At 35.2% G+C, this 72,089-nt stretch overlaps 1 protein-coding gene across 1 annotated transcript; it reads right to left on the reverse strand.

Annotated features, from left to right (window-relative positions):
* Nucleotides 1–31,108: 31,108 nt before the first annotated feature.
* On the reverse strand, nt 31,109–32,363 carry LOC107865333. The gene is made up of 4 exons (XM_016711617.2): nt 32,107–32,363; nt 31,795–31,921; nt 31,510–31,602; nt 31,109–31,261 (listed from the first exon to the last, which is right to left on the reverse strand). Exons 1-4 carry the CDS (start codon nt 32,361–32,363, stop codon nt 31,109–31,111), a joined length of 630 nt encoding a protein of 209 aa, XP_016567103.1.
* Between the last annotated feature and the right edge of the window lie 39,726 nt (nt 32,364–72,089).

Raw genomic sequence — 72,089 nt, forward strand, 5'->3', positions numbered from 1 at the left:
ACAACCACCGTATCTAAGCAAAGATCAGTAATGGCCTCTCAAAGCCCTACACTAATGGTGTTCTACTTTCAAAAGAGAGAACTTACAATATGTAAAATGTTCATTATTCAAAAACTAATTAGAAAAGGCCTAAAAGAGACTATATATAGTATATTACAAAAGAAAGAAAAAATGACTCCAATACCATTAATGAAGTGGGGAGGCCATGGAGTATCATTTAGGAAAGTCTAAATGACCAAAATGCCCTCAAGGCTAAGTGTCCAAAATGACCTTAATAGAGGGAACCAAAATTGTGAACCACCAAGTGTGGCCCACACCCAAGAGTCTTCAAGTTTTCAAGGGTCAAATCAATCTTCCACACTAAGGTTTGTTTAATGGCATGCTCCAGACTATCCCTCCAAGTATGATCTTGTGCCCTCCATTCAACCAAAGCTTGATTCTTTATGTAGTGACTTAGAATGATGTCATCGAAAACTAAGATGGCCATTTGATTTGTATCATCCTCCCCTTCTTGAAAAGGATTTAACCTCTAATCCGAACCGTCCAAAGTCGAAGAGAGGAAAAAAATTCTAACTCGTTATGGAATGAGGGTTAGGGTTAGCACAACAAATCATCTCAATATGCCAAGGTTGCACTTATTTGGAATATAACGAAGGATCCTTTGAATTACATATTAAAAGCCCAATGAAAGATGCACAAAGGATTTGGTTATGAAAAGCACCAAGAGATAAAGAAGCTACAAGGGTCCAAATAGAGTCACTTGGTCTAAAAGGTAGAATTAGGATTTCATAAGCCGCAAGACACAATTTCTCTTTTATTCCTTCGAGAGACCACCACGAGGGTGGTGATTAAATTGGTCCACGTTATCCATATATATTGTTACTTACATAAGTTGACATACCAAAAAATTTCCTACCTTTACATAAAACAAATCCAAAACTAGTATGGATGTCATCATAGGTAAAGAGGTGGTATTGGAAAGAATCATGTGCAAAGGCACTCACGGGTGTAGAATACGCATTTAAACACATGCACATTATTTCTTTAAAAAAACTAGACAACTTGGCATCCATAAGTTGGAACTCATTCAATTTAGGAACAAGTGTGTCCAAAAAGGATGCACATTTAGGAACATTACCCCGAGGAGTCAATTACATATCTGCCCTAGGGTTTTCAAGAAGTACTAAACATTCCTAGTCCTTAATGTACTCTCATCTTTCAAAAAGAGATTTCCATTTTGAGGAGGAATGTTTTCATAGCATAGTGGGTTAGCATATCAATTATAGCCTTTAAGGCAAGCTATACTGTCATTCTCACCACTAGGTTCATTAGGAGTTTTTAAATTATCTTCAAACAATACATTATACATAAAAAAACATGATCTATTTCTCGTGCAGATTCAGAACAAACTCGTTCATCACTCTCTAAATGATTAATATCAAGTTTTAAAGAGATTTCTAGTACAAGATTATCCCAAGAATAGCTCTCGGGTTCACTCCTATTTTGTTGACCAACACTCACTTGAGTTCTATTAATCACATCACATACATAATCAAGTAGTGGAGAAGTTTCACAAATAAGTTTATCAACAAAATTTTCGCATGACAATGTACTTTTATTCAACGTAATAGCTTAAATACTAGGAGGACACAAGTCAATCTTACAAGAAAAGTCAACTTAGTCATCGATAGGATCAACTAGTGTATCCACTCGCATAACATGTACATCATCCAAAAGTGGCAAAGAATAACTATACTCACATGTCGCTTGCCTATTACTCACACTCAACGACTTATTAGCCACATGATCATCAATCACATTCATCAAAGTGTAAAAGTTAGCTATTTTACCTTAACGTTCATGATTATGTTCATCTTTACCTCGGTGTCAAACAATCTTGGGCAGAAACTTCCTTTTGGAAGATCTCTTCAGAAGTTGTTTGGAAAATTGGATTTTGAGGGAAGAGTTTAGGTAACAATTGGCATATAATTTGATTGTACCATTTCATATCTTCAAGATCATTATTGATGCAATCACACATGGCATTGAAATTATAGGCATCTATGGTACCTAACAAAAAAAAGACAACAACAAACAAAAGAAAACAAAAAAGATTAGTAGTAAAAGTTCCTTACCAACATTCATATACGCTCACCTTTGTGCTTTTCACAATTAGAGCGGTTTATATTGAAAGTTGCTTATACTCCGGTAGTCAAAAGGATGTCAATTCTACTTGGCGGCTAGAATGGATTCTTCTTTGATCGACTCAAGACACAAAAACAAAATTTACTTACGAACTTGAAACAAAAATCTAATATGAGTTAAATTGAGAACAACACTCAAGAACGAAAACACAAAGAAAAAGGACTCAAATAACTAATTCACAATCAAGTAGGTTATTGCTAGATGTTAATTAGTACCAGACTCATGTAATGAAACTGAAGAAACAAGGAAAAGAAACTTAGAATCTGAAATTGTGTGCCTAAGGTTGTTGTTGGAAGGTGATGATGTGGCAATTTGATGACATGGCAATTTGGTGACGTGGTAATTTGCCATTTGGATTGGTCAAATTTTTAATTTGTAATGGTGAAAATCAGCTTCGGGAGGGAAGCAACAAGACTTGGAGCGTCTTTTTCAAATTCAAAAAGATTTGACTTCCTTGCACATTTTTGGCAAGACACCTTTTTGAAATGTTGTTGGCTCTTTCCTCTTTTGGTTAGACTTGGAATAAGCTATTACTATCTTTTGGTGAACAAGTCTTTTGAAAGCCCTTTTGTCCCCTTTCCTTTTTGGATGTCTTGGGTTTATGTCTTTCAAGACAAACACAAACCCATACTCCTTTCTTCCCCCATTTTGATCAAACCACACCCTTTTGAATGTTCTTTCCAAACAATACATGAAGAACAACAAGGATAACAAGAACATTGAAGAATGGAAACCAACCCAAATGAGCTTAAAATTGAATGATTTTTGTTTCTTTTAGCTCATATTGAACTCCATAACGACAACACATTTTAAAACCCACATTCTAAACAACAAACATCAACAACAAACTTTCAAGCAACCAATCATAAAAAAAGAACACCCTTTAAAGTTCAAGAACAACTCAAAAATGGCTCAAATTTCAGATCTAGACTCAATTAGTGTTAGTGAATAAGGGGATAACACTAAAAACAACCAAAACACATATAAATCTCCTAAATATAAGATATAAATTTCATCCAAAGCACAAAATGGGACAACTTGCTTTCTTTTTGGATTTTTGGTTTTCAGTACTTTTTTTTATTTTCAAGTTAACAAGCCAAAGATTGATTTCGTAGGAATGAAATCAATCCTTGATCTAATACCAAATGATACGGGACATGATACTAAACCTAAACAAGCCAAGAACCACAACAGAAAACTAATAATAAGATACAAAACAAGAACAAACAGTAACACAAAGAATTTGAGAATAAGAAGATAAGACACAAACACACAAATGCAATAAGATAAAAGGATAGATAACATGACATAAGAAGTTACAAAGAAATAAGAATCAAGATGTGTATTAAGTGATAAGACCTTTAAAATTTCAAAAACAAAAACCAATCTTATTACGGTGATCGCTAATGGAATCAACATCACCTTACAACCACCGTTTCTAAGCAATGATCAATAATTGCTTCTCCAAGCCCTACACTAATGGCTTTCCCAAGCACTGTACTAAGGGTGTTCTACTCTCAAGAGAGAGGACTTTCAATATGTCAAATGTTCATTATTCAAAAACTAATGAGAAATGACCTAAAAGAGAGTATATATAGCATATTACAAAAGAAAGACAAAATGACTCCAATACCCTTAATGAAGTCCGGCAGTAATGGAGTGTCATTTAGACAACTCTAAATGACCATAATTCCCTCAAGGCTAAGTGACCAAAACTCTCTTAATACAAGGAACCAAAATCGTAAACCACCAAGTGTTGCCCAAACCCAAGAGTCCTCAAGTCTTCAAGGCTCCAAGCAATCTTCCACACCTGGGTTTGATTAATGGCATGCCTAAGACGACCCCTCCAAGTATGATCTCGTGCCCTCCATGCAACCAAAACTTGATTCTTTATGTATTGACTTTGAATAATGTCATGAAAAATAATGGCGGTCATTTGACTTGTATCAGGGGAATTACCCCAAGATAATGAATAATCAAATTGGCATATTGATATTAGCTTTGTAACGTAATAGGTATGACAATACCAATGGTATATGCCATAATCGATGATTTTTGGTTAATAAACATGAATGTGTAAACTATTTTTATTTTGCTTAATGGGGGATTGTATAGCTTACCATAAAGGTGTAAGTACAAGGGTAGACGAACACTAGAAATCACGTTTCCTAGCATAGGCATCTTGATGACTTAGTGCATAGTTCATGCTTATACATATATATATATATATATGTATGTCTCTTTAAATGATGTAGGTTGGGGATTTTCCTGGTTTTTGTTAGATATATCTAGTTTGTGCGGCTAACATGCACTAGGGCCCTTTCAGTAGGGGGAGCTGATCCCATATAGCCTGTGGGTGCCTAAATGATGGTCTAGCTACATAGTCTAGGCTAAAGTTTTGAACATCAAGCTAAACCTTGTTCGTTGTCCCAACATGTTTTATAAATATATGTATGTATGTATATATGTATATGATTATGTGCATATGTTTTGAATGGTTTTGGATGGATTAATCATGGAAATATTTTCTATCTTTTGTAAGTTAAATGAAAGCGCTCACTTCACTTACCATCCCCCAATGTTGAATCACAATGCGATGCAGGATCCGAAGATACTTCTATTTCTTTATATAGTGGTAGGTGATTTCTGGATTATCGGAGAGTCAACATTAAAGTGGTGAGATTCCATTCTTAGAAAGGCCCTTATTTTATGATCTTATCCTTATGAAATGACCCAAACTAAGGCCTTCTAATAATGGGCATCTCATATCCAACCAGGACCGGTGACCACCCTCGTTACCCAAACCAACCTAAAAATACATACCTTGAGTTGGATGAATTTCGAGAATATAACAAGATATCATTTTGTACAATTCCTGACATTAAGACAGGTCCACGACCGCGACCAACCTAAGAAATTCAAACCATCCAATTCCAACAAACAACCATAACTACACCGATATAATAACCCAGTCCATGTCCATAACATAACATAATAGGATGGAACAATCATAAATATAGTAAAAAATTATCAGCCCCAATATCGATACAAATACTAAGGCTGACACTACTACCAACACCGCCTATACCAACTAATTGTAGTTCTGTAAAGCCTCTAACCAAAAGTCAAACAATATTTAATTGGGACAGGCTACCAACCATAGCCAAAACCAATGTCCATGAAATATGTAAAGTATGTACAGACATCTAAGATATGAAATAAAGACTTCTAAAATATGGAAGTTCATCACTTCAATCCAACAGCTGATCCCGAATCAGATTGGTAAGAAGGAGGAGTAGAATGGCTGGTTCCTCCATCGCATTGGGATATAGTGGTCGAAGATGGGTTAGCGGGTGAATGCTATCATGCACTAGGGATAAGGATAAGATAATGCCAACCTTTAAAAACGTGTAAACCATGTTATGCATTCATCTATATATATATATATATTAATATTTATGTCGAGAAATAGAGATGGGTTTGGAATGCCTTTAAAAGAATTAACCTAGGTATATATAGCTTCACCATCCTATAACCACCCATCGGATATATGGTCAATTTTTACCCTTTGAACGACCATCAATACGTGTAAATGCATGAATCGAAGATACCATAGGATTAGGGGATTCCCAAGTACCCTTTGCACTCCATGATACATATATACAAGTGTAACATCGGGGATTCGCAAGTACCCAACACACTACATGATACATATATACAAGTGTAACATCGGGGATTCTCGTGTACCCATAAGTATAGTATATGGTCATCCACACCAATCCCTTTGTCGGCAAACATAAAATTCTAGTGTCCATCCTTTAGACTTACACCTTCTCGATTAGCTATCACACCCAACAATTATTGCCCAATTAAAACCTTTGTAACACAACCAAACCACTAATTCCATTTAGTACGAACCATGGCTATAAGAAGCGGTATCGTCATACCGACTATAGATTGCAAGCAATTTCCATAACCAACCTTTTTGAGAAAAAAAGGATTCCCATGTACCCATAGAATACAATATTTAGTTACATAGGGGATTCCCATGTACCCCATAAGTTGTTAATTACTATGTTTTCTTGTGGGATTCCCTTGTACCCCACAAGGATGTTAATTTAAACTATAACCTTTACAAAAAAGACCTTACCATTTAACCAATCAAATCCATTTAAACCATTTATAATATTTAGGGTTTCATTACCAAGTTGTACCATGCAATAGTACTATTAAAAGTGCAACAATATAGTAAAAACATTCTCATAGGGATTTTATCAAACATGTTGGGGCATAGTGTTTCCTAAGGAAAAACTAAGTACCAGCTAACCATTGCCATGTAACCAATTGTTCAAACCATCAATATAATACGAGAACCATAAGTAAAAGGCATGGGGAAACCATAACCAACCATTATAACCAAAATTCCCCAACATATATTTGAAAACACAAAACCATACAACAACTATGCCATTAAAATGATTCATAAAACATTCCTTTAGTTGTAACTAACAAAGAGAGAGTAGTAACATGCCTTATATTATGAAATGATGGAGATAAATCACTCTTGTAAGTCCTAAACTGATCCTATTAATGAAACCCTAACCTTCTTTGATCAAAGAACCTTTGAGAGAGTTTATAAGTGTTTCAAAATAGAATATTAGGATAAATAATGTCCCAAGAGTGATATAAGTCCTGGGACCTTAAGAGTTTTGTAGGGTAAATGTCCAAATTACCCTAAACTTAAACTGCATAAAATTCCCGCAGGAGGGTACAACCATCCCACCCCAATCGTACCTTAGTGTAAGAGTGGTGCCCCTATCACGTACCCTAGGCTTTATTTTATGCCTCAAAACTGTCCAAAATACAACCATAGAGGCCAAAACATACCCAACCATACGACTACAACTATTGAACCGTACCCTTGGTATAATAGAATTTCCTAGGTCAAACATAGGGCAATATACGATTGACATCTTACCACTAGTACCCTAAGGTATGACTTGTATGAACAAATCACACCTTGGATAGAAACAAACCATCCCACAATGGTTAACACACGACCAAGACTAACCTAGTCGTACCCTATCATACGAGAAGTACACAAAGTCATATGATGTCGAGAAGCAAAAAAGTCAGGAAATATCTAAAGATCAAAACCCAGGGGTTTTAGTCTCCCCCACTAGTATCATTCATACCTGATTGATGGGAAAGGCAGTATAAGCATGATTTATACCTCTTAGATACCTCTACTCTTTTCTTTAATAGACATAAAACAAAGAGGTGAGGAAGTCTGCTATTCCTTTAACAAAGTTTGAAAACATAGTTGCTACAAAAAACACATAACTTCATAAAGAATATCTGGAGTAGAAAACAAAGGGGGATACTTAGACTTTTTGTCTTCATTCACTTCCCACGTAGCCTCTTACACCTTGTGGTTCCTCTATAGATCCCTTATTGGGGCCACATCCTGAGGCCATAATCGACGAACCTGATAATCTAAGATCTTAATTGGGATATCTTCAAAAGACATAGATTTCAAAATACATAATCCTTCTAAAAGAACAATTGATGATGGATTACCTGCACATTTTCTCAACATAGGTACATAGAACACCGAATAAATAGAGCTCAAACTACTAGGCATCTCCAATTTATAAACAACATTATCCATCATTCTCAAAACCACATAAGGACCAATATATCAAGGACTGAGTTTCCTCTTTTTCACAAATTGTATCACTCCTTTCATTGGAGACACCTTTAAGAATACCGTATTCCCAACCTCAAACTCTAAGTCTCTATGCTTTACATCTGCATATGACTTTTCGTCACTTTGGGTAGCCTTAAGCCTACCAGAATTACCTTCACCTTCTCCATATCTTGATAAACCTTTTGACCAAACATATCCACCTCTCATGCTCAAACCACCTAATAGGAGATCTACACCTCCTACCATAGAATGCTTCAAAAGGGCTATCCCAATGGTAGAATGATAGCTATTATTTAAAGCAAACTTTATAAGAGGTAGCTTCTTAACCCAATTAACACCATTATTGATAACATACGTATGAAGCAGTGCAAACCATTGCTTCCAACAATATGAATGGAGCTAACAACTAGAGTGGACAATGACAAATCCTCAATTTCATCTTGTCTAAGATGCTCAATTATGTCATAAACTGCAAGTTAAGCATTGCTCTTGGGTGTTGGATAAACTTCATTGTTCTATAATGTGGATAAGATATCCTCCAATGTCTGAATAGTCCTTTCTACTTGCCCAACCATTTACATGAAAAGTAGTACCTAAACTAACCTTAGTCTCAAACCCTTTCTAAAATGACCGCCAAAAGTGAGATGAAAACTTCGTACCATGATTAAAGATGATAGAAATAGGAACTCCATGGTTCTTCATACTCTCTTTGAGGTAAAACCTCACATAATCCTCAGTTGAAAAGTTCGTCCTCAGTGGTATGAAATGAGCCAACTTTTCATTCTATCAATGATAACCAAAACCAAATAAAAGTGGTTCTAAACAGAGAAAGATTAGTATCAAAATCCATTTTGATCACCTCCCATTTCCATTTTGACAATTAAATTTCTTGATACAACTATTTTGGCATCATGTTCTCAACTTTCAATTATTAACACACTATGCTCATGGCCATTAAATTAGCCACATACCTCTTCATACCATTTAACCAATACATCTTCTTGAGATCATGATACATTATTATCAAACCCGGATGAACAACATAACGCATTTTATGCACCTTAGAAAATATTCTTTCACATAAAACATAGATGTTATGAACATATAACCTCCCTTGATACCGTAAGAAACCATAACTATTATCCTTAAATACCATCACCTTTCCCACCTACATTACCCTTGATCTTCTTCATGACAATATCTAGCATTTTCTTCTCCTTTATATTTGCATCAAAAAATAATCGAACCAATTCCTTTACCAATACACCACTATTCCTAGAGTCCAAAAGATGAACTCCAAGAAAAAAAATGTTAATATCCTTTTATAATTTCTATTTATCCTTATCCACATGATCTAATCTCCCCATGGACAACCTGTTTTGAGCATCAACAACCTTATTAGTTTTACCCGAGTGGTACTGAAGACTCATATCAATATAGTCCTTGAGAAGGTCTACTCATCCCCTCCACCTAATATAAAGCTTTTTCTGAGTAAGCACATACTATAGACTCTTATGATAAAAAAATATGTCCACATGCACTCTATAAAAATAGTGCCACAAAATTTTTAACACAAACACCATATATAAAAGATCCAAATCATGAGTAGGATAATTTCACTCATGCACCATCAAATACCTAATAATAGGCTATCACCTTCCCATGGTGTATCAGAATGCTACTAAATGTCACCCAGGAAGAATCACACTAAACCATAAACCCCTCTTTACCTTCAGGAAAAATCAAAATCGGTGCCGAAGTTTGCTTATTCTTCAGCATTTCGAAACTATGCTCACAACCATCCTACCAAGAGAAACTTACCTTCTTCTAAGCTAACTTAGTCAATGGGGTAGGTATAGTAGAGAAAATATCCACTAACCTCCTATAGTAGCTAGCTAAACCCAAGAATATGTGTCTATCAGTTGGAGTCGTAGGTCCATAAAAGTACTTCACTACTGCAACCTTCTTTGAATCCACAATGATCCCCTCACTAAAAATAACATGACCTATAAAAATGACAATGTTTAACTAAAACTCACATTTTGAGAACTTGACATAGAACTATTGCTCTATTAAGGATTTCAACATAATATAGAGGAGATTGGGATAATCCACCTCACTCTTAGGGTACAATAGGATTTCAGCTATGAGAAAATTTATAAATAGATCCGATAATTCATGGAAAAACCTATTCATCAAATCCATGAATGCCGTTGGGCCGTTAGTCAACCCAAATGACATCACCAAGAACTCACCGTGCCCATACCGAGTACAGAAAGTTTTTTGGGGGATATCCACCTCCCTAATATTAAGATGATCATTCCTGCACCAAAGATCTATCTTGGAAAAAAATTTGCCACTTTACAACTGATCAAAGAATTTATCTATCCTTGGAAGAGGGTAATTAATCTTAATCGTTACCTTATTCAACTACCTAGAGTTAATGCACATTCGAAGGGAATGATCCTTCTTACACATGAGTAAAACCAATGCACCCCACATGGATACAATAGGAAGGATGAAACCTTTAACCAAAATATCATATTGTTGATCCTTAAGTTCCTTAAACATTGTCAGAGCCATACTATAAGAAGGAATACATATTAAATGTGTCTGAAAGTAAGTCCATCCCAAACTAAATTAACCTATTTATAGGAATGATAACACTCAACTTATTTCCATGTTTAAGGGGTAAGGAGGTTGTTGTCAATATCCCAACTCGTGTTGGGGTCAAATACACAATGAGTGAAATACATATTTTAAGTCTTATGGATGATCTAATTACTAAAAGAATACCCGAAATGCAAATAAAAATGACATTTAAAGTAAAATGGAGGGTTTGGTTTGAAGTTATTTGTAACAATCCTTATTTAGACTAAATACTAGTAGAGAACTATTAATTTTAAATCAAGTTTGGAGGTAATCTTGGGATTATGCCTACCTAAAAGTAATGAGCATGTGGGTTAATGATGGTTTAACATGAATCATTGTTTTTAATTGAGAGATAGGCTAGGTTGAAAGTCTTTGTGGTTAGTCTTTTAACAAAACCACAAGGATATCACTCATTGGCTCTTTCGAGAACCTAACAAGTGTGTCATTTATAATCACCCAAAACATAAATCAAACATCCCTATTTCTAGGAAAATGCATATGATATGACTTACACTTTCTTTACATTTATGATTAAGAATGTAATAGGTAATAAACCACATACTTAATTGCCTACCATAGCCTTATTCCCCTATAACACCCTTTCAAGAATGCTATGGGTTCCCATATGTTCACCTTCATTCTTCTTTCAAGGAAGATAAAGGGTTTTTAGATTTTGGGGTTTTGACCTATTATACCTATTTGGAGATTTGGGGTTTTCACGTACAGATTCAAACTATTAAACTCAAGCAATGGTAAAATCCATACTTAACAACTAACTATTATACAAACACAACACCCACACACAATTACACTTTAGTTCAACATAATCCCAATACTAAATTACTTAGGTACTCTTGAAAAAGGTAGAGCATAATATACCATAAGGATTATCCAAAGAATCCATCTTTCAGAAAATACTATGAATTTAAGTCTCCAAAATTAGTTACAATCTTGCCCAATTAGGGTTTTATTTCAAATTCAAAAGTTTCTATGATGTAAGAATACCCAAAAAAGGGTTTTTTCCTATATAATGTGTGGGATTCATCCACGTGAATTTACAAAACTACCCTGAACATTCTAACCTAGCCACAATCACATGAGGTTGTCCGCAATCGCAGCCAATGTGACCATGGTTGTGCTCACTGATCTTATTCTCTTGATGATGTTAAATGACCAAAACTGTGGCCTGTGGCCGCAATTATAGCAACTGAGGCTGATGGCTGCCCCATATCTTCTGTTGCACTTCTATTCTTCTATTTGATCCCTTTTTAGCTATAATCCACATCTTTCAATCTCACCAACTCTATGTATGTTAAATGTTAACATTACTGAATTAAATTACAATTATGTCTCATTTACTTATACAAAACATGGCAGTGTGCACAAATGATTAGTGAAAAATGAGCGGTAAAATCTCTACTCATCACACCTCAAACTTAAAACCTTTCTTGTCCTTATGTAAAACCACCCATTTTCATGAGACAATTTTACACGTATGCCCACTTTCTATTAGCCTATGATCACAATGATTTTAGCTTGATTACTACCACAAAAATCTCTTAACACATGCAAGAATGATTTTGACTGCACCCTTCAACATAAAATGGAATAATGAAGTATGAAAGGACTTTGAGGAGAAACAATGCAACAACTACTACTCATACTTAAAATGACAAATTTTTTGATCTCAACCACATTATACTTCCTTTTATCTCGTTGTGCAGAAGATGACAAAAATCACCCACCTCAACTTAATTACATGCCTCCTCGCCAGAAAGTAAATTTGACACACCATGTTATCAATCATGCAACAAGGAATTTAAGTTTAAACACTCTCTTGCTCAAGAAATTCTAAATGTTAACAAGTATTATACCATACACTTGCCACTATTTTCAATTGCCAATAAATTAACAATAGTTGATTCGAAATCACCAAGGACTTTTTGAGGTTGTAACATAGGTTAACTGTATGGTAGGACAACAATTTAGGATGACAAGTCTAACCTCCTTGAACTTCTATATCACGCACATCCCGATTTTGCTATCGGGACACATTTTTTCTTTCATCATTGACTACATAGCCTTTCTTGCATTACCTACTTCCTATTAACTTTTTTTTCTTCTTTTTTTTGTGCAAAAAATTCATGCATTTCTTTCCTTTGATGGATCTTTTCTTTCTTCTAATCATTTTCCTTTATTTGCTTAAATATGTGGGCATTTTCTTATGACTTTGTGGTATAAAGAAACCTCTTTAAACTTTTACCACCACCAACATAAGCTTTTAGCATCAAATTAATTCTTAAGTTCATAGAGGATAGGGATCAAGAGAGAGATAATAGAGGGGTCACGACTAGCAATGTGTACCCCTAAGAAAAGTCCTACGGCACAAAGTGGGCGATGAAGGATTATATCTATGTATTGGTAGTGTTTTTAGGTAAATTGGTCTTCAAATATCACATGAATGGCTTACGATCATTTTTCCAACCAAATACAATTAAAAGTTATCCTTGAAAGACTAATGGGGCAAGTTCGAGATGGTTTAAGTACACATGAGATACAAAAAATAAACTCACACACATGGCATTGGAATCTCGTCAAGGGGGTTCAATTGGTCCTTCTACTCGAGACAAAAATGGGGTTCAATTGTTTGCTTTGCATCAGTACCATGCATAATTTGCTTATCATGGAAATAACCGAAGCTATTGTCTCAATTGTTGCTCTAATACGGGCAAACAAAACATATGGTTGCTTAGACTTTGCCAGTGGGTATGAATACAATCTCAAATCATCAATGCTAAGGTACTCAGAATTTTCTTACATTGACCTTGATGCCATGAGTACTTGGATTTCCTATACATCTATGGTTAAAAACCCAAGCACAATGCTTTCCCCTTAAGAATGTCGTCACTCAGTCTATCATTGAGAAAAGCTCATCAAATAAAAATAAAATGAAGTAAAAATCTAGGAATAAAGTAACTAATATATGCAAATGTGGGAACCATGTGAGTGCCCAAATATTAAAACCCAAATAAATACAAAAATCATCCAGAAAAGTAGAAAAATATGAAGAAATATCAATAATACAGACCAAAATAAAATGAACATGGAGACACCATCCAAAAAAGGTAGCAGTGTCCCCACTGAATAAATAATCAGGGATAAAATAGGTAAGTGTGCATCTTGAAATAGCATCAAGGGTTGCTATTGCTCTTATACTCTGCACCATTATCATTATCCTTAAGTTCAGACCACTCAACTGAGTCCTCATTATCATTCTCAATCCAAGAAGAATGAAGTCGATCCTGGGTTTTAGGACCTTTCATAGACCGTTCACACTCCTTTATATCTTGATAAAGAACTCATCCTTCTTCTTAACCCTTATGAGAACTTTTTCATGTACGATATAGAGGTCTCGATATGACTCTGAAAAGGAGGAGTAGGCTTTCCCAAGCCTAGCAATTCTAGTTTCTTGTTTGTTTTGGTCCTCCCTGTAGTTGTCATAATCGGCCCGTGCCACATATGAATGATGAGTAGTGGAGGTCTCTCCCATTCTATAGAGAAAACCAGACACGAGCTCCCTAGTGACTACAATACAACTCCAATATCCTCCAGCCGACCGGTGATAAATGGCTTATCTAATTCGAGCACAGTATATGCTGACTTTCTCAAGTCAATCTTTCTCTTCTTGCATTTGCCAGGTGCGCTCTCCCATCGAATTCTTAAGGGGTAGATTAGGTGGCATAGATGCACCCAAGTATCTCCAGCATACTCATCAACCCCAGCTTTCATGAAAATCTTAGTAATCAAAGAGGTAAAAAAGAGATGAGTACCACCTTAGTCCTTGAAGTGGTCTATTTTATTGACCACTAGCTGACAAACATCCAAAGAAATGTCATCGAGAATGCAAGTAACCATCCTAGCATATAGATCTAGGGTTGTTATCATGTTGGTACAAGTGGAGACTCAACTACATATAATGTTCAACAAAATTTGAGCCTCAGAAGTGAAGTCATTCATCGAGTTATTAATTTTAGTTTTGTCCCAAAAGACTTTCTTTTGCGGACATAATCTTTCTGCTAACCAAATTCCCTAATTACACCTTTTTTATTTAAATTCCCCCCATGTCTGCATGTGGGATCCCCTAAATATCATTGATTTGCTTAGCTTCAGAGAGCTTTAATTTTCCTCAAATCTTAGTAGTTTTGTTGGATGGATCCGAGAAAGTAACTTCACTCATGTTGGCATAGAATTCACGGACCCATAGCTCATTTGCATTGCATTGATCTTGGGTAACACACCACCACGCCGTGTTCTCATTCTTGTCAACAAATGTTCGACGCTTTTATGGCACATTATCCAAATAAATTTCTCTTTCAGAGAGCAGCTTTGACCTCAAAAGATGACTTTAGTAGTAACTGTGGCACTCAGGTGTAATGAATCGAATGTGATCATACATGTCCATGAGATTATCCTAAAAGAACTAGGTATACACTATGTTAATCAATGAAATTTTTTGCACAAATAATGCCACATTGTCCTCCAAACCTCATTGGATGGGCACTTAGTAATGTTTGGCTAAAGATTTGGAGTACATGATTTTTAGGTATGGCAGGAAACCTCCGCAGTTTCTATGATTTTGGGCAAGAGCTGCATTCATATTACTTCACTCGCGGACCAATGACCGCAATTGTGGTCACTGAAACTAGTTCCTCACTATCTTTCATGTTTAACTATTAGGCCACTAGTATTTTCTACAATATTGATCCATATTAAGACCATTGAGAAATGCTATTAGGTGCTTAACTATGCCCTTTAGAATGCAAAAATAATTATTGAATATTCTTTTGGGAAATATGTTTAGCACTTGGAATGCATACTTAATTTGTATCCATTTTGCGCACATTTTTAGGTCCTAAAGATTTCCCCACTTCTAAGCACACCATACTCTAGAAGCTAAACACCACACAAATACCAAGTATGAAAAACATGGAAATATGAAAAGCAAAGATTTAGCCTCTCTAAATCATGCAATTTTATGGCCTATTTTAAAAAAATTTAAGCATGGATTCATGGAACCTACCAGATTTGTGATGCAAGAAGGATGCAAGTATGTTGTTGGAGAGCTCACAAACTTGACCAATATTTGGACCAATTAGAGAGTAAAGCTTGAATGGGAGTGTTAAGGAAATGTGGAGAAATTGGTGGTCATATAGATGAAGTGACCACGATCTTGGTCAGTTTCTCGCAATCACGGACACGTGAGTGACCATGATCGTGCCTAGGGTCTGCGATCATGATAAGTGAGAGCATTTATGCTCCCCTATTTTCCCTTGTTCGGCTCACTTCTCAAATTCACAGATTTTCCCCTATTCATCTTTCAATGCAAAAATATTTACGCTTTTTTTTTTAAGCTCATCCAATGAACTCCATAGTACTATATATACATGTGTAATTCAAATGCAAAAACTAACATCTATGCAACAAAATCATAACAAAAGGATACGAGCAACTTTCACGTCATTTGTGGGTTTTGCTACCACACAATGGATTAGTTAATGGCATGGCATGATGTTTTTATTTTTGTTTCATCCTTCTGGAATATCCTCAAGCCCTCCTTCTTTCGTCTCCACAATGTTAACATCCACCAGGGACATGACTTGAAGCTCCGCGGCTTGTTTCTTCATCTTATAAACCTTGAAAAAGACCTCATTCCCTTACACCCTATTTTTTATCTTACCTATTTTTAAGTTGATAATAGCCCTTTCGGTAGCTAAAAATAGAAGACCAAGTAGGATAGGTACCTTTTGGTATATTTCACAGTCCAACACCATAAAGTTTGCTAAAAGCATAAACTCGTCCACTTTAACTAGGACATCAAATAAAATTCCCACCGGCCTTTTGATAGATCGTTCTACCATCAAGTGTCACATGGATGTCGGGGTAGGGGAATTCAAAAAAATAATCTCATAGCTTAGAAAGGGCGTAAGGTTGATGGTTGCACCAAGGTCGCATAGGACTTTTGCAGACACATGCATTCCAATGGTATAAGGAATTGTGAAAGCTCTGGGATTGTCTTTATTTTTTATCCAACCATACTATCCACATTATCATTACAACCATGGGTAACTTCAATGGTTAAACCTTCAACAAGCTTCTTTTTCAACATCAATTTTTTCATTACATTAACATATCTTGGGATCGCTTAGATCTATTCAAGCACTGGGATATTTATCAATAGATTGGTAAGCTTAATGAAGTTTTTTATCTTCTCACCATCCTTATTTTATTGCAATTATTAAGGGAATGGGGGAGGAACTTTGATGGTATGCATTTTTTCAATTTATGGATTTTCAAAGTCAACCACTTCTTCATCATCTTTCTTTTGTTCTTTATTGTTTTGACGTAAGACCTCCTTTGGATTAACCTTTGGAATCTTCCCACTCAAGTGCTCATAAAGTGTCTTCCCACTCCTATTCATAATTGCTAGGATTTAGCGTAATTCTTGGGATTAGAAATTGTCACTGGGGAGTCCACCTCAAGGTCTAGCATTCAGTTGCATGGAGATTTAACCAATTTGGGTATCTAATTTCTTGATGGAGGAAAAGTGGAACGCCACGTCTTCAGAGATTTGAGAGAAGTCACGTTTCAATTCATGGACCATCTTGTTCGTACATTTCACCCTATTCAAATTTTGGATCAAAACATCCTCTATCTTAAAATTTTTGGGGTAAATAGAGTTTGACTTTTTCTTCTTTGTCTGATAATGGGGGGTACATAGTGGTCATAATCACACAGAGCAAGAACCCCCGAATAGTTTGCTAAATACCAGATCTCCTTATCCAACTTCTAAGCCTCCTCATCATATTCATAAAGCTTAGATTCTGCACCCATTAAATGATTTATCATGACATCAATTTGGGTCATCATTTTTGCTATGCCCTCTTTTTTTTCCTCATCCTGCATTTTTTGTTCTTTATCAACAACATATGTAGAGGGTGAGATTTTTGGAACTTTGGTATCTCGGGTATGCCAACCCCGATATTTCTTTATCACCTATCCCAAAAATTGAATTGTTGAATGGTAGTGTATTTTCACAAGGGATCCTTTCACCGCTTTGTCTACTATGCTTTTGATAAGCGGATTAAGCGCTCAGTTGAAGATTCAAAGATGCATCTTCTTCGGCACCTCATGGTTTGGACACTTTGTAAATTTTTCTTTGAATTATTTCCATGTTTCAAATAATCCATCCCCACTCAATTGCCTATAATTTATGATCTCATCCTTTATTTTGAGCATGTTGGATGATGGGAAGTATCGATCAAGAAAAAACACAGTAAGCTCATACTAAGTACTGCTTGAACCATGTGGGAATGAATGGATCCACAACACCGCCTCACATGCTAAAGAGAATAAGAAAAGGTGAAGACAACTAGATTTTAAATGAACATTGGGGTCCTCATAGGTGAAAGGAAAAATGAATAGACTTCAAAAGCTTGATTGTACCATGCGATTGTGAAAGGTGCACAAACCTCCCCAAAATTCTTAAATAAACATGGGGTCCTCATATGCTTGACCCCCATAAAGACATTTTATTTGTAACATGTGTAGCATTACATTTGTTACATGGAAACACCGTTGCCATTAGTTGGTGGAACACGGATTGCACTTTTTTGGCACGCATTTTTTAGTTATCACTCATCATCAAGAGGAACATCAAAAGGAACCATGTTACTATCATTTTCACTCATTGATACATTTACACAACAATCACGTACAAAAATAAAAAACAACAAGGAAAGTAAATCATACTACCCCAGATATACACAAGTAAAAATCACACCAAATAATTGAAATCTATACTCCACTCCCTTGCAACAAAGCCATTTTGGTAATGCTCAACTTACTCCCATGTTTAAGGAGTAAAGAGGTCATTGTCAATATTCCAACTCGTGTTTTGGTCGAATCCACAAGGAGTGAAATTCAAATTTCAAGTCCTATGTGTGCTCTAATTATTACAAGGATACCCAGAATCAAAACAAAATATAACATTTAAAGTAAAATGGGGGGTTGGTTTGAAGTTGTTTGTAACAATCTTTAGCTAGACAACACATTAGTAGAGAAATTTTAATTTAAAATCAAGTTTATAGGTAATCTTGGGATTATGCCTTCCTAAAAGTAATGAGCATGTAGGTTAGTGATGGTTTAACATGAATCTTATTTGTTAAGTGGGAGATAGGCTATGTCAAAGGTCTTTGTGGTTAGTCTTTCAACAAAACCACAAAGAAATCACCCATTGGCTCTTTCGAGAACCTAACAAGTGTTTCATTTATAATCACCCAATAACCTCCATCAAACTTCCCTATTTCTTGGAAAATGCCTATGATATGACTTACACTACATTTATACATATGTCTATGATTTTAAAAGTTACTAAACCACATATCGTCCACCTTTGACTTGTTCCCCTATAACCCTCTTTCAAGGATGTTATGGGTTACCATATGTTCACCTTCATCCCTCTTTCAAGGATGATAAAGGGTTTTTAGAGTTTGGGGTTTACAACTATCAAACCCATTTGGATATTTGGGGTTTTCACCTAAAAATTCAAACTATTAAACTCAAGCAATCGTAAAATCCATACTTAACTAAAAATCATGCAAACACAACAACTCCCATAGAAAATTACACTTTAGTTCAACATAATCCCAAGACTAAATTACATAGTTACTCATGAAAAAGGTGGATCAACATATACCATAAATATTGTCCAAAGAATCCATTCTTCACAAAATACTAAGAATTTAAGTCTCCAAAATTAGTGACAATCCTGCTCAATAAGGGTTCTTATTTAAAATTCAAAAGTTTCTATGAGGTAAGCAATTCCCAAAAAAGAAAGGGTTTTTCCCTATATAAGGTTTGAGATTCTTCCATATGAATTTACAAATTTGCCTTGGGTAATATTACTGCTTAACTGCGATCACGTGAGGTTGTCCGCAATCGCGGCCAATGTGACCGCTGTTGTGCTTAGTTATCGTATTCTCCTGACCATTTCGACTAACCATGACCATGACTTGAGGCCTGCGATCATAATAATTAAGGCTGATGACTACTCTAGGTCTTCAACTGGACTTTGTTACTTCCATTTGATCCCATTTTAGGTCAAATCCACATCGTTCCATCTCAAAAACTCTATACCTACAAAATATTGTCATTAGTACATCAAATCACTGTTATGTCTCATTTACTTACACAAAACATAGTTGTTTGAACAAATGCTTAGTGCAAAATGAGTTATAAAAGTACCACTCATCAAGGAAACCCAGGAAGATCATCTGAAAAGACCTTAGGAAACTCATTCACCACCAAAACCAAATGGAAAGAAGGACCTTTCGAATTAACGTATTTAACCTGGACTACATGATACAGACACGCCTTGAAAATTAATAAATAAGCTCAAAGATATGATATAAACCTCTTCTTCGTGGCAAGGGAGCCACTCTCCCATTAAATAATAGGTTCACTAAGGAATTTAAAGACAACCTTACAGGTCCGACAATCTAAAGACTTATAGTACGAATGTAACCAATCCATCCCCCGAATAAAATAAAAATACACCATATTTATTAAAACAAATCCACCAAAGTTCCCTTACTACCAGGAGATACCACACACCCCTTATAGATTTTTTTTATCAATTGAGAGTAACCTACGATGCAGACATAAAGATAAGATCCGAAATAACCTCAGGATAAAAACCAAAATACACAGCCACAAAATAGGTTACATAAGAGAGAGTGGACCTCAGATCATGTAAACAATACACATCACCAGAAAAGATCTATAACATACGAATCATGACATTAGGTGATTCCTTCGACTCCTGTTTAGAATTAAGAGTATATAAATGATTTCGGCCAGCACCGGTACTACAAGTAGAATTCGATGCAAAAGTAGCACTCTTTGTTGAAATACTAGGTGAAGAGGTAGCTAGAACCCTGTTCAACCCCGAAGTAACCTAATCAATCAAGCTATTTCTATGCATATGGACTAGATGACAACATTTGAATCACCCGTCCCATCACTCATCATAAAAACCTTAATGTAACAGACCAAAGAACCTATAAGAAGGACATGATGAGGCCGACTGAGCCCCACTCTCTTGAGATTTGGCACACTGAGCCCTAAATTTATTGACACCCTGTTGGCGCCTATCACCTAAATGCTTCAGGTAGGTAGTACTAGATGTAGATAAAGAACCAGAACTCCCCCTCTTCTTCTTTGGCAAATTGCCATCATACCTACCACTTTGTAGTTTACAACCTTTCTCTAAGAACTTCAACTTTTACCTTGCCTTTTCTCTATCTCAGACATCTTCTTCTTTTTCTCCTCCACCTATTGCATATATATAACCATCCTAGAAATATAAATGTCCTTGATCAGTTAGGCAGTTTTACTTTCAAGGATCAACTCTTGAGAAAGTCCTTAAGTTAGCTTTCTAATCCTGGCCCATATATCCGATACCATTTCTGAAGCATATCTAGACAACTAGTGAAATTTCAAGGCATACTCCTTGACAAATATTTTACCCTTCTTTAGATTAACATATTTCTCCCCTTTTACTTCCCTAAACTCCTAAGGAACTAATCAATGAAGAAATTCACTAAATAAAGTCTCCTATAAAGTTGACTGATCAACATCAACCTTTGCCCTATCCCATTCCTCATGCCATTGGTATGCCATATCCTTTAACTGATAAGAAACAAAATTCACCCCTTTCACATTCATGGCCTGCATCACCCTAAAGATATTTTCTATTTCACCCTAAAAACCATAAGTACCTCCTCCACCTAAACATTAGTAAAAGTTAGAGGACTCAACCTCATGAATTGGCTATCCCTTGTTGCCAGAGAAGATGGAATACCAGATGGACTATGCTCATCCTAAGAAGCTACCAATTGAGCAATCATACTACGCGACTGATAAAATTCTAAATTCATCACATCACCTGAAGCAGGACTAGACAGAATCAATTGAACTCTAGAATAATAAAGAATTGGACCCCTAGATTGAGTATGGACCCCCTGAGTAGAGTGTGTCCCATAAACATTATCCATAATTTGGACAAATCAGTTTTTGAAAGCTTCAGATTGTTAAGAAATTATTTGAAAGTGAACAAGTAAGGATTAGAGAGTGTTTTAGGACCTTAGATTTTACTGGTTAAAATTAGAACAAAAGAAAGAGAAGTATTTCTAAATGCCCTATAGCCTCTCCTTTATGAGTGTGGTGCACTACCCACTCTAAACAGAGACTCTACTTAATAGGTATTTGTGGACTCCCTAATTAACCATGAACATAAGGCTCTAATACCTAATTTATAAGACCCAAACTAAGGTCTTGTCATAATGCACATCTCAAGTACAACAAGGAACAGAGACCACCCTTGTTACACAACCTAACCTTCAAATGCATACCCTAAGTTGAATGAATTCCAAGCATATAACAAGATAGAATTTTGTATAATACCATACTTTGGGATAGGTCCATGACCGTAACAAACCCAAGCAAGTGCAACCATAAAATGCCAACCAACAACCACAACCAAACTGATATAATAACAAAGTTCATATCCATAACATAACATAATATGAAGAAATAATCATTAATATAGTCAAATGGTATCGACCCCTTTACCAATGCCAATACTAAGGTTGACACCACTATAGACACTACCCATATAATACCATAGTAGTTCCACTTATCCTCTAACTACGAATAAAACAATATATTGTTGGGATATGCTCCCAACCATGGCCCAAACCAATGTATATTAAATAACTAAAGTGTATAGAGATATCTGTGATATGAAATAGAGCCTTTTGGAGTATGGAAGCTTGCCACTTCAATCCAACAACTTATCTAAAATTCAATCACTAAATAGGAGAAATAGAATAGTCCTTACATGCATTGAGTAGGGATACAATGCCAGAAGAATGGAAAGTGGGTGAATGCTAGCTTGCACTCAAGATAAGAATAAAGCAATACCAACCTTTAAAATAAAGTAAAACACCATATAAATACACATCCATACATATTTATATATACATATATATATCTATGCCGGGAAAGGTAACAGAGTTTAGCATGCCAGTAAATCCATTAACCTGGGTATGTGTAGCTTAACCATCGTAGAACCACCAACGGGGCATATGAGTCCAGTGTTACTACCTGAATAGGCCCCGATCCGTGTGCCCACAAAAATAAGAGATACAATAGGAGTAGGGGATTCCCTAGAATTTATACCATTTAGGATTACATTACCTAGTTGAACCATGCAATAGTCCCATTAAAAGTCCAATAATATAGTAAAAGCATTCTCATAGGCATTTTATCAAACATGTTGTGGGCATAGTGTTTCAAAAGTCAAAACCAAGGACCAATTATCCATTCCCCGTGCAACCAAATTTTAAAACCATTATTATACTATGAGCACTATAAGTAAAATACATAGGAAAACCATAACAAACCATTATAACCAAAACCCACAATATATATATATATATGAAAACTCAAAACCATACAACAACTATGCCATCAAAACAATTCATTAAACATGCCTTTAGTTGGAACTAAAAATAAGGGAGAAGTAACATACCTTCGATTATGAAAATAATGGGAAGAAATCACCCTTGTAAGTCTTAAAGTTATACTATAGATAAAACCTTAGACTTTATTTATCCAAGAGCCTTTGAGATAATTTGAAAAAGTTTCTAATTGTTTAAGATTAGAATATTAGGGTAGATGATGTCCCAAGAGTGATATAAGTTGGTGGGCCTTAAGAGGTTCAAAGGAGAAAGGTCCAGTTACCCTTAACTTAAATTACATAAAAATATTGTAGGAGGGTAAGACCACCCCATCCCAATAATATCATAGGGTATTAGTGGAACCCCTATCTTGTACCCTAAGTCTCACCTTAGACCTCAGCACTGTCAAACATACCACCACAAAGGCTAAATAATATCCAACCATATAACTAGTATTTGTGTCATACAAAAGTCCTGCTACTGAGAGTTAATGTAGATGTAATTTCAATGAGAATGAATTAACCAGAGTTATGCTCCCCAAGATGTTAAAACAATTAGGGTTGTGAATTTGTGTTTGAATTCTAACTTATGTAGATAATTGCAAGAATTATTAAATTCTAAGGATTATCAACGTTTTTGTCAGCCTAATGAGTATTTCACCCTTTACTTGTTATGAAATTAAAGAATTCATGCATTATTTAATAACACTCTCATGAGGGTTGATCTTGTTAAGGAATCAACCCATTAACCCAAAGGATAAACCTATGGAGTTCATGTGAATCACTTCTTTTGCCAACATCCAGTTTCTTGTCAGACAAGCAGAGCTCATGGGCTCACTCCTCAAGTTTGCAACCAAGTGATGTCATATAATAAAAAAAGATTCAAGAAATTTCAATAGATTTTGGAAATCAAACCAATTCTGAACCCTAAAATAGTTGACTACATGAAGGCTCCCATAACCCTAATTATGGGAGTTTACTTACTCATCTCCATATAAGAAATCAAAGATATATTGATGTTTGTAAATGGCTTCAAGAGGTCACTTACAAAAGTCACAATATTTTTCTTCTCAATTTTCAATGGAAAAATATAAAAATAAATAATCAGATCTCAATCTCTAAATTCAAATCTCAATGAAAAGTGTTACACAACTCTCAATAGAGGAGAAAGAATGAAACTAATGATAAAAGATGACTACTAAACCCTAATAATTGGTATTTATATGTTCCTAGCTAAAAGGGATTTAAAATTCAAAATCATAAAATCTGCGTCCAAAGTGATGCCAAATTGGTGATACGTCGCAAAGTTGACAGTCCACCATTGGACCTGTCGCTGTTGATCTTAGAAGGTAACTATCTAGATAAAATTATTGCCAACTGGGGGATCCTTCGTAAGATTGATGGTCCACCATTTGGTCTATCACTGAGTCCTTCAAGGGGCTAGGTTTTGGATAAAACTAATGGTCAACTTGGTGGTCCATCGTAAGATTGACGGTCCGCTATTTAGTCTGTTTTAGTATGACTTGAAGTCTTGGGTTCTATCTAGGACTAACAGTCAAGTTGGTGGTCTGTCGCAAGACTAACGGTCCACCATTTCAACCGTCACAGGGTCTTCTGAAAGTCTGTGTTCTTATTCGATCTAACGGTTAACTTGGTGGTTCATCGCAACACTAACGGTCCACCATTTTGACTGTTTGAAGTCTTTTTCTGCCACTTTTCTTAGACTTTTTCTTCAGCTATTTCCTTACCCTAAAATATTAAAAAACAGCATTAAACTCAAACTTAGTTGCTTGAAAACATACAACTTTCCCAAAAAAAAATGTAAAATGTTCCATCCAAAGTCGGAACATCAACACCCTCAAATTAAGATCATTACTTTTCCTCCAACAACTCAGCATCCAATTGCAAATATGAAACATATCATGAAAAGCAACCAACTAATGAACCACTTTGATGCCACTTTTAACTCGTTATTTCACTCATATAAATTTCAAGAAGTAGTCTCTACACCAAGTTTTGATTATAATTCAGCACATACAAACATATATGTCATGTCCTACAGAGAACAACAGAACTAAGCAAACTCCAGTTTCCCTCATAACAATGAAGTCTACCGCTCTTTATATAATGTGGACACAATCTAAACTATCACGCTCATCAAAGAAGTAACAATCATAGTCTAGGTACCTATAGGCTTGCCCTTGCTATTTAACACATCATCAAAGTTGATTCGCTAGGACAAAAAGGGTCTTTTTGAGGCTTGTAATAAGGCTTTAGGCTAGGTGAGGGTACTCTTTCGGGTAAAGTGTCTCATTAGGACTTAACTCTCCTTGCCCTAGCATCTTTTCAGCCCAAAGCTGCTATTTTCATCAACTTGCTTACAATCTCTTCTTTTTTTTTCTTGGAATAAGCATCAGCCACCCTCAACTTATGCTAATGCAGTAAGTTAAGGTGTACAATATCTTTGGACAGATCAGGGACACATGCCTTTAACTATATTCTAAGCCAACTTTCCACTAGGTACTTACATTTTGACAATAACCACCTTCAACTTAGGTGCTTTGCCTAAGTTAAGGTACATAATGCCTAATATTGGGCCAGGGCCAGGATTGATTGCTAATGCTCTAAGAAGAGTTAATTATAGTTATAAGAAATAAAGAAAACTATTAAAGGCTCAAAATGGGTTCAAGTAAAGGAGAAATCTTTTTTTTTAGAGAGGTTAATTATTTAGGCTAATTTGAATAAAAGTACAAGGAGGCCTCCCATCCAATCCTATTGAATTAGTTAGAAGACAGTATCAATGACTTGGGCAAGTTCTAGGCACTACACTATGAAAGAACTCAAGACAAATTCTTACACACACAGAGGCAACTGAGTTAAACTTCTTCTGTTACTCTTAGGATTTCCATCATTTTATTTATGCACCTGTTACATGTTAATGCCAAATCCAACTTCACAGAAGGTTTTTTACACATGCTACATAGTTAGAGTAAAATAATTACACATACATGCTCATAGTCTTGTTCCAACATCATTTATTATTCATATCTAAAAATGTAAACTAAAATAGGGAAGAAATTTTTTTTATAAATAACATTAAACACAAATATTTATATCACAAGTTTAGGGAATTAGAAATGCAAAAAATAAGACACCCTAGACATGTCGATTCTATATTATAGAACATGGAGGGAAAAGAAATTGGCAACACAACCTACCATGGTACAAGTACACCACCCCCATAGAAAAATAGATGTATTGTCCTCAAAGCATTTATTTAAAGTACAAGGAAATAGTTTTACATATATTGCCTCTTATTCATTTGAGGCGTCTGTGAAGTATGTCAAAGCTCCGACGTCCTAACCTGGTGTAATGTTGGCCCCTATGGTGATAGGTTCAGTGACAACCTCACCCTCCAAGATTGGAGGAATCATCTCTCAAACCAATCCTGTACTTTGCCCCCTTGCTGGGGCAGCACTAGTGGATACCCCTTCTACTTCATCTTCTTCTTTTTTTCTCCTCTTTTCTTCATATTTTAGTGACTTCTTTTGAACTCTCTAAAATTAATGTCGTTCTTGTTGTTCTGGTGTCATTTCTTCTCTCTTTGTCCTCTTTGCTTCTTTCCTTGCAACTTTTTCATACATTTGCTTATTCCCTTTGTCTTTTATTGGTTAGCCCATTAAGTCCATAATAACCTTATCAACATCAGTTTCTACCAAGGTTGGGTCAAAAATAGGCTATTGTGCCTGCCTACTCTTTAGCTTTATAATATCTATCTTGGCTTATTCAAATTTAGCCATCAGCTTTGCAAGGTCAGGGAGGGACAGTGATTTGAGCCTTTTGTTGATACAAAGTTCTATGGTGTCCATCCTTGTCTTAATGGTTAGGAATGGATGGATTGCATCAACCACAATTTCATCAACAAAATGCTTGAAGTATGCAACCCACTTATCTAGATGTCTCTGAAACCTCTTTTGCGTCTTCAGTGACGTAGCAATGTTTTTTGGCGAGAACCTGTATTCAGCAAAATCTACTCCACCCATAGACTGTACAAAACCCGACCCTGCAAATATATTTGGAGTCATATACTCGGGTGGCATAAAAGTGGTGATGGGCAGAGGCATACCTTCAGTTATTTTAGTAGCATTAGGTAGTGGTGCAGATTGAGTCTAGTAAGAAGGCAGCTCGGTAATAGGCATCTCAAACTTTAAGTCATCTTTCGACTTCTCAATGACATATTTATGTGTAGCTGGGATTTCATTATCAAATCCACGAATCAGAGACACACCTGCCTATTTATATAAGTCAGTGATTTAGCAGGGGAATGGCAATGCGCTGGATGTCTTGTGTGCTCTTACGAATATCTCATCTGTAATAATTTTACCGATATTAACCTGCAGCCCTGAAACCAAGCTTTCCACCAATACAGCTCTATGTTTATCCAAATTTCCATCACCTTTTATTGGCATCATCCTTAAGTGGATAACTGTCTACCAAAACTTAACTTTGAAGCTAATGGAATACTTTACAATATGCTCCCGTGAATTTGTCAGCCAAGAGGGTTTGCCATCATCAGTCAATAACAAAGCCACTTAAGACCTCTGAGTAGATGCAGTCATCAACCTAAACTCAAGATCCGGTATAGCAAGTGGAGTTTTGTATTCTATCCCGAATAACATCCTATTGATTGTTCAGGCTAAAATATTGATAGTCGCTACCTGAACAAGCACAAACTCCCTATTTGGCAAACTTGTAGCCAATGTCCCCTTTGGACTGTTCTTTTGTATTAACATAAGGTAATTGGCAAAGAAATCTCTTACCTAATTTAGTTGGCAATCCAGGTGGTCCGCTTATCTATGCTAGTCCATACTCATTAAAATAACATTCCAACTCAGGGTATTCATGGAGCTCTGTTGTCTCAATCTGATGTTTCTCTGCGAATGGTCTTTTTATCCCTCTTCCTGTAGGTGTCAATCTATCATATAGCTTCTCTCTTGCTCCATCTATCTATCATCTAATCGCGTATCAAACCTGAGGATCCTGATGTTTTATTATGTTAATATCCTCGGGTTCACTCTCCATCTTAGTCGCCTCACTTTTCTCTTCCATGTCAATAACCTCTGTTTCACCTTCAACTGGCTTGGGTTGCTTTATAGAAATTTATGCCATATCCGGGCTTTTGTAGGTACTACTTGTACTGTTGTTGCTCTCCTTTTCAGATTAGGAAAGATGAAAAGTTTCTCGTTCATGTTGCCTGGGGTTGTAATCGGATGCTGGTTTTCCCATACCCCGTTGAGATCTTTCTCTTTTGTTTAATGGATGTTTGGGAGCCATAACACCTGGAGAAGATGTAAGAAATGAGTTCATAGCACAAAACAGGACAAATCAGTGAAAATTTTGGGTTGACGGCCACACTGGTCGTCCATTAGGTAATAGGTGGTCTGTCATATCTTATACAGGGGTCTGAAATTTTTGGGTCTTGCAATGGATGTTTTGGTGGTCCATCGAGATAGCAACGATCCACCACTTGGGTCATCATATCTTTTCTAATGAGTGTCACATCTGGGGTCATTTCTATGGTTAATGTTGTGGCTCATCGCTAAAGTGATGGTCCAACTCTTCGATCGTCGTACTCCATTCTTCAGCTTTAGCTTTTAGTTTGGCCTATATTCGAGCATTTGTTGAGAAACATTGTTTGTTTAACAATATTTTACAAAAATAACACAATCAAGTATAACTTTTCAGATTTTAATCATGTAGGTTACACAGACTTCACCAAAATAGATTATGCTCAAGCTCCTACTAAAAGAGCATCACCAATTCAATGCAGTAGAACTATAACAAGATGCTACTTCCTTTACAAAACAACTTGCCAAATATAACCCACAACTGAACGTGTCATTTAGACAAAGATGAATTGAATTATGCGCATACCATGATTTTGCAGAGAGATAAGCTTACAACTTTAGAGAACAAGATTAATTCAACAAACTCTTCAATTCTCATTTCAACTTGATTGTGATCAAGAGAACAAGAAGAACGGATTTGTTTAAATAGAATAAAATAAAAGAGATGTAGAGTCCTAGAGGTAGTAATATAATTCAGATTCTTTGAATCCAAAGGGGTTGAACAATTAAAGAATTTGATGAGGTTACAATGTATGTATCCTACTTATTTTATCAATTTAAAATCTTTTGGGTCAAATTTGGGTTATTTAACAAGGCTTCAGATTCAAACCGACTCGACCCAAAATTAGGGTTATAGCAATGTCAGGCCCAACGATCCATCATATCTACGATAGTCCACCAGGTTGGCCGTCGAATCTTACAAAAACCTGAGCAACTTTACTTTGTTGTGACGGTCATAGGGATGGTCAACCAAATTTTTGATGGTACACCAAAGTTACTGTCATACTTTACCAGAACACAGGCCATCCAGTTTGATTTTGATGGTCGATTAGATGGTCCACCTACTTTGGGACGGTCCACCACTTTAACCGTTAATTGATCCATTAAATGAATTTTTCTATCTTTTTGCAATGGACAAAATGGTGAATCATTATGGGAATGGTGGTCCACCGAATCGGCTGTCACTTTTTTTATAGTAGCTCATGTTTTCATCCCTGTTTTTAACTGTACCACTCCTCCTTTTTGCTGGATTTTTGATCCTGCACACTTCACAAATGCATCAAAAATGCACTAAAAACAACAAACTTAATTTAACAAATCCTTTAAAATAACAAATTGTGGGTTTCGTCCCACTAGCACCTAATTTATTATCAATGCATGACTCAATTATCTCGATTACTCAGACTTCATCGAGATAGATAGTAGCAATATTCTTTATAGAGTCCTTTGGACTGATACACAGTTTCACACATTGCCCATTTACCATGAAAAGACTTCCATCATCATTTTCAAGTTCCACTACTCCAGGTTATTAGACTTGACTCACTTAAATGGGCCAAACCATTTGGATTTGAGCTTACCTGGAATCAATTTGAGTATGGAGTTGAATAGAAGAACAAAGTCCCTTTTTCTGGAAATCCTGCTTTTCAATCCTCTTGTCATGGTACTTTTTCATTATTTCTTTGTATAGATCATCTCGATCATAAGATCCAAGATGGAACTCATCCATATCATTTAGCTACCTCAGTCTCAATTTTGCTGCCTCATTCTAGTTCATATTAAGATGCTTCAGTGCCCACAATGGTTTATGCTCTAGCTCAATCGGCAAATGGCATGCCTTTCCATAAAATATTTTGTATGGTGACATGCCAATAGGTTTCTTGAAAGCCATTCGATCTGCCTATAATGCATCGTCCAGCTTCCTAGACCAATCTTTCAGGCTAGCATTTACAGTCTTGGCAAGGATATCTTTGATTTCCTGATTAGAGATCTCTATCTGCCCACTGGTCTAAGGGTGGTATGGATTCGCCACCTTATGTTGTTTGACTCCATATTTTGCCAAGGCAGCTTTGAATATCTTGTTGTAAAAGTGTGATCCTCTATCACTTATGATGGTACGTGATACCCTAAGCGAGAGAAAATATTTCTCCTTAAAAATGCAACAACCTTCTTTCCTTCATTATCCTCCAGAGCCACATCCTCAATCCATTGTGACACGTAGTTAATAGCAAGTAGTATGTACTTCATCCCAAATGAGCTCACAAAAGGCCCATAAAGTCAATTCCCCAGACATCGAATAGTTCTGCCTCCAACATCTTAGATATTGGCATCTCATGGAACTTTGAGATAGACCATTTCCTTTGACATTGTTCATATCTCTTTATGAAATAATAAGCATCCTTGAAAAAAGTGGGCAATAGTAGCCGCTTTGAAGCACTTTTCTAGTAGTACGATCACCAATATTATAACCTCCAACTGGGGAAGCATGAGTTGCTCGGAAGCACTTTCCTGGTAGTACGATCACCTACATGATGACCTCCAACTGGGGAACCATTAGTTGCTTCTACTTTGAAGCACTTTCTCATCCAAAAAGGAATCATCAATTTCTAGCTCACCTTCTACTGCCTGTTTGCCTTCGAGTCTGGATAGGTGATTAGCCACTTGATTCTCATATCCCTTGTAATCCTTAACCTCGATGTCTAATTCCTGAAGTAGAAATAACCACCGGATCAACCTTGGTTTAGCATCCTTGTTCAATATTAGGTACCTCAAAGAAGTATGGTCAGTGTGTACCATTACGTTGGTACCAATAAAATATGCTCAAAACTTCTCAAAAGCATACACCACTCCTAGAAGTTCCTACTCTATAACGGTGTATTTTTCGGAGCTCCATTCAATGCTTTACTGGCATAATAAACTAGATGAAATAATTTTTCCTTCATTTTACCCAGTACAGCTCCAAGGGTAACACCACCTGCATCCCATATTATCTCAAACGGTTTTGACAAATCTGGTTCAACAATGATAGGGGCCTCAACCAGCTTCCTCTTAAGTCATTTGAATGCTTTAATGCATTCAGCATCAAAGAATAACTTTGTTTCCTTCTCCAAAAGTTTGCAAAGTGGATTTGCAATTTTACAGAAGTTTCTTATAAACCTTCGGTAAAAGCCAGCATGCCCAAGGAAACTTTGCACCCCTTTTACTTAGATGGGAGGTGGTAACTTCTCAATAACCTTTACCTTGGATTCATCAAACTCTATCCCTTTTGCTAAAATTTTGTGCTCGAGAACAATGCCCTTCTTTACTATGAAGGGGCATTTCTCCCAATTAAGGACAAAATTGAATTCCACACACCTCTGTAAAGCCCTACTCAAGTTTGCCAGACACAGCACAAATCTCCAACCATAGAAAAATTATCCATCAACACCTCCAAGCTGTCCTCAACAATATATTTGAAATTTTACATCATTCACCATTAGAAGGTGGCGGGTGCATTACATAACCCAAATGGCATCCACTTGAAAGAAAAAGTTCCATAAGGGCATGCGAACGTTATCTTCTCCTGATCTTCAGGAGCAATACATATCTGATTATCTTTAGAATATCCATCCAATAAATAATACCACCCCCTTCCTGCCAACCGATCTAGCATTTGATCCATGAAGGGCATTGGGAAAGCATCCTTTAAATTCCACGACTTGATTTTATAGTAGTCCATGCAAATTCTCAAACAAGTAACAGGCTTAAGAGAAATCAACTCATAGTCATGCCTCCTTTCTTGGGCATAGATTGAAGCAGACTTACCCATTTACTATCAAAAATAGGATAAACCACTCCCGCGTTTACCTATTTACTATCGAAAATAGGATAAGCCACTCTTGCGTCCAGCCACTTAATAATTTCCTTCTTAACCTCCTCTTGCATTAGTGGGTTAAGTCAGTGTTACTGCTGGATGGTTGGAGTATAATCATCCTCAAGCTATATCTTATAAGTGCAGATACCAGGGAGAATGCCAATAATATCAGCAATAGTCCAGCCTATTGCTCTTTTCTTCCTATAAAGCACCGAAATCAGTGCTTCCAGCTAATGCTCACTCAAATCAGCAGCAATAATAATGGGTAGCATATTTCCATTGCACAAAAATATGAACCATAAATTCCTAGATAGCTCTTTCAGTTCGAACAGTAGCGGCTCTTCAATGGATGGCTTAGCCAGTGGTGTTGATCGATTCTTCAGGTCAAGATCTAGCTTTTTAGATTCATAAGAGTATGACCCTAGTCCTGTCAAAGAACAAATAGTCTCTTCAAACTCTTCAATGCCTTCTTGATCAAAATTAATTAGTACTGCATCTAAGGGCTAGATAATATACATTAACAAATGAGAACACAATCATTTCTTTCTGCTATTTCATTGATTGGCATACATCAAATCACACCACTTTATCATTCAGCCTAAATAAGAGCTTATTAGCTCACAAATAAATCCGCATACTTTTGATTGTGAGGAAACGTTGACCTAAGATAATGGGCACCTCAAAGTCCACTTTGCAATCCAAAATGATGAAATCTGTAGGAAATGTAAAGCTAGCAACCTTCACTAGCACATCATACAAAATACTAACAGGTCATTTTACCGACCTATCCACCATTACAAGTCACATGTTGGTGGGTGTGGGGTATCCCAACCCAACTTTTTATAAACAACTAGCGGTATCAGATTGATGCTAGCCCCCAAGTCCCATAAAGCTTTTGAAAAGTCAAGAGTCCCAATAGTGCATGGGATAGTAAATGCTCCCAGGTTTGCCTTTTTCTGCACAAGAGACCTTGTGAAAATAGCACCACAATGATAGATATTGTCCATCAGATCAAAACTAACTGGACGCTTCTTCGTAACAAGATATTTCATGAATTTTACGTACTCGAGAATTTGCTCTAATGCCTCTACTAATGGCAGATTAATAGTCAAATGCTTAAACATGGTCATGAATTTGCCAAAATATGTGTCGTCGGCCTTCTTCTTTAACCGATGGGGAAATATACGTGGTGGTTTTGGAAGAGAGGTAACCACCACTTCCGCCTCTTTTCACTTATTCTTCTTTAACTCATCAACCTGGTGACTGTTGGATGGTGAATCATTAATAAACTCATCTAATTTCCCAGACTCCACAGGATGATCAATCTCTTCTTCTTCAATATTATTTACTAATATGTCAACCACACATTTACCTATAGTAGTTCTTACCAATACGTTACCACTAGTAGTGACTGCCATAAATGAACCATCCTTCTTTAGGTTCTACACTGTGTGACTTGGGAGGGTGCCAAATTTTCTCTAATTGAATGTAGCAGAAAGTAGGTTCATTTGTTGGTCCATCTATTTTATGGAAGTAGTGTAAGATTTAACAAGCTGAATTATTAAGAATAACTCATTTTTCATCTTAGTCACCCCGGTACTTGTTGCTTCTACTCCCTTCAATAGCTTGTCCGTCATGTCTTCCATAGACATCTTCCTCAAACTAGTTGTAGTAACTTTATAATTTCCAGGAGGGACATACAACCAACTCATGTCACCATTACTCTTCTAATTGCCTTGATCACAGTCCTTATATCCAAATTTATCATAGTAGTTTCAACCTTAGTTTCCTTAGCCACTGTCTCAAAAACCCTTTGATTGTTCAAGTAATTTCCTTTCTCCTCAGAATCAGAGCTAGCCTTCACTGTGATGCTACAGTTTTATCCTTCTCTATCTTTTCTGATAATAAATACTTGGTGAGAAGCTCCATCTGTGATTTTATGTGAGCCATGTCTTGGTCACACTCTTATTTTCTTCACCTTTATTCTGTAGTTCTGCCCAAAGATACAGGGGAGCTTGCTATCTTAGAATCCCTGGTATGTCAAGCTCTACTTTGTTTTGTCATATGGCCAAGCATGTCAGCTTCCTCAGGGAAGGTGTTGTCCATGAATGACCTAACTATTACATTGTCTACCACAGGCGTAGTCACAGAGTTCAAGGCCTGATATAATATCTCCATTAAGTGGACATTGGTCATCTGATAATTTAGGCATTGTATAAGATTCTTCTTGAATCTCTCCCAAGTCATATGGAGAGCTTCAGTTTGAAGCTGTTTGAAATTGCTTATTTCATCTCTCAAATGTGCCCTCTTTGAAGACAGAAAGAATCTTTCTAGGAAATCATCTTTCAATTGCCTAAAATTAGTGATAGGGTCAGGAGTTAGCCCATTCAATCATAAATTTGCCTCTCTAGGTAGAGATAACAAAAATAGCTACAACCAAATAGCATTTTGTCCAACCCCTGGGTTGTCAAATGACTTGCATATTGAGATAAAATTAACCAAATACATATTCGGGTCGTTATTCAAAATTTCACCAAATAATCCTTTGAGATGGAATAGCTAGATCATAATTCTTTTAATACTAAACTTGGCTCTGGGTGCTAAGGGCAGAGGAATAATATCCCTGGCTCTATCCAAGTCATCATCATCATTCTTAAGATTAAATTAGAAAACTTAAGGTTCTGGTCTTGCCGCGATTTCTATTGATATTCCTATTTGCTGGTGCTGGCAAATTATCTTCACGCCTTAGATTGACAGGATCTAATAAATCATCATCATCCAGTTCCTCATCATCTGAGTTTTATGGATGGCCTGCAATATCTGCATTCTACTATTTAACTTGTGCAGTTGCCAAGGCGGCTAGTCTAGCTGTTTTCTACTGAGTAGAGACTATTTCTTAGTCTTGTTGACCATCCATTCTACAAATAAGTTGAGGTTTCAGATGAATAGGTAATAAAGGTTCACCTGATCTCTGAGTACTTGGTATACAAGATGACCACCCTGCACAAAATAAAAACAACAAATAAAGAGTAAAATTTTTTGGGAAACTTTGACCAAAGGTCAAGTAATAAACACAAACTTAATTGAGAATCATATTCCCCAAACACGGTGCAAAAATTTGATAAGACCAAATTATACCTCTTTTATGAGTGAGTATATGGTCGTTGTCAAATATATAACCCAACAAGGTTATGTGTTGAATCCCATAGGGAATACCGAGTTTACTAACTATTGTGAATATTATTAAACTGTTGATCTATGGTTCCTGAGTAGAAGGGAGTTTTAGAGTGTTAGCATTGTTCTTTTTTTTTGTTTCACACAAAATTCCAACTACTGAGTGTTAATGTAGATTCAATTTCAATGAGAATGAATTAACTAGAGTTATGCTCACCAAGATGTTCAAATAATTAATGTTGTGATTTTGTGTTCGGATTCTAACTTATGTATTCAATTGCAAGAATTATTGAATTCTAAGAATTACCCACATGTTTCTCTACCTAATGAGTATTTCACTCTTTACTTCTATTGAACTTAAAGGATTCATGCATTATTCAATAACACTTTTATGAGGGTTGGTCTTGTTAAGGAATCAACCCATTAACCTAAAGGGTAAACCTATGAAGTTCATGTGAATCACTTCGTTTCCCAACATCCACTTTATTATCAGACAAGTGGAGTTCATGGGCTTACTCCTCAAGTTTGCAACCAAGAGATGTCATTATAATGAAGAAATATTCATGGAATTTTGATAGATGTTAGAAATCAAACCCATTCATAGATACCATAGTCTAGTTTGGGTTAAAAGTTTCCTGAAATGGATTTTGGGGATTAATGTTGGCCTCTTCGGCTTATCTTTGGCTAAGACTTGTGTTAGCCTTGTATAATCACTTTCAAATGATAAACCCTTGCAAAAGTTTGGTTGGGGACTTGAGGATATTAAATATAATTATTGAGTATGTTAGTTGGATATTGAAGAATTGATGTTAATTACAAGTATTGCTAATGATATTACTTATATATACATGATTATTGATATGGCTTATGAATTTACTTAATAACATAGCTTATGAACATGCTTAAAGATATGGATATTGACGTTATTAATAATTAATAGCTCATCGATATGATATGGCTCATTAATATGATTAATAACCTATAGATATAATTAATAGGTTATGGATACAATTATTGAAATCACTTATTATCATAATTATTGACATGCCTCATGGGAATAGTTAATGGCATGACTTAACAAATGTGATACTGGTATACTTTATTGGGTTAGTTTATTAGTATGACTTATTTATATGGTTTCTTGATATGGTTTATAAATATGAATTCTGAATCATGTTCGATAGTTGATAATAATCTTGATAATATGAGTTCTGGTTTGAGTCTGGCATTAGGGGTATGAAAAAGATCATATGGTTTGTATGGAACCTTGGTTATAGCATGGTAATTTGGTAATTTACGGCTACTTAGTTACTTAGTTTCCTTGATTGTACGCTCAAGGCTTATTAGGGCTTGCATTGGGTTATTTACTTTTTGCACTTGTTGGCCTATTAAGTCAATTCTTTTATTAGTTATAATGGCATAGTAATTATGTTATTATCTCATATACATTAGTTTAACTATGTAAAATGGTTTTGGAGCTTATTTCAATATTTGCCCATTTTACCTTGACTTAGTATATTCTATCTTGTATCTGGTCGTAATTGTACCATGATCAAGCTCGGTCGGCTGATGATGCCTATTCATTTCCCATGGTTTTTGTACTCATACTATACTTTTACATCTTTATGGTACAAATTCGAGTACTAGTTGTTCCCACTGATTAAACATTCATGTTGGGTTTATTTTAGAGCTAGGGTGAGCTCTTGTGGTCAGAGTTTCCCTTTTTCCTTCTATAAATCTATGCCTTGTTGTTCTTCTTCAAGACAAATTATATTTTACATAATCAATACTCATAGTTTATTTGTAGTAGTTCTTGTACTGTTATTACTGAGTCTTGGGATGGTTGTCGATTTTCTATCTATCGTTTAAACCTTTATGATTGTATTATTACTATTTAAGTCTTTAATTATTAACTTCTCTCTTTTAGATCATTTTCCACTAATTTATCCCATTGCATCTTGCTCTGGGCTATGGTTAAGCTTACCCACTTGCTGGATGGAGTAGGTGTCATCATGAATCATAAATTGGGTCATAAATATTATAATACTTACTTGAAAACCTTTAAAGATTAAGAACGATCATGGCATTTGACCACTATATATCTATAAAATATATGTTCTATTGTAGAGGTTTTTTTTCTGTATGAGTACAATCAAATGATGGATTCTACGATCTTGCATCTTGGTAAGATTGTGGATGCTCAATCATTGAACCAACACTTGGAAATCAGTTCTCTATTCTGCATGCAGAAGATATAACCCACGATCATTGGAACTTCCTTAGATCGTGCAATTCTTTTGAGGGTTCTATTATTGTTTTACTTCACGATCATTGGAACTTCCTTAGATTATGCAATTCTTTTGAGGGTTCTACTATTGTTTTACTTCCTTGGTTTCCTTTCTGCATTGTCCCTACACAAGCACACATGTTACCCTATAACTAAAATAAGTACAAATCCTTGGGTTCCCTTCTAAGCAACACTTTATATAACGTCATGGCATAATATGGCTAGTTTGATTACTCAAACTTCACAAAACTAGCCCATGGTTACGTCTATTGAAGAGCCTGATAAAAGATCACGGCATGACATGGGTGTGATTGATTACTTAACCACCATTGAGTTCTAATTCACATACCACCTTAAAACCATCAACATCATGGATGTAGTGTTTCACCCATTCTCCGTTCACTTTAAACTTACGATAATTAATATTTTGTAGTACAATTGCATTATAGAAAAAAGCTATCACCATAATGTATGGTCCTCTCAATTTTGACCTTAACTTGCCAGGAAACAACCTTCCACTTAAATAAAATATATAAAACTATGTCATCAATGAAGAATTCTCTTTTATCAAACTTATGATCATGATAGAATTTCATCTTCTCTTTATATTAGGTTGAACTTTCATAGTCATGGAGATGGAATTCATCCATCTTATTCAACTATTATAGTCTCATCTTAGTTGCATTAGTCTAATAAAATTTAGTCGAGTTAGTTCCCACCATGCCCTATGCTTAAGTTCAACATGGCAATGGCACACCTTTCCCAATAAAAGATAATATGGGAAAGCACCAATAGTGTCTTAAATACTTTTTGATAGGCCCACAATGCATTATCTAATGATCTAGCTTAGTCTGTCCTATTATCATTTGTAGTCTTCCCCAAAATGGAATTGATCTTATGACTTCAGATCTAAACTTACCCGCTTGTTAGAGGATTTTAATGTACTGACTTTATTTTTTGTGATTTATGTAAAATATTTTTTTCTATGTGATTTGACAATTTTACCCCACCCCGTCATTTCATTATGATAAGTCTAGGGTGTGGGTATGATTAGCACAATACCAAATGCATTTCACAAAGGTTTATGTGAGATTTTAGTTTTTGTTGGTTAAATTCTTATTAGATGACTTTGGTCGACATCTTTTTATTTATGTGTCAAACAGCCAATTAGACTGCTCTATCAGATTTGGAATGTCAATTTTAGGTTGGTAACATGGTTTGTTTGGTTATATGATTGTTATATCTTATTCAACCCTTTGTTCAAAAAAATTACAAATTAGGTTTTGAAACACCCTAGGTTTTGATCAATACAAATTTCCTGGGTTTTGAGCTTACTAGACATAATATGACTAGAGGGTACTAGTCGTATGTTTATGTATAGTTTAGGGGTCATCACACGAATCATAAACAATACGTGTTGGATGGGTAATGTCAAAGGTATGACTACACCATAAGGTTCATATGATGGGGAGCGAGTCGTATAATCAACTATTATGAAGTCCTATGTCTTAACCTAGGTGACTCCATTCTTCCTAGGATATGATGTATGAGTACCAATCATATGATTGGATATGAGTTTGAATTTTGAGTGGTGTTTATGTTAGTGTGGGGGTCGCTATTATTCTTGAGGTAAAAGTGGTGGGTACCAATCATACACTATAGTATGGTTGTGGAGTGGTGTTCGTACCCTTCTGTAAAGATTTTATATAGTTTAAGTTGGAGGTAATCTTTACATTTTCCTTCTTAACCACATAAGGCCCCACTACTTGTATCATTATTGGGACATCATTTTTCCGAATATTGTAATCTTGAACACTTAGAAACTCTCTCAAATTCTCTCAAAGGATCTTGGGTTATAGAAGGCTAGGGTTTCATAAATAGAATCAATTTAGGGCTTACAAAGATGGTTTCTCTCCATCTTCTTCATAAACCAAGCCATGCTACTCTTCCCTTATAAAATGCCTATGAGAATGATTTAACTATATTCACTACAGGAAAATACCCCTGTGGCAACAAACTTTTTGGCGACGGTTAAAAAAGTGTTGCAATAGGTGGTCTATTGAACCGGTTTCAAGAGTTTCCAAAAAGAATTGTTCTATTAGTTATAATTTAACACTCTAATCATCGTTTTTCACATTATGCATTGCAAAAGATAATTAAATAAGCTATAGCAATAGTTATTTTTTTCCCTCCATTTTCACGGGAAATTTTATTAAGTCCGCCAGAAAAAATATTTTAACAAATATTTCAATACTTAAACCGCTAATAGTGTTCTTCAGAAAACCCTCCACTCCTAAATCTCTAAATTTCAAAACATAAATAATGTCCATGGAGATCTTTCACACTTTGAGCTGCCGGGGTCGGGGGTAAGCTTTCTTTCATGGCCTGAGCTGCCAGTATTTTTTATAGGAAAATAAGAAGAGAGGAACAACATATCTGTGATTAGGTAAGTTTCATCAACGTGATAGATAAATCATATTTACAATTAGGGCTAATTTTACACTTTACTTCTTTCAAATTTGCACTTCAATTGCTTCAATTTGGCGATTTTTAGGTTAGTGTATTCCTCTATTTGACCAAATGTTTGGAGATTTTGGGTTTTACTTTATGTCTTCTGAATTATATGATGAATTTAAGCTTGTTTCTTTAACTTTATGTCTTCTGAATTATGTGCTGATAAATGATTAGATATTGATTATTACTTTTGTGGGTTTAATACACTGGTGACCTTTTAATCAATTATAATTAGTGTATTTTATTCCCGTTGATGATTTATTAAGGAAAGTGACGCAATAATTTGGGGTCTAATTTAGCTGGGTTTTGATTAATTTAGATATTAGTATTGATTTGTTTGTTTGTTTTTATGTTGGAAAGTTGAGTTGAGGAAACCATCTAAAATGGTTAGCGATATTTTCTAATTAGATCTCCGTATACACAGATTGCTAGATGTGATAGCGATACTATGATGGTTGAAAGAGTTAAAAGGAGTTTATGGAGAAAAGTCAAGAAAAATCCATTATCTCTCACAATTTTATGCTGATTTAGCTAAGAACATAAGACATTGTATGTAAGAACCTACATAGGTGATCACAACTAGACGAGCTTAAGGTTATTATATTGGTATTATACTTGCATTAAATTTTAAGTTGATAGGGAATCTTTTCATGGTCGACTGGTACATTAATGTATGGATAAGTGTAAGACTCATAAAGACTTTGAGTTTAGAAAGTTTGTCTTTCTAAACTGACAAATTATTTAATATTGGAAGGAAATGACTTGAATAAACTAAAATTAATATAGCCACACCAACTAATCTAGAATTCAAGTGTAGTTGATTTGATTGATTGGTTATAACCACTCTCAATCATTTTTTTAGTATGTGAAATACTAATAGATATGTCTAGAATAAAATTACCTTAGAGAAATTAAGGTTAGTTAGACCAGCTAACTTCCATCAAATAGTTTATTGCAGCTTTATTACAGAAACATATTTTTAATTATTCTCTCTTTCCATCATTACTTATCCATGTTTGACTTGACACACCCATTAAGAAGCAATAAATAAAAAGGTAATATTACTATATCACCATTTGAAAATAATAAATTCAATGCTTTGGGAAATGCATTTGGTAATATGACTATACATAATAACTAGGATAAAATGGACGCAACATAAAGAATTATCTCTTGGTTTTCCAAACTTGACAGGTCAAATTGGACAAATATTATTAGTATAGTGGAAAAGTAAAGATGGATGGAGTGAGTAGCAGAAAACTTTAAACTTGCTTATTTTTGGTTACTTGATGCAACAAAATAAAAAGGTAGTCGAAGACAATTGGAAAATTCTCAAAGGTTTTGAAGAAACCAGCAATATTCTAACCAAAAACACCCTTTTTTCTTTTTTCTCTATCTCTATGTTTTTTATTTGCCACACCGTAAGATATTTACCGCCATCTGACCTTGATACACATAAAATTAGGCATGCAGGCTGCTATTAATGCAAATGTTACCCTCATAATTCACATTGCAAAGCAGACTCACATTTTTCGTACATGCAAAAACATCCACTTAGTTATTTTATGGCCATAAGAAATTAAGATGTTAACTTTAAGATGTTTTCACATGGTGGCAATCGTCTCGTATATAAACTTACACAAACAACCACTTTGAAAGTTGCAGAGTATTTCACTTTTCCATACTCTGTACCCTCCTTAATTACAATTTTTTTGTTCTTTTTTTCCTTTTATCAAATGTTAACTTTGGCAGAATATGATTCCGCAAATTACAAAATCAATACTATAGTCAATTGAATTGATTATAAACTTTAAAGGTTAATGCAGTAACATAAGCTACATTAGCTATATATCGAGGCATTACATTTGCATAATAAATATAGGATTTTTGCATTATTTTTTTACACACTTATTGCCTGAGAAAAACTTTTGAAAGATATCAACAAGTGTATTATTAACCAGAATTCTCCTTTATAGAATTAAACACATCATCTACAAAACACAATTGTGTAAGTTGCAGGCTTGTACATTGTGGGTGATACTCAAACCACTCTATAATTGTAGCCACGAATATTGACTTTGTTAAATATTTCATAAAAGTGACAAAGATAAGGGATTATATAGGATCTCCTTTTCTAAGCCTTCTTTTCCTATTATTATTTCCATATTGTCCTATATCTAATGCAAGTGTATATTGGGTGTTTGTTAAGCACTCCATAACCCACTTGAGGAGCTGGTGTGGGAAGTTATGTACATGTGATATTTCTCTAACAAGTTTCTATTAAACTATATCATATGCTTTCTTGAGATCCACCTTCATTAAGCAACTTTTCTAAGTTTGCTTCCTATTGTACAATCTCACTAAATCCTAGAAAATTAAAAAAAATTGTGCAATAATTCTTACTGACACAAATTCAGTTTGATTCCCTTAGATTTTTTTAGGTAGCACCAAGCTTATCTTATTGTATAACACCTTCAAATAATCTTGTAGATTGTATTGAAAATTGTCTTTGTCCCTTTGATACTTGTTACAACTTTTTCTCGTTGTAATAGCATTCTACTTTGTTAAGCTCATATAGATACTTATATTAGAGTATTTCTTAATTCTGGATGGCAACATTATCAGAGTACAATTTCTCACACTTTCAATATGATACCAACATCATGTAAAATTTAAATAATATAATTTCAAGTCCAACATTAATGAATGCACAAATGGTGAAGGATTTTCCCATAATAGTTCTTCTTATGCTACTTGGGTTCATTGTTGTTGTTATTGTTGGTTCACATTTCAGAATAGTCCAAGCAACCTAGATAAAAGATTTTGTTAAGTTTGCAATCTCAAAAACCTAGTAATTTTGTTCTTCTATAGGGTAAAGTGTTCTTAGTATAGATTTCTTATGTCTATTAAACTTACTAAAATTTTGTGCAAGTATCTTAGCTACCTATTTCACATTATTTACTATGTTCACAATTTAGGTTAGCATGAATCATAATATTTGTGATTTCATTCTGTTATGTAGGATTTTAATGGATAGTGAAGATACAAGTTGGAAGAATTGTTTAATATGGTCTGATAAGTTCGAGCGTGGAGTGAAATATTTTCTTGAAAAGGTATTTGAACAAGCTGCTAAAGGAAATGTAATATTATGTCCTTGTAGCGAATGCAAGAATCAACATTGTCGTTATAGTGATATAGTAGAGGATTACTTGCTTTCTAGAAGGTTTCTTTCTAGTTACACCAAATGGACTTTCCATGGAGAGGGTGCTTCCTCAAGAAAAACACATCGTCTAATCAATGATGATGAAGGATCTAATATGCATTATGATATTGATGGACTACTTCACGATATATTTAAAAATATAGATATTAAATCGAGGCATGGAGAAGGAGTTGGAGAGGGATTACCTGAAGATACAAGTAATTTTTTTATACTATTGGAGGGAGAAAAATAAAAATTATATCTGTGGTATGGGAATTTTAGTAAGCTTAGTTTCATCATTCGGTTGTTCTTATTTAAATCATTGCATGGTTTGAGTAATGCATTATTTTTAGATCTCTTAGTGTTAATAAAAGAGGATTTTCCCTTTTCTCAGATACTAAAGTCTTTCAATAAGGCCAGAAATGTTATAAGAGATTTGAGTCTTGATGATGAAAAAATACATGCATGCCCTAATGATTGCATGTTATTCTGGAAGGACAATGAAAAAGCTGAGATTTGCTTTCTATGTGGGACTTCTAGATGTAAGAGTGTTGGTGCTGCCTCAAACAATGCAAGCTTTAAAATTGCTTCAAAGGTTTTAAGATAATTTCCCTTTAAGCCTATGCTTCAGAGAATGTTCATGTGTCTTGAAACAGCTGTTGCAATGAAATGACATGCTCATGAGCGACCCAATAATGGAAATCTAAAGCATCCCACCGATGGCCAAGCATGAAATGATTTTGATCATTTGTATCCAGACTTCTCTAGAGATCCGCATAATGTTAGGTTAGGCATCTTGAGTGATTGTTCTAATCCATTTCGAACAATGACTATTTCTCATAGCACGTGGCCTATTATGCTGATGAACTATAATTTATCATTATGGATTTGCATGAAGATGGAGTATCTTATGTTGTCAATGATCATTCCAGACCCATCTTCTCCTAAAAAGGATATTGATGTGTGTTTCCAAACACTACTTGATGAATTAAATGAAATATGGGAATCTAGAATAGATACATATGATACAAAAACCAAACAAACATTCAAAATACATGCAACATTTATATGGACAGTTGGTGATTTTCTAGCATTCGCAATACTTTCAGGATAAAGCACTAAGTGAAAATTGGCATGCCCTACTTTCAATCATAACACATGCTCTCAATATCTCAAATATAGTCAAAATATGTGTTATTCAGGTCATTAGAGATTTTTGCCACTTGATCATCCACTGCGAAAAGATTGGAAGTCATTTGGTGGTAAGGAGGAACATAGACCCACACCCATTCCTTTGTTAGGTATAGAAGTGCTTGAAGAGTTATGCAAATGTTTTTGGAAATGGCAAAACGGAAAGGTCTCAAGATAATAAGGGTCCTTGGAAGAAAAGATCTATTTGTTTTGAATTGTCATACTGGCCAGATAAAAAATTGAGGAACAATCTTGATCTAATGCAGATAGAAAAGAATATATGTAATAGTTTGCTTTGGACTTTATTTGAGATAGACGGAAAGCCAAAGGATTATGTTAATTCTCATATGACTTACAAGAAATGGGAATGTGACAGGAGCTACAACTAGTAGAAGATAGTAAAGAAAATGTAAGTATTTCTCAATCTTCATTCTCTATGAAATTAGAAAAGAAAAAATTGTTTTACAGCATCTTGAACAATTTCAATTACCTAAAGGGTGTGATTCAAATACATCAGATTGTATGCATACGAATAAGATGAAGATATCACAGTATTAGAGTCATGACGCTAATTTTATAATACATCACTTTCTATAGGTTGCTTATAGAAAAGTGATACCTAAGAATTTGCATTGATATTGTTCAGGTCGTTCAATTTTTGAGCGCCATATCTAGTAACTTAATTAGGCTGAGAGATCTTGAAAAACCAGAGTTTGAAATTGGTGAAATTATATCTAACCTTGAAATGATTTTTCATCTAGTATTTATTGATATAATGCTTTATTTTCTTGTTTATTTAGTAAATGAAATTATGATTGGGAGTCCTATTCATCTTCGTTTGATGTATTTCATTGAGAGGGACCTATGTAACCTTAAGGGGCTCATTCGTAATCGATCATGCCAAGAAGCATCAATAGCAGAAGGTTATTTGGTTGAAATGTTCTTGACCTTTTTTTCAAGATACCTATATGATGGTTTGAAGGTGCGATTTAGTAGGTACAAAATTGAAGACGAGAAATCCATTCTGAATTTGTCCCCTATATTCCCTCCGAATTGTCATCCAATTAGAAGTGAGAAGAAAAAAAATTTCACTTTTTGATAGATGCAAAGTTACGTTATGAAGCACATCGATATATCTTTTTTAACATGGGAGATAAAGAAGTGGAAAAGTTCATCGAGTTTGATATTTACATATTAAACTCCTTTATTTGTTTTAATAAGGTACACAAACATCTATTAAAAATGTCCTAGTAATTATATTTACAATATTCTTGATTGTAGGGAACATAAAAATTCATTGAGTAATCATACTTGATCCAATGCATGGAAAAGGGCAAGAAATCATAGTCGTGAATTCATTAGTTGATTTGAAGAAAGTATTAAAAATGTTGAACGATCCCATCATTTAAAATGGCTCTCTTAGGTGCTTAATATGCTAGATAAGAGATATAGAGCATATTTCATCAAAGATCAGGATGTCCCACACAAGATTCAGAATAGTGGAGTGACTTTATCAGCAACAACTGATAGTTTTGCTAGTGCTAGGGACCAAAATCCCATAGATGGTGTGGTAGTTTATTATTGAGTCATTCCAGATATCCTTGAGCTTTATTACTATGGTTTTTTTAGTGTTTCATTGTTTAGATGTGATTGACATCAGAATAAAGTAGATGAGTATGGGTTGACTCGGATGTACTTCAACAAGTTATGTAGTCAAGATGATCCTTTTGTGTTGGCATCACAAGTTTATCAAGTTTTTTATGTTATGGATCCAATTAATAAAGATGTTTATTATGGAAGGAATAAAGAGCCAATTTATTTGTAAGATCTACAAGAAAAAAATTTCCCTAATGTAGGAGAAATATTTTGGAGGGAGCCTAATGATGAATTGGTCCCTCAACTAGATTAGATGAGGGTGACTTTAGAGGGGCAAGAGAAGATGGAGTCATTGTCATTGTTGATATCAATCTTCTAAAGAACATTTAGAAGACATAGTTATGGAAAATCTGAAGACTAAGATGAGTTTGACGATATTGATTGGGATTTGATGGAGATAGATGATTAGACAAGAAAGTTCTTTTAAATATATGCTCATCATTAATTTTATTTTTTTATGAGTGTTAAATTTTCTTTTCTTACATATTTTATATCCATGCTTGTTTATAAAGTTGATCACTTTATTTTTCAATATAGAGAGAAAATTACGTCTCAATATTTGCTATTTCATTTCTTTCGCAAGATCCAGTTGACTATGCAATACTAGGAGCTTCTTCTAAGCTGGAAACCATTCTTACAAGATATCCATTTCAATTATGTTAGGGGTGTGATAAGTTTGTTTTATCTTCATTAAGAACAAACACCGAGCTTTAGTTTTTTTTGTGTTACAGCTATACAGTTTTATGTAATGTTTTGGGTGTAGGAATTCGTACAGTTGGGCACTAGAATTGTGTTAAATGGTTTTAAGTTTGATAAAGTTTTTGGTATTATCTCTACTTGTTATAGTCCATGTTAGAGGGTCTAAAAGCATTGTTTCTGAATCTGAAACTAATTTATTAGGTTTTGGACCTCTATCCCTGTATTAAAGATATATAATTATGACACATATGATTGCTATAACCTTTGCCCCAGAAAAAGTTACCTTAGTAGTATTTATACTATAGAATTCATTGTGTTGTATTATTTGATAAATAAATATGACCTTAATTGTATTATATGGATTTGAGAGTACATGCTTTTAAGGGTTTCATGACTATAGTACCTTATCTAGTCTGCCCTATGGAGCTCTTATTACCTGTATTCTCATTTACTTTATGATAGATATATTTGGTTTCCATGTTGTGGATTTAGCTGATACGTATGATATTAATGATTTTAAGAGAATGGCTTCTGTCTTTTATGACTTCCAATTGTGTCAAAAAATAATCTATCAAAGCCTGAGCTATTCATTCTAAACTTTAAAAATCCCTAGTTGATTCTGTATTAGTTCGTTTAAAAGAATTAGGATAATTGTTGGAGCACGTGAAGATTTTAGATGAAGGCTTATTATTCGTATAGAAATTACTTGGTCAAAGCTGCCAGGTAATAACATAGGATACAGGTATGGGTGTTGTAACATTTATCCTTGTAGTGTATAGCTTAAAGAGCTAGGGAGTTTTAGCATCAAATAAATTAATTTGACAATTCAAATACGTAAAGGAAGTACCCAGCCCCTCCTAAAATGAACTAGACATCACTTTTCAAACTTCCTACTCCAACTTCTATAAGAATGTGCAAAAGACCTATGAGCCATAGATTTTAGAGAACTATAAGTTTCTTTGAATATAATTTAACTCAAAGGCCAAATATTCATCATTAGATTTACAACATGTCATTCACCACATTAAAATTTAGTGATGATAAGAAAATTAGGATACTGGAAAAAGGAATTACCTAAACTGATGAGTGTAAGGGAGCATAGAACTCGAGTTGGAAGACATTTAGTTGAATAAAGAGTACCATGGTTGATTTTGTAGCTGTAAGTTCCTTTTATTGAATACAACTACCAAGAAATTGTTATCTAGAATATTTCCTAATTCCTAAGTCTTAATCAATTTAGGTTCTTGGAGTATTACGAATAATGATAATCTGTGTGTTCAGTAAAAAATAAGGAAACATTCTTGATTTTCTTAATTCTCCACTATTAATAATGACTTTGAATCTCAAAAGATTTTAAATTATTGTTGTAAATGAATACTGGATCCATAGTTAGTCTTGGAAGTTGGTTTTGAATATTCTTTAAAGCAATTGAAATTGTTTGATGATAATATAGGTGTATCGTACTCTCTTATAGGTCGTGTGTACTCTACTATTGTATCCTACTTGCACTTGTTATGGGATGTGGGAGGGATATTCATAATACTATCTTTTATAGCAAGTTTACTCTATCTTTTCTTGACATCAACATCGAGCGTGGTACGTTTAATCAATGACTCGTAGATTTTTTTCCAAGTTGTTGAATTATTCTTGAGGTTGCTTCACATATCATAAATCTGTTGATTCCTCTTCTACCTGATTAAATTATGGGACACCAAATAGTAATTTACATTGCCTTATGCCAGAAGCACCATTTTCTAGCAAACAAATCCACTTAGTAAAAATGTCATTTGCCCTGGTGTTGGACCAACAAATGATGCAGGTTCTTAATTTCCACCTTTAAGTGGACGTAAATTTTAGATAACTGTTGTTAAAGTCATAACAAGCATTACCTATAAATTACATGAAATTTTAAAGAATGGTTATGTTTTTGTACGTTTAATACAACATAAGTGACTCTTAGTAATTATATTTTTTAATGCTAAGTGGATGGTTATGTCAGGATAACTTGAAAAACTATGGAAACTTTGCAAACCAAAAGTAGTAGTGGTGATCTCTGGTTTCCTTTAGGTGATCTTTGGTTTCATTTTTCGGGTCTGCTTGGGTTATTACAGGCATCCGTTTAGTGTTTGTGTGTTCTTAATAAGATTTTATGGTTTAACCAGCTTGACAATACACTTTTTCTCTTGATCTTATATAGACTTAAAGAATCATGAATCCACAAGGGTGTTTGAGAAATCATCACAAAGATAAAAAATTTCTTTCGGCTGGATCACTAGCATCTCGATGAAACAAAAAAATACTACAACACAAGAAGAATAAGAAGAAAAACACAAGCTACATAAATACAAACGAAAAGAATCAAAACTAATAGGACAAGTCAAAGAACTTTCTACCTATATCTCAAGTACCAGAACAAGTGCAAAAGGTGCCAGCTATATCTTAATTATCAGAACAAGTGCAATAGGTTTCTCTGGATTCCAACACTCTTCCAGCCCCAGTAGATGAGCTATTGCAACAAGAATTACCAGACTCCACCAATCATGCATCACAATCCATAGTTGAATGAGTGCATCAAGACCATTCACAACTTCCTAATTTACAAGCAAATGAAAAATCTAGAGAAACCAAGAATAAATTTATTTAGTTCATACTATTTCAACAATTGTCTTTATTTCAGTAATCTTGTTGCTGATATTATTAGAGGCCTTTAAACTAATACATGAAAAAAAGAGGCTACATGAATGCAAGAAGTACATGGACGGACTAACAGTCAACTGATAGTGCTAAATGAGTTGAACCAACCTATTGGTCCAACTAAAATAGTGGTCACTAAATTTTCCATCCTTCTTGGCAAATTGGGAAGAAATGGGACTTACTGTCCTCTTAATCTCAGTTGGACAAAGTTGAAGACACACGATAATATGTGGAGATATATTCAGGTTCTAAGTCCTTTATATTTTGATTAGTACTTGAATGCTTTTTATAATTTTTACACTAACCCAATGCAACAAAATTTTAGGAAAAATAAGATATTCCCAACAACGGGAAAGATTGGGCTATAAGATCAATTAATGCTACGTTTAGACGGTATAAATCCAGACTCAAGAAAGATCACTTTTATGCCTTCACCATTGATGAAATTCAAAGGGCAAAAAGGCCTAGCACTATTCCAGAACCTGTATTTGAGGATCTCCTTAAGTATTAGAATTCCAAAGAAGTTGAGGTATGATATCAATATGGACAACTGCTATATTATTGTTAGAATGTATTTATTATTGAATTCATCACACTTGATCTTCCTTTTTACGTTGTTCTTTCATTTGATATAAGGCATCAAATTCTGTGTGTTTAAACCTTTCACTGCCTTGATCTTTTTATTGAAAACTTTTTCATAAATATTGATTTGCAAGATACATCCAAGACTAATAACGAAAATAGGAAAAGTTTAAGTATCCACACACAATGGGAAAAATAAGTTTTGCTCTAATCCATGAGGTTTGGTGTTTTCTCATATTGTTACTACTAACTTTTTGACATTACTTGATAATATTTTAATGCTGACTTTTATGTAACTAGGAAAAATAGAAGGAAAATTCTGGTCTTTTCAAATAAGGAATTTTTTATGGCTACTAGAAGAAGGAAACCTGATTGAGTATACGAGCACACTTAAAGAGATTACACACAAAATAGTATGAAATTTTCTATTTCAAAATTGATCAAGATCATTGTCTTCTTAAATATTTAATGAAAGAAATTTACTTTCTCTTGAATCTGATGTGTACATTGAAATGAAGAAAGTAGAGACTCAAGAAAGTAAATATGGTACTCAATCAATTTATGTATTCATAATAGTTATGAGGCTTGATCATTCTAGTTTAGTAAGACTATTCACACTCGGGGTTACAAAGTCTATTTTGAAACAAAAAGCATATGATTCAGGATCCTATTCAAAAGATGATGAACTAGTGGAGAATAGATTGGATGAGCTAAAAGATAGGAAGAAACATAGAATGAAAGAAAAATTCAAATGATCAAAGAGATATAATTGAGTGATATGTTCTAATGAACATCATTGCACAACTTCATCATCTAAATCTAGGAATAACACTTAATCCTAATATGCAATGATTCAATGTTCATTCATTGGGAGAAGCGGTTGCTAATCAACCAATAAACCATCCATCTATTGGTAGTAACAATCCAGGTAAGTCACTATTTCTTGATATGTTGGTAGTAACAATGGTTGTTCTATATAATTGTGATTTACACAATGTCCATTGATATTTGTTATTTTCAATTTATTATTTTGTTAATGCTTTTGAATTTCCAATCATGCCTTTCTTTCATGAGTGTTGAATCATAAGGAATGTAGTGCAATAATAGATGGGTTTACATTCCCTAATTAAGATGGGATACTTGATTTAAGATTTAGCATAACAGAGGTTCAACTAATGGTTGCATGCATACTAGTGGTATTTAAAAGGTTAAGAACAACTGCTATTCAAACTCACATATGCTTGACCAACTTCATTTAAAGAAATAAGAGTTAAAACCATCAAATCAGATGCCTTCTCATCTTCAATCTCCCTAAGTGCAAGCTGATAATCTGTAGTGTTGAAAGGATAGATAGTTGAAATTGCTGAGCTCTTTTCAAAACTAGACCATTCTTGATCACTGAAGGGTGAATTTCTAATAGTTGTGAATTTTCCACACCAAGTAACTTCTTGTTGAAACCTACAACTTTAGTTTTAATAACCTTACTGTCCCTGGTAGGGACTCCAGCATCATTAGTAAGCAGTTTATATTATTTTTCGCTTTTTATCCTTTTATGTTAGCAAATAAATAAGATGTGTTAGAGTGATGTATGGGTAAATGCTAAAACATTTTATGCTTTTAGCCATGAATAATTGTGAAGTCTTAAGAAAATTTTGTCTTTTTTTATTTATTTATGTTTGATTTTATAGTTTAAGTTGATGAGATAGAGAACCAACAAGAATGGAAGAAAAGAAGTTGAAATCTAGATAAATCTGAAGAAAAGTGTGGCTAACAACATTTGTGATAAGTCTTCATCCCTATGATAGGATATCACAGTTGTTGTCAAAATTAACTAAAGACTTGGCATGAGTTGAAGCCTGTGACGACATTTATGATAAGTCGTCAGCCTGGTGATAAGCTATCAAGGCCACTGTCAGACTTAATTAGAGAATAAGAGTTAAAGAGAAGTTGTGACGTTATTTTATGACAAGGCGACAGAGTTGTGATAAGGCGTCAGGATCATCATCAACCTTAGGTAGAAATTATCAAAAGGGGAGAGGAGCTAATGACATCCTTGATACGTCGTCAGACTCCTGATATGTCGTCATCCATATCGTCAGCCTTAGGTGGAGTTTGCAAACATTGAAGGAAATCTGATGCCATTCCTGATAAGGCGTCATACCCTTGATAAGGCATCACCTAATGGTGTCACCTATTCGAGAAATTTACTTGAGTTATTATTTTATTTCCTTAATTAGACTCAAGTATATATAGAAGCTTTTAGGGTTTTCTAATGATGATTGACATATCTTGCAATATACGATGTGCATGGTTTTTCTCTCGCTCGAGTTCCTGTATGCTCTAGAACATTATTGTTGAGAGAAGATTGTCGTAAATATTTTGGGAGTTTTGTAGTGAGATTCAGTTCAAGTTACACTTCTTGATTTTCATCATCATTGTAAGTTAATCTGCCCAACTATGAATTCAACTTGTTTTCTTGTTTATTGAATAATGAGTGGCTAAACTTCAATAACCTGAATTATGGGATCTAGGTTTAGGTCTTGATAAGGTGCTAAGTATTCAAGATTCAATAGGTGGTAGGATTTCTTGCTAATTTGAATCTTTAATTAACGTCTGTTGGTTGCAAATAGTAGACACACCTTCTTTGATTTGCTTGAGAAATAAATCAAATATAGTAGGAAGTGAATTAATAACAGCGACTTAAAAATACTTCATTTCATAATCAACACTGTAACAAGGTTTATTAACCTGAGGTAAAATCTGGGCAGTGAATAGAAATTCCATAAGTTCAAGAGGATTAGGAAATTAAATGCTTAAGTATGTCGAGAGACATTTGAGCATAACATCGATAAAGATAGCTTGTTATCCTACCCATCATGAGAATCTTTAATCATCTTTAACATCTGTCATGTACCGTAAGCCCTAGTGAACATAATTCTGGTTATTTCATGAACTCTTAATTACAAACATCGATATTAAAGTGACAAACAATTATTCGTGAAACTTAAACCCCCTATTTTAGGAAACATTAAACTATTAGTGAATTAAATCACAAACAACTTGGATTCACACCTAATTCCCTGTGGGATTCAACCCCAACCTAGTTGAGTTTTACATTGACAATGATTGCTTACACCCATTCAAGAATGTAATTTGAGCGTTATCAAAAAAGGTGCCACTGCCAGGGAATACGGTTGTAAACTAAAATTTTGTGTGCACAAATTGACTATTATATAAGTTTCCTAGATTTACGTTTGTTTTTTTTTTGTTTATTTGTAGGATCCTTGTTTTTTATGCAAAAAACAAGAAGTTTTAGAGAACTATTATTACTAATTAATCTGAAACCACAGATGATTAGGAGAATGGCTGAATAGCAAGATGCTGACAGACTGGCAGCCTTGGCTAGGGCTCATGTGAACGTACAGAACGAGAGTCAACAAGTACGTCATTCAAACCCTGATGATGAACACTTGGGTGATGAGGAAATGCTGAATCCTCCAAACCCAAGGAGAGCAGAGAAAATTGCTGCACCTATGCAGTAAAATTTCAATAGAAACTGCCTATTTAGAGGAAGGTATGGTAAACAATCTATACAATATGAGGTTGATGGCGATGATGAAGGAATGGATAGAGCAGAAGCAATGGGTGCTATCATTCCTCCACCGTTGGCACCTGGTCCAAAATTCAGCATAATAAGTACCATGATTCAACTCCTGAATCTGTAGTGATTGTTCGATGGCCTGTCTGTTGATGATCCAAACATGCACTTGGTGAACTTTATCACCATCTACAAATCTTCTGATAATCCGTAGTGAACCAGAATGTGATTCGGTTAAGATTGTTTCCATTGTCTCTGTCTGGAAAGGCAACAACATGGTTAAATAAGCTTACGCCTGATTACATCACCCACTGGAGGGAGTTGAAAGAAGCGTTCCTAGAATAGTTTTTTCCATTCTCCAAGACGGTACAGTTGAGAGACGAGATCAACAACTTTAGACATCTCCCTACCGAAACTTTGCATGAGACATAGGAGAGGTTCAAGAAGAAGCTAACATAATGTCCGAACCATATTTTGATGGACCTATACTTCATGGATACTTTGTACAGGGATTTCAACTCTATAATAAAGCCGATTGTAGATAATGCTGCTGGTGGTTTGTTTGTTGATCTGTCTTTTCAAGATGCCTCAAATATGCTGAATAGGATGACCAAATAGAGTCGGGCTTGGCATACCAGGAATTCTATGGTAGCTAGCTCAACTATTTCTATTAGTATGACTGCAGAGAAGCATAGATGAAATGATGAGCGAAACCAAGACATGGACCACCTAAGAACGTAGATGGACTTGCTGGCCAAGTACTTGCTATAAGAAAAGACTGAAAAAGTCAAAGCTATGGAATCTTAGTGCACTATGGCTACTAATGCAGATGAGGAGACAAACTATGTGAGTAATCATGGGGGGTTTACAAGGCATTGGAAAAGGGAATCATGGTCTGAACTTTTATGACAATCCTGATTATGAAGATAGGGAGCAAGGAAACTGGTAAAGCAATAATGATAAGAGTAGTTCATATGTTGCTCGTAGAAGTTGGGATGTTGTACCAACTAGCTCTGGCAAGATTTCCATAGAGGATATGATGGAAAAATCGTTGAACGGAGTTTAGGGTACCAACTCGGGGTTAACTACTATGAAGAGTGAATTCTCTACCCTGAGTCAGTTGGTTAGTTCACACTCCACTTCTATAAAGAAGTTGGAGTAGTAGATGAGCAAAATTTATGCAACACTGAACGAGAGAAAAAGTGGTACTTAACCTAGTGATATAATTCAAAATCTCTAGAATGATGGATTCGGTATGGCGATTACCACTAAGAGTTGGAAGATGTTACTTGGCCCATCTATGGGTAAATTTGTAGATGGTGAAGTAGTTGTTGGGGAATCCGAAGAAAGCAGTCCAGTGAAGTCTGAGAAGATGGATAGTTCTGTTGATGCTTCAAATAAGGAAAAAGAGAAGGGAAAGGAAGTTGTGTTTAAAACTATTCCAAGACCACCACCTCCCTTTCCTCAACAATTGAAGAAAAAATTTGATGATGCAAAATTCAGGAAATTCATGGCAATGCTCAAGAAACTGACAATAAATATGCCTCTGGTTGAAGCACTTGAGAAAATTCCAGGATACGTGAAGTTTATGAAAGACCTTGTAACCAAGAAACAAAAGGTTAGCCTTGATCCAGAGGACAATATTCTCCATTGTGGTGCTATCTATACAAGGTCTTTAGTCTAGAAAATGGTAGATCTGGGAGCATTTACCATCCCATGTACTATTGGTTCCCTGAAATTCACAAAAGCACTATGCGATCTGGGAGCCAGTATAAATCTAATGCCACTGGCTGTGTAGAAGAAATTAGGCTTGTGGGATCCTACGCCAACAAATATTTGATTGGTAATGGTAAATAGGTCTGTGAAGCAGCCTATAGGCATACTCCACGATGTTTTGGTAAAGGTAGCTGATTTTATTCTGCCTACTGATTTTGTGGTCTTAGATTGCAAGGTGGTTTTTGAAGTGCCCATCATCTTTGGTAGGCCATTACTTGCAACTGGGAGAGTGCTAGTAGACGTCGACTTAACTGAGCTAAATTTTAGGTTCAATAACAAAGAAGCACATTTCAAAATACACTCATCCATGATTCAGCAAAAAGATATAAGTGTTTTCTCAATTATTGATGTCTTTTATGATGATGGTAAAGGGGTATCAACATGTTGTCTTGGCGATGTTTGAGTAGTCAAGATAAAAAAGTCGTGCTGCAATAGTAAATCAGGCGCTACTGGGAGGCAACCTAAAGTTTTTATATTTAATCAAGTGTTTTTACTTTTAGAATTAGGATTTAGTACAGAGAAGGTGAAAAATGAGGAGGACAGCTAAAAGGTCATGACGACATCTCTGATAAGCCGTCATAACTGTGATAAGTAATAAAAAATTTCGTCAGATAGGCCAAACTCGAGGCATTTTCTATTAAGGATGACGACATCAGTAATAAGTTATCACACTTGTGATAAGCTATCACAAGATGTCGTTAAGAAGACCTTGAACATATTTCTAAACCATTTTGGGCCCAGTTAAAAAAATCTAACCCAACCCACAATCGAACCACCTCATGTTCCCGCCTATGTTATTTTCTTTCCTTTTTTAGTTCATTTCTTTCTTTACTTAGTTTATTTTCTTACTTATTCCAACTAATTTCCCTAAGTTAATCAAGAAGAACAAGCTCCCTAGTGTGTGGGTTTGAAATTCAAAATCAAGAATTTCTTCCTACTTCCTCTTATGCGTGTAATCATATTAAGGTCTCCCATCAGGTATGCTCTAAATTTAAATCTTCTTTTTTTGTGAAAAGTGATATATGGATGACAACCCAAATTCCTACGAGGCTTGAACCAAATTCAACTTGAAAAGGGGCTAAAAAGTGCACCTAGGGTTTGCTGTGTAAGCTAACAAATTGGAACTCTAGTGGATTATGAGAAATAATGGAACCAAAAATTTAGTTAAAGTCAAAAGAGGGTTCTAATAAGAGCTGACGATATTCATGACAAGCTATCAGAACTGTGATGGCTTATCACGAATGTCATCAAAGGCTACTAAGAGTGAAGTGGATTCTGTTTAAAGATGATGACATTCATGATAGGCTATCACAATTATGACGGCTTATAAAAAATGTCATCAGAAGTTAATAAAGTTTTGTAGGTTCTGTCTGAGGTTGACGACAACTGTGATAATCTATCATAGTTATGAGGTCTTATCAAAAAATATCATCACACCTGGAACCTGAAGCTTGAATGAGTCTTCTCAAAGGATGTGAAGATTAAACGATTAATGTGTTTGTGTTTTTTCTCTTGAGGATTGCCTAGTATTTTTCTATTTCTATGGGAACCATATAATTGCACTGAAAGAAAAGAGTCCTCAGCTTACCAAGAAGAAATAACAGAAAAGTGTACGCCAGAAACTCATTGATGAAGAGTATGATTATAAAGAGGAAGAACCTCTGCTCAAGAAACAAAAGAAGAAGCGAAGCCCTACAAAATTTCCACAACCCCCACCAATTGAGGTGGAGGATAATGAGGACACTGAAACAACCTCTTTTGCTAAGGAGGCATCTGAACATTCTATACATGAGCAGTATGAGTCTGAACATACTGAATCCGAAGAAGAGGAACAAAAAGGGTCTGAGGAGTCTGAGTCTGAGGGAACAGTATCCAAATCCCCGTCCACTGAACAACAAGATGATGAAGAGTCTCCAGCTCGGGGAACACTTATCAAATTTAAGAACCCTGAAGTTTGAGACAATGCTAGATGGAAAATTACTAAAGTAGAGGGCATCTTCACTACTAAGCTTCGTAGAACTAATAGAAGAAGAGCTAAAAGGCTGATTTAGAAAGAAAAATAGATTATCACCCAACGGTTGAGCAGGTACCCTGAAGTGGAATAGAAGTTCCAAGAGTACGGGTTGGGATGGACCACAAAAAGAAGAGGCTCGTTTAGCCCTGAACTGGTCTGGGAGTTTTATGAAAACTACCAAGCTCAGTTAGAAAAAATATGTTGACCAGCATAAAGAGTTACAGACCACCCACTAGTTGATAGAGTTCAGGTAAGCGGCGTAAGGGTTGAGGTCTTAATCAGAACCGTCAAATGTTCTTGTATGGCCCCAATATTACTCCTTAGGCTATGACATCATAAGTCTATGCTCGAATTAAAAATCGAGCAAAAAAACGTCCGTGGTTGGCCAACATCATAGTCAAAGGAGAACCAGCATGGGTGACCAACCAAAATGAGAGAATCTGTAAGTCCTCTTTGACTCAAGAGGCAAAGTATTAGCGTGGTATAGTGCGTATTTTATTGATGCCCACTGGCGGAGACAACATTCTGATTGATGACCAAGCTATACTAGTAGTAAGCATGGTGTAGATGCTTCCCCTAAATTTTGGGGAAATCATTGATGATCAGATAAATATTAGAATGTCGAGAACCAACATTCCTTTTCCTTCTCCATGTCTTATCATAGAGTTGTGCTAAGCTGCTAATGTACCAAAGGTTGCAGGGATTGATGATGACATTCCTACCTGAAAGACTCATAACCCTATATGGTATGATGAAAATTAGCCAGTACTGAGACTTGATAGAGTTGCAGGGGTAGCAGCAAACACTTCAGTTATAGATGCCGATTCAACACCTAATGTGGAGGTGTAAGATTCTGAGACTACACACCCTACTTCTTCAGCACATACAGGTTTAGTTCCTGAGAATGATTCCAACCTCTCATCTCCTACAGCAGCAGAAGGATTTGCAGTTCATCCAATTGATATAAGAATAATAACTAAACAAGCCAAATGGTGTGAGGCACAACTACATGCCTTTGCCAAATAGTTTGCTGCTATATTAGATAAGAAAATCCAGGCTGCCCTTGAGCTTTTTGTGACATAGCTTGAATGGGTTGCAAATTTTGTGAACCAATTCAATGCACGGGTAAAAGAAATGGCAGGGCTGATCTTGCTAAATTGAGAGCGACATTGGACAAGGTGAAGAAAGATGTCGGGGTGTTGCAGTAGCATCAATTTATGGTGCCAACAGGTCCATCTGTGGATGAACCTGAGGAAGAAATTCCAATACTTGACCTCATTGGAGATTTACCAAAGAAAAAAAAAGGGGTGAAGAAGGGCAAAGATAAGAGAGAAGAACCGGATAGCAAGGAAAAAAGAAGAGTGAAAAAAAGGCAAAAAATAAGGCCAAAAAAGAGGAATTGAAGAAAGCAAGAATAAAGTCCCTAGCGAACAACGAGAAATGAAAGGCACCTATCCATGCTAGGGCTACAGGTGCCTCATCTAGTAAGGTTCCAACCACTGCAAGGCCAGGTACTCCTGATGGATAGAAAATAGCAGATGATGCAGCAACAGGGTCAGAGAGCTATAAGCCTCACACTTGATTCACTCCAGGTATGCCCTAAACCCTGAATTTCTTTTATTTTCAATTTTAAGATGAAGGTGTAGGGCAGAATATTGTTGTAAATATTTGTGGTAGATATTAGGAGTAATACAGGTACTTAATCTAGTAAGCTTATTTTGTGACTATTGAGCACCAATCCACTGGTCTAATATATTACTGTGTGAATTGTATCCATTTGTGACCATGGTGTATCTTTTTGTGGCATTTGTCTGGTAATTGAATAACCTTTGTTAAAGAAGTGCATTAAGCAGATAAGTAGTGATATGCGAGATACTTGATTACCCTGTGTGTGCAAGGTCTTACTCAGTTCCCACTGTGTGTTGAATCTATAACTTTCCCTATTAGTCTTGTCATAGTCATAGGATAGGAGTTAGAAAAGGATTATAGGCCATTTTTTATTTTAACCCACTTTAGCCATTCCTATATGCATAATATCTCTTGATCCCTGTTTTGAGCGTAATTAGCCCATTTCTTTCTATGACACCTCTCACCTTCCCGTCTACATCATAATGAACCTGTTTTAGCCCTGGTCCTCCTTGGACACTGTGCACCTTGACTTAGGCAAACAACTTAAGTTGAGGGTCGCTATCATAGGGGTGCATGATGGAAAATGAGTATGACGAGAGAAAGAATAAAAGAAAAGAATAAAAAGTTGGGTGCAGTGAAAAAAGAATAAGAAAAGATAAAGTTGCGTAAAAGATAATACGATAATAAAAAAGACTGCATCCATCTTGACCATGTGTGGTCAGTAAAATAGAGGAAGAAAAGAAGGTTAGGACTTGAAACTCAAGAGTTTATCGTAGTGTCAAGGAGGCATAGTTACTCTAAAATGTCCATGAATATCATACCTGCCCCTGACCTACGTTACAAGCTTGACAAAAACTCTATAGTGATCCTAACTGATTTGTTTGAAGACTTACTATGACATTTGACATGCAATTCTTGGAACTTCATGTTGAGAGTGAGTCTTATGATTAACCCTACGTTATGTATGTGAATTCTGATATGAGTAAAAAAGGGGATTTCTTTGTTGTGACGGCACACCTGGTATGTTTCTAGTCACTGACTTGTTCAGATAGTGTACTCTAGGTATATGCTTGGTTGTTATTGCTAAATTTTTGCCATATCACAATCCTTGTGAGTTGCATGGTTGTTTTCAGTAATAGACACAATTGCTTTTAATTTGACTGACCTTGGAGATAGTTAATATGTTTTAAGCTTAAGTGAATAACTGATTGCTAAAAGTGCTCTGTATCAACTTGGTTCTATTTAGTTTCTTGATGACAAGCAATAGTTCAAAGTTCAGGGTGTTGATGTATGAGTAAATGCTAACACATTTTATGCTTTTAGCCATGAATAATTGTGAAGTCTTGAGCAAATTTTGTCGTTTTTGATTTATTTATGTTTGATTTTATAGTTTAAGCTAATGAGATAGAGAACCAAAAAAAATAGAAGCAGAGAAGTTGAAATCTGGAGAAATCTGAAGAGAAGTATGGCTGACGACATCTTTGATAAGTCGTTAGCCCTATGATAGGCTATAACAGTTGTCGTCATACTTAACCAGAGACTTGACATGAGTTAAAGCTTGTGAAGACATTCATAAAATGTCATTAGCTTGGTGATAAGCTATCAAGGCCACCATCAGACTTAACTAGAGAATAGGAGTTGAAGAGCAATTATGACAACATTTTGTGACAAAGCGTCAAGTTGTGATAAGGAATTAGGATCATCGTCAGCCGTAGGAAAAAATTATCTAAAGGGAAGAGGATCTGATGATATCCATGATACGTTGTCAGACTCCTGATACGTCATCATCCACATCGTCAGCCTTAGGCAAAGCTTATCAACACTGAAGAAAATTTGACGCCATTCCTAATAAGGCATCAGACCCTTGATAAGGCGTCACCAAATGGCACCACCTGTAGGAGAAATTTAGTTAAGTTGTTATTTTATTTCCTTAATTAGACTCAAGTTTAAATAGCAGCTTTTACGATTTTCTAATGATGATTGACATAGCTTTCAATATATGTTGTGCATGATTTTTCTCTCTCTCGAGTTCCAATATTTTCTAGAACATTATTGTTGAGAGAATATTATCGTAAATATTTTGGGAGTTTCGTATTGAGATTTAGGTCATGTTACACTTTTTGATTTTCATCATCGTTGTAAGTTAATCTTCCTAACTATGAATTAAACTTGTGTACTTGTTTATTGCATCTTGAGGGTCTAAACTCCATTAACCTGAATTTTGGGATCTAGGGTTAGGTCTTGATAAGGAGGTAAGTATTTAAGATTCAATAATTAGTTGGATTTCATGATAATTCGGATTCTTTAATTAACATCTGTTGGTTGGAAATAGTAGACAACCTTCTTTGATTTGCTTGAGAATGAAATCAAATATAGTAGGAAGTGAATTATCAATAAGGACTCAGAAATACTTCATTTCATAATCAACGCTGTAACAAGGTTGGGTTCACACCTTATTCACTGTGGGATTCAACCCCAACCTAGTTGGGTTTGATATTGACAACGATCGCTTACACCCATTCAGGAGTGTAATTTCAGCGTTATCATAGAGTTATCTAACTTTATCCACTATGCTATGGATTTCTACTTACAGATACTCTTCTTAATGTTACTCCAATTATTTAATAGTAGTTTGATTTATTTTTCTCTGCAAACATCTCTGGTGGTATTGAAGAATTCTTGATAGGGATTTGTTTGTCAATTAATTCCTCTCTTAAATCATAAACTTTGTTGTCATACTAATAAACCCCTTTTGATTAAGTTATAGCATTATATGTCTAACACCCCTACAAGTTATCCAAACACCTCTCATTGTTTTTCCTGAAATCGCATGACTTTACTATGACCCTAATTATCTTCCAAAGGGAATATTTTGGATTTTGTCAATTGTTCCTCTTTGCAGGAAGCTTTACAGAAAAGATTAAATCTTTGACACTAGTCTTGTAAGTAACCTTTTAAGCTTTTCAACTATTCTGTTTGTTATAGTATTTTTAAATTGAAAACTAGGGATTATGGTTCTCGGGCAATTGAAATCTAATATTTTTTTCATTAGAAAAAATCCAAGATTTGGTGGGGTGTTAAATATTGAGTGTGCTCTTGTCCTAATGTTTTAATTAAAAACTAGGGATTGTGGTTCTTGGGTAAATTAGAAATCTTAGTTTGAAAAATGGAGAAATATAATGTTTTTTTCCTTAGAAGAAGACCAAGACTTTGTGGGGTGTTCAAAATTTTGTTGTCATAGTCCTAATCTTTATGTTCTACAACCGTGAAGATTTTGTGACCAATAAAGTTTTAATGAATTCATCTTTAGTTGCTAGTAAGTGGTACACAACAAGTAAATTTGATGGGTATTCTTCAATAACACGAGTGGTTCATCGAGGGATGTTAGAAGTGAATAGGTCAAATGTTAATGATTTGGCTATAAAAAACCCAAGTTATATGAAGGATTATTTGATCGTGAGGGGTTTAAAAGTACTTGTAATTTCTTCCAAGTTCACCCAGATTATACGTCTCGATGGTTCTTTGATTACTTAAAGTTTTATTACTATAGTTTTAATAGAAGTGCATGGGGTTTTGTGGAACTAGGTGTTTGTCTTTCTACATTTTTTTATTTATTAGGAAACACTACAACTGATTACTTTTGTTGTTCTTTGGAGAAACTATCTTGTTTGTTGAAGCTATCTCCTACATCTGCTGGAGTTGTTTTGCTCCCCCTTAGTAATGGTGCTCTAGATGTATTTGCAAGTATTGTGTATTTTGTGGGAAGTGGTGCTAATGCAGTCGGGCTTAATAGTGTTCTAGGTTGGGTTGTGTTTGTTACTTGCATTGCTTTGGGTGTTGTTTCCCTTTGTGTAGCTGATCAGGATGTTCAGGTTAACCAGCAATACTTTATTAGGGATATTATTTTTTATTGTGACATTGATGTCACTATTACTGATCTTGATTGTTGGTGGGGTTAATGTGGTAATATAATTACCATATAAAGAAAGCCTATCAGTAATGATGTGTAGACCATATACTGCTGTGAATTCAAATTTCATACAATCCTCAGATTAGGCTACACAATATACTATGTATATATTGATTTGTTGCCTCAAGGACCGTAAATAATACTTCGTCATAATACCCCACAACCCACAGTCTACCCCTAACAGAATCATGGCATTATTACTCCATTTCCACTCTACCATTACTTTATTAACGATACTAGTAGATTTATTTAGTCTAATATACACTCACTTATATTAGTAATATTAACTTTATCTCCTCGTACTTTTCTTTTTATAGGTGTCCAAAATGAAGAAAGAGATGTAGAAAGTGAAGAAGCTATTGACCTTACTTGAGAAGATTTTTGGGTTGTGTATAAATGCTATAATATCAATAATTTTGTGTTTACTTTCCTGAAACTTATCGCAACTTGAACTTGCTAGTATGTAAAAACTTAACTAATCATTTGAACTTGATTGCATTTTTCTTTTGTGCTTAAATTACTAGCTTGTTGCATATTTTGAATTGTTATATTATTAATTAATGATTTTATTTTGTGATGTGTAGATATTGTGTTATAATTTATTAGGTATGTAAATAAAAATTTACATTAATACGAGTCACTATTTATATAAATCGTTTTAATTTAATAACATGTTGCAATAATTATTGCAATAGATCAATAAACCATTTCAAAAGGTAGTCAAAAAGCATTGCAACATAATAACAAAAGTGTCACAAAAAAATAATAAAATCTTCGAAATAGATGCTATTACAATAGTTTAATGTCGTTACAATAGATTAAAAATATGTGTCCCTATAAGTAATGAAATAGTTTTAATAGGTATTAAAAAACCATTGCAATAAAATAACAAAAACAACGCAATAGATATTGTTGTAATGGTTTAATGTTGTTGCAATATATTCTATTTCAATGGTTAGTAACCATTTCACTATACTAAAATAGTCATCTCAATATACAAAAAAATAACCGTTGCCATACGTCAAGCTGTGGTGACAATTGTCTGAAATCGTTGCTTTAGCTTTACCCTAAAGCGACGATTCAGATAACCATCGTATAAATCATTTTCATAACTTATTGCAATTCCCACTTATAGAACACTTGCTAAACCATTATGGAAGAGATATGACAATAATTTTGTGGTTAATTGCAACGGTTTTGCAATCCTTAGCATAGGGGTAATTTCTAGTAGTGATTGTTGGACTTTTAAATGAATTATTGCATGGTACAACTTGGTAATGGAATCTTGAATAGTATAAACGTGTTAAATAGTTTGGAATGGTTAAATAGTAAGGTCTTGAAGTTCATGGATAGGGTTTAATGAATATCCTTGTGGGGTACGTGGGAATCCCTCAAGAAACTAAATAATGTAATCGATGGGTACATGGGAATCCCATCTTCTCTAAAAGCTTAGCTGAGGACATTTCTTGAAAGCTATAGACTGTATGACAATACCACTACTTATAGCCTTGGTTACTAATAAAGGAAATGATGTTTTTTATTAAGTGGTAATGGTTTTAATTGGGAAATAACAGTGGGGTGTGATATCTAACCATGAAGGTGTGAGTCCAATTGACGGGCACTGGAAATTCATGTTTGCTAATATGAGGACTGATCATGGATACCATATGTGATACTTATGAAGTACATAAAATCCCCTAAGTACACTTGTCCATATTTATCATGGAGGGTAAAGGGTATATAATAATACCCATCCCCTATGTTATCTTTTTTTTTTTTGTGGCTACATGCATAAGGGCACATTTTGGGGGTTACACTAGACCCTTATAGCCCGTGAGTATTTCTAGGATGGTTAAGCTATACATACCCATGTTAATGGTTTTAAAGAAATGCTAAAATTGATTCCCTTTCACGACATAGATATATATGTGTATGGATGTGTATGCATTAGGTGGTTTACTTAGTTTTAAAGGTTAGCATTATTTTATCTTTATCCTGAGTGAGTGCTAAAGTTTACCCTCTAACCAATCTCCAAGCGCTATATCCTTATGTAACACTGGAACCAATCGTTCTACTCCTCCTGCTCAGTGATCAAATTTGAGATCAACTTTAGATTAAAGTGGTGAGCTTTCATACTCTGGTAGACTCTATTTCCTATCATTGATGTCTTTACATACATTACTTATTTCTTAGATATTGGTTTTGGCTATGGTTAGGGGCATGTCCCAATAAGATATTATTTTACTTTTGGTTAGAGGCTTTGTAGAACTACAATGGGTTGATTTGGGTAGCGTGGGTGGTGGTGTCAACACTAGTATTGGCATTGGTATTGGGGATGATACCATTTGATTGTATTTGAGATTGTTTCATCCTATTATGTTATGTTATTAACAGAAACATCGTTATTATATTAGGTTGGTTGTGGTTGTTTGTTGGCATTGGATGGTTTGACATATTTGGGTTTGTCACAGTCATGGACCTAACTTAATGTATGAAATAATTACAATACAATTCCTGTTATATGCTCGAAATTCATCTGACTCAGGGTATATATTTGTTGGATGGGTTGGGAATTGGGGATGGTCTCCGGTCTTGGTTGGATTAGAGATTCCGATTATGACAAGCCCCTGGCTTGGGTCATGTAAAGTTTATATCAAAGATTTTAGTTCATTATCAATTGGGGAGTTTACAAAGGCACGTCGAGTTGAGTCTCTTTTAAGGGTGTGTAGCATGCCACACTTATAAGGGAGAGATTGCTAGGCATTTAGGAATATTTAACTTTCTTGTATTCTTATTTTGAGTTGCAGAGTCTAAGGTCTTTTATTCTTTTGATTTCTATTAGCTTATTTTTTAGATTATGCTTCCTAGACAATGTAAAGATCATAGAAACTCCTCTGCCCTAACTGGGGACAATGTTGATAGGACATGCTCTACTCAAGGGAACCATACTTGGTCTAGGTGGCAGTCCCTAATTATTATTGAGTTCCACCAGTTCCTACTAGTCCTCCTTAGGGTAACGTGATGAATGCGGAGTTTTGTCAGTTGATTCATGCGATTTCACAATTGGTAGCTTTTCTGGATGAGCATGGTGCATCTAGTGTTCCATCTATTGAGGCCACAAAGGTTGGTTAGTTCATGTGTTTGAGTCCTCCAACTCTTACTAGTATTTAGGTGGAGGAGAGTCCTCAAGGTGTTTTGGATAAAATAGAAATGATCTTAAGGGTGATGTAGGCCATGAATGTGGAATAGGTGAATTTTACTGCCTATTAGCTAAAGTATGTGGCGTACAAATGGTATGAGGAATGGTATAAGGAAACAATTGATAATGATAATGATTCATCTTTGTGCGAGTCTTTCTTAAATGCATTTCTAGAATGTTACTTTCCTCATGTTTTGAGGAAAGCAAAACCAACAAAATTTTTTAATTTGAAATATGAGAAAATGTCGGTCAAGGAGTATGCCCTAAAATTTTACCAGCTGTCTTGATATTTTTTGAAAATGGAAACTAATATGTGGGCCTGGAGAGAAAGTTCACTTTAGTACTATCTCATGAGTTGATCATTAAAGGAAAGACTACTTTTCCTATCAATGAGATGGATATTTCTAGGTAGGTTGTTCATATGCAACAGGTGGAGGAGTAAAAGACAAAGTATACCGAGGCCAGGGAAAGGAAGGGTAAAAATTTTACGTTCTTTGAGTAGGGTGGTTAACAATAAATTTGTAAGGATGGTGGTAAGTGTCCATAGAAAAAGTAGGGGAGTTCTGGTTATTTCTCCATAACTAGTGCTCCCTACCTGACACCTTCGGTGATAGGCATCAATAGTGTAGTGATAACTTTAGGGAACAGGTGTCAAATCTCAGGCAAGTGGGACTTAGTCGGCTATATCATGTCCTCCTTGTACATTATGTGATTGGTTATATTGAGGTTTCTATGATGAGCGAATGAACATGTGTTTCAAATGTTGTCAGACCGGCCATATACTTTGAAATTTACTAATTAGTGAGATCACTTTAGGGGTAAACAAGGTTTCGATTGCCTCTTTACCTGCTCTAACACAAAAGGGTGCTGCTTCAGCATTTCTTTTTACTTTTGGTATTGTCGTAGGCCAAAATTTGTTATTTTCTCTTGTTTCTTGACAAAGAGTCTAAGGCATCAACTTAGATCATGAATGGTATGTTGAAGCTATATCTCGTGATGTTTATTATTTCCTCGAATTGGGCTCCACGCTCTTTTTTGTGACCCCATTTGTTGCTGTGTATTTTGATTGTGGTCCAAAGATTATTTCGGACCCTAGTTTTGTTTCTACCCTGGTAGAGGACTATTTGGTTTCTAAAAATGTCTATAGGGGCTGTGTGGTATATTATGGTAGGAAGGAGACTATGGTGTAGTTATAGGAATTAGATATGGGTGATTTTGATGTCATTTCTTTTATGGATTGGTTAAATTTATTCTATGCGTCCTTAGATTATCGAACTCATTTGGTTGTCTTTAGATTCTTGGAGAACCAGTTATTGAATGGGAGGGTGGATCTCTAGATCCTAAGGCAAAGTTTAAATAGTATCTTAGAGCTAAGAAATTAATCTCCAAAGAGTGTCTCTATTATCTCGTCTGGATTAAAGATTCTAACTCGAAAGGTCCTTATTTTCTTTAACTTCTTGTGGTGAATGAGTTTCCTAAGGTCTTTCTGGATGATTTTCCTAGTGTTCCTCTGGATAGGGAGATTGAGTTAGGGATTGACTTGGTTTTGGAAACTTCTCTAGCATTTATTCCTCCTTATAGGAAGACTCTGGCAGAGTTAATGGAGCTCAAGGAGAAACTTAAGGATTTTTTTAATAAGGGTTTCATCCATACTAGTATATTAGGGTGCACCAGTGTTATTCATGTGTAAGAAGGATGGTTCCCTTTGTATATGCATTGACTATAGGAATTTGAATAAGATAACTATTACGAACAGTATCCTTTTCAATGATAGATGACTTACTTGATCAGTTTCAAGGTGACAAATTCTTTTCTAAGATTGATCTTCGATCCGGGTATCATCATCTTAAGAATATAGAGGTGGATATCCTGAAGACAACTTTTTATAGTCCTTATGGAAACATTGTGTTATTGGTAATGTCATTTGGGTTGACTAATACCCCGACGGTATTCATAGATTTGATTAATAGGGTTTTCTATAAGTTTCTAAATCTGTTTTTCATTGTGTTCATACATGAAAAAGATGGTCTATTCTATGAGTGATGAAGATTATGCTAATCACCTCCGGGTAGTATGAAAACTATTGAAAAAGAAGTAGTTATATGCCATGTTTTTGAAATGTGAATTCTGTTAGAGCACTTTCTCTTTTCTTGGTCATATTATTTATAAAGAGTGGATCATGGTTGATCAACAAAGGTTGGGGTTGTTAAGAAGTAGCCTAGACCCAGTACTTTAATCGACATTCAATGCATCTTGGGTTTAGCTGGCTATTATAAAAGGTTTTTGGAAAGTCTTTTGACTATAGCTGCCATATTGACTATGTTTACTCTGTAGATGTTAAAGTTACCTTGGTCAGATACTTGTAAGGGTAGTATCAAGTAGCTGAAGGATAAGCTAACTTTGGCTCCAATTTTGACTTTTCCTGAAGGCATGAGGGGTTTATGGTTAATTATGATGCATCCCAGTGGGACTTAGTTGTGTTTTGATGAAGCATAAGAAGGTAAACTATGCTTCTACACAGTTGACGGTACATTTGAGGAACTATCCTACTCATGATTTGGAGCATTTAGTAATGGTCTTTGCGTTAATAATTTTGTGTCACTATTTGTATGAAGTGCATGTTGACATCTTTTCTAATCATACGAGTCTATGGTATGTGTTCACTCAAAAAGAGCTTAATATTATGTAGGAATGATGGCTTGAGCTTTAGAAGGATTCTGATATAAGTCTTCGCTACCACCCAGGTAAAGCTAACGTGGTTATTGATGCTTTTAGAAGGTTGTCCATGGGGAGTTTCGCTCATGTGGATAAGGAGAAGCTAGATTTTGTAAAGGATATTCACCGCTTAGCAAATCTAGAAGTTCATCTTTTAGACTGAAGGAACGGTGGTGTGTTGGTATAGGAAGTGGTTTGGTCATCTTTATGTATAGAGATCAAGGAGAAGAAAATGCTTTATCCTATCTTGATGAATATTAAGGGTGATGTAGGTGGTAAAAAGGTGATGGTATTTAAGATCAGTGGTAATGGTACCTTAAGGTAATAAGAGAGGTTATGTGTTCTTGATGTTGATGGTTTACATGAAAAGATATTGGATAAGGCATATGAATCGCGCTATATTGTTCATCTTGATTTTATGGGAATGTATCATGATCTTAAGGATATGTGTTTGTGGAATGATATAAAGACGGATTTGGCTGACTTTGTGGCCTAGTGAGTGGTGTGTAAACAAGTAACAGTTGAGCACACCAGGCTTGAATAGTTGTATCAAGAAATTGGATTCTCAAAATGGAAATGGTAGGTGATCAATACGGATTTTGTTACAAGTCTTCGTTGGTCTGGATACCAGTTTGACTCAGTTTGGGTCACCTTGCATAAAATGACACAGTTAGATGACTTGTTGCAAGTGAGGACTATGTTTTCAGCTATGGATTATGCAAATTTATATCTTCATTAGATTTTGAAGCTGCATGGGGTAATTGTTTAAATTATCTCTTATCATCATAAATTTTTTGCATCTAACTTCTTGTGGTTATTTCAGAAAGGGTTGGGGACTAAGGTTACTTAGAGTACTGCTTTTCACCGGCAAATAGATGGGAAAGTAGAGAGGATTATTTAGACATTTGAGGATATGCTTTATGCATGTTTTATCGACTATGGAATTGCTTAGGTCAATTATATTTCTCTTATGGAGTTTGCTTACCACAATATCTATCATTCTATCATTGGGATGACCCTTTTTTAGGCATTGTCTGGTAGGAGGTGTAGATCTTTTATATAGTGGTTTGAAATTAGTGAGATGAATATATTTGGCTCGAAATTTGTTTATCAGGCTATATAGAAGGTGATGGTGATTCAGGATTGGCTTAAGCTGCCTACAGTCACCAAAAGTCTTATGCAGATATATTAAGTAGAGACCTAGAGTTTGATGTTAGGGATAAGGTAATCCTAATGGTGCCTCCCATGAAGAGAGTAATGTATTTTTTGAAAAAAAAAAACCTCAGTCCCCAGTGCAATGGTCCTTTTATGGTTTTGAGAAGCATTAGTAATGTTGTGTATAAATTGGTGTTGCCTTCTAGTTTGATCTCCGTTCATCTGGTATCCATTTGTCTATGTTGTGAAAATCTGTAGGTAATCCTTCATTAGTTGTTCCTTTTGAAATATTAGATATTTTAGATTCTCTCTATTATAAGAAGATCCTGGTTGAGATCTTGGATTATCATGTTCGGCGGTTATGGACCAAGGATGTGGCCTCAGTAAACGTTCTATGAAAGAACCACAAGGTTGAAGAGGCTACATGGGAAGAGTAAAACGATATGAAGTTCAAGTATCCACATTTGTTTTTTCCTTTAGATAATTGTGTGGAAGGATTGTGTTCTTGATCACATCTTTATTTTAAATCTTTGTTAAAGGAAAGGTTGACTTCCTTGCATCCTTATTTAATTTTTTTTAAAGGTAAGAGTAGAGACATCTATTGCGGTAAATCATACTAGTGCTACCTTCTAAGTTATTTAGGGATGAATGATCCTAGTGGGGGAGACTAAAATACCCTGGGTTTTGATACTTAGAAATTTTCTGGGTTTTGAGTTTTTTAGACATCATATGAATAGAGTGTACTAGTTGTATGTTTGGGTATAATTTAGGGGTCATCACCCATATCTTAAATAGTGTGGGTTGGATGGGTACAGTCCAAGGTACGACTACTCCATCAGGGTCGTATGATGGGGTGCGAGACGAATGATGCAACTCGTATGAAGTCCTATGTTTTAACCTAGGTGACTTTATTCTTCCTATAGTATAGTTTATGTTTCCCAATCATATGATTGGGTATGAGTGGATCGTTTGATTCGTGTGTTGGTCAGTGTGGGGGTTAATATTCTTCTTGGGGTATGAATGGTGGGTACCACTCGTACCCTAAGGTATAGTTAGTGCGGGGTGGTCGTACACTCCTACAGGGATTTTATAAAGTTTAAGTTGCTTCCCCTCTTAAACACTAAAGGCCCAATGACATATATCGTTCTTGGGGCATCATTTACCCTAATATTCTAATCTTTAGTACTTAGAAACTCTCTCAAATTCTCTCAAAGGCTTTTGGGCAAAAGAAGGCTAAGGTTTCATAAATAGATCAATTGGGTCTTACAAGGGTGTTTTCTCTCCATCTTCGTAATCTACTAGATGCTACTGTTCCCTTATTGTTAGTTCAACTAAAGGTATGATTTGATAAATTTTTTTCATGCTATTATTGTTTTATTCTCTTGGGACTTTCCAATATATGTTGGGATATTTGGTTATAATGGTTGGTTATGCTTTTTCCCTCTTTTCTACTTATGCTTTTTATATTATAATGATGGTTTAAAAATTTTGTTGCATGGGAATGGTTAATTGGTACTTGGTTTTGGAGTTGGAAATACTATGCCCCAACATGTTTTGTAAAATGCCTTTGCGAATTCTTGTACTATATTGTTGGACTATTAGTGGAACTACTGCATGGTAAACCCT

The sequence above is a fragment of the Capsicum annuum genome, chromosome 3 (assembly GCF_002878395.1).
Source record: "Capsicum annuum cultivar UCD-10X-F1 chromosome 3, UCD10Xv1.1, whole genome shotgun sequence".
In the NCBI taxonomy this organism is placed as follows: domain Eukaryota; kingdom Viridiplantae; phylum Streptophyta; class Magnoliopsida; order Solanales; family Solanaceae; genus Capsicum; species Capsicum annuum.

Coding starts and splice junctions, on each gene's coding strand:
- LOC107865333 (XM_016711617.2), bottom strand. CDS start 32,363: ATGGGTAAGTCTGCTTCAATCTATGCCCAAGAAAGGAGGCATGACTAT. Junction 31,922..32,106: donor GAAGATCAGGAGAAGATAAC/GTTCGCATGCCC, acceptor AAACTTGAGTAG/GGCTTTACAGAGGTGTGTGG. Junction 31,603..31,794: donor TAGAGTTTGATGAATCCAAG/GTAAAGGTTATT, acceptor AAATGACTTAAG/AGGAAGCTGGTTGAGGCCCC.